This window comes from Melanerpes formicivorus, unplaced genomic scaffold (genome assembly GCF_026170545.1).
Source record: "Melanerpes formicivorus ecotype bairdi unplaced genomic scaffold, bMelFor1.0.p_v2 SCAF_591, whole genome shotgun sequence".
NCBI lineage: Eukaryota > Metazoa > Chordata > Aves > Piciformes > Picidae > Melanerpes > Melanerpes formicivorus.
In genome coordinates this window covers 1-57589 of record NW_027142943.1, presented here as the reverse complement: position 1 = coordinate 57589, position 57589 = coordinate 1, and the positions used below count along the sequence as shown (strand labels likewise).

The 57589-nt window shown below is 56.1% G+C and overlaps 5 long non-coding RNA genes across 5 annotated transcripts; all 5 read right to left on the bottom strand.

The window, feature by feature from the left end:
• Positions 1–10429: 10429 nt before the first annotated feature.
• Positions 10430–11640, bottom strand: LOC137460400 (uncharacterized). The gene is made up of 3 exons (XR_010992830.1): positions 11522–11640; positions 10997–11087; positions 10430–10893 (listed from the first exon to the last, which is right to left on the bottom strand). It is a non-coding gene; the product is annotated as an uncharacterized lncRNA (long non-coding RNA).
• Positions 11641–19200: 7560 nt separating this feature from the next.
• Positions 19201–22897, bottom strand: LOC137460399 (uncharacterized). Its single transcript, XR_010992829.1, has 4 exons — positions 22466–22897; positions 21681–21854; positions 21277–21436; positions 19201–19816 (listed from the first exon to the last, which is right to left on the bottom strand). It is a non-coding gene; the product is annotated as an uncharacterized lncRNA (long non-coding RNA).
• Positions 22898–31155: 8258 nt separating this feature from the next.
• On the bottom strand, positions 31156–32444 carry LOC137460401 (uncharacterized). The gene is made up of 3 exons (XR_010992831.1): positions 32248–32444; positions 31723–31813; positions 31156–31619 (listed from the first exon to the last, which is right to left on the bottom strand). It is a non-coding gene; the product is annotated as an uncharacterized lncRNA (long non-coding RNA).
• A 7407-nt stretch (positions 32445–39851) lies between these two features.
• Positions 39852–42471, bottom strand: LOC137460407 (uncharacterized). Its single transcript, XR_010992837.1, has 3 exons — positions 42332–42471; positions 41928–42087; positions 39852–40467 (listed from the first exon to the last, which is right to left on the bottom strand). It is a non-coding gene; the product is annotated as an uncharacterized lncRNA (long non-coding RNA).
• A 9493-nt stretch (positions 42472–51964) lies between these two features.
• Positions 51965–53382, bottom strand: LOC137460405 (uncharacterized). Its single transcript, XR_010992835.1, has 3 exons — positions 53265–53382; positions 52480–52653; positions 51965–52235 (listed from the first exon to the last, which is right to left on the bottom strand). It is a non-coding gene; the product is annotated as an uncharacterized lncRNA (long non-coding RNA).
• Between the last annotated feature and the right edge of the window lie 4207 nt (positions 53383–57589).

Genomic DNA, 57589 nt, shown 5'->3' with positions numbered 1-57589 from the left:
GATTAAGTTCCATTACTTAGAGCTTGTCAGGACAGCTGTTGAAGTGTCCTGTGCAATGCAGGAGGAGTTTGAATCCCATAGGAAACCACATTACTGTGCTTTGTCAGCCTGGTATGGTCAGAAACCTCCTTCATTTTTTTCTCTTGAACAGATATATCACATGAGTCCCCAGAATTAATTTGCCTCTTCTCATAATTATTTCTTTAAAACTGTCTTAGAAGTGTCTCTGTCCTTCCCTCTCTCTAGATACTGGCCTCCTGAGCCCATGGCAGACTTGCACAGAGCTACTGCGAGCACCACTCTGCACGGCTCTCTGGGGGGCTTTCAAGCACAGGCACCCCAGGAGAATCCAAACCTAACCTTGCAGCTGGCCTTAGAGCTCCTCTTGGAAAACTGTCGCTGCCAGGGCCCACAAACCAACGTCCTCTGTCGGCAAACCGGATGTAAGGGCTGAAAAGTGTCAACGGAAACCGTAATCGGATGGCCCAGGAAGATCCTGCCGGTCTGAACACACCCGGACCTGGAATGCACAAAGAAACTCTGTTAACAACTGCCTGTGTGTCTGCTCATAGCTTGAGGAGGTAACAGAGCAGAACCAATTCCCAAAAGGTTTTCACTGCGTTCCCAGGGCAAGTAGAGGCTTGCTCTGGCTGTAGTTAATACCTAGAAATTCCTATCAAAATCTTTGCAGCACAACAAGAAAAAAACCAAACCAACCAAACCACAAACTGCTTTATATTATTAAGTAGGAACTCGAAAGCTTACAGGAAAACTGTGGGGATTTTTTTATGACAAATTATTCCTTTTCTTTTTTTCAGTGAGCATTTGGTTTCCCAACAGCTCCACATTCTGACACCAAAGCACCCCGCTCCGTGTCAGGGCTTGTGGCTGAGGCCGAATACAAATCTGCAACTGGTCCTCAGGCAAAGCAGTTAAGCTCCCTGAAAAAAAAGGAAAGAAAGCAAGAGTGAGTCAACCATAAAAACAAGACCTAACCAAACCCCCAAAGCCATTTTGTCAGGATAGTCGCCTCCACTATCACCCGCCACATGCTGAAATTCCCTTCCCCTGGGGCCTCCTGCTTGGCCCACAGCTGGGGAACATAAAGCAAGGCAACAGCCCTGTGGGTACTGCTGCCCTGGAGCCACCAAAACCGGAGCACCCAGTCACTACCAATCCCACAGCAGACCCAAGATACAACAGGGACTCCATAGAGACTCCAAAACCTCACTGAGAACCCCCCAACTCCTTCAGGACCCCCACAGATTCTCCAACTTAGATGCCCACAAAACCCCTTTGGTTGCACCCAAACCCCCCATCTGAAACACCCAGCTCCACTTTAGGTACCCCCAGATGCTTCCAAATGTCCCCAGACCCGCTGGTGGACCAGCCCCAGAACCCCCTGACACTATCCCAGACCCTTTCAGGGGGCTCCACACCCCTTCTAGATGCCCACAAAACCCCTTCACACGCCAAAAGAAACCTTTACCTGCCTCCAAACCCCACGTGGGGGGCCACTTAGCAGCGGGTGGCAGCAACCAAGTCTGTTGCTCTCACCAATTAAACCCTTTGGTGCTCTCAGCTCTCTGACCCTGTGTCAGTGCAAGTCCTTGTCGGCCGGCACCTTCGTCCTGATCCAGGCGGAGAGAGAACTGCCAGGAACACAGCTTCGCCGCTCCGCTTGCGGCACGCCTGCTGCCGAGGGCAGCCTCGTCCGCAGCCTGCCCGAGAGGAACACGGCCCCCGGGGCCGGGGGACACACAAAAGCCTACCACAAAGGAAACAAGGGAAGTCTCTTGGCCACTCTTCACGTGCCGAGTGCGATTGTCATGTGGAACACACCGCGCATCTGGAACGAGTTTAAGTCCAGGTCTGTGGCAGCACAGAAGGTTCCTGGAATATCCCGGTACATCGATCCACAGGAGGTTGTCTTTCGGTCCCCAGTCTGATGCTTGGCAGCACAGCCATCACACCATTTCTCTCGAGTGCTTTGAACTGACAATTCATGCAGGAGAATAAAACCAAACAGGAGTAAGCAGCTTGGAAAAGAACTTTGATCATCACCAGGCCCAGCAAGAGGACACAGTCTCAGGCTGCACCAGGGGAGGTTTAGGCTAGAGGTTAGGAAGAGGTTCTGCACGGAGAGAGTGATGGCCCATTGGGAATGGGCTGCCCAGGGTGGTGGTGGAGTCCACCATCTTGGAGGTGTTCAGGAGGAGACTGGATAGGGTGCCTGGTTGCTTGGTTTAGTTGATTAGGTGGTGTTGGATGATAGGTTGGACACGATGATCTTGAAGGTCTCTTCCAACTCGGTCTGGTCTATTCTATTCTATTCCGTTCCATTCCATTCCAACACCATCTTAATCAACTAAACCACGGCACTGAGTGCCTCATCCAGTCTCTTCTAAACACTTCCAGTGATGGTGACTCCCTGGGCACCACCTCCCTGAGCAGCACATTCCAAAGGCCAATCTCTCTTTCAACCTGCTCTATTCTATTCTATGAAGACCTTCTTCCTAACATCCAGCCTAAACCTCCCCTGGCACAGCTTGAGACTGTGTCCCTCTTGTTCTGGTGCTGGCTTGCCTGGGGAGAAGAGACCAACCCCCACCTGGCTACAACCAGAACTGAGGGGACTGCAATCCTTGCAGCTTCAGCTTTCCTTCTCTGCTACTTCTTTTTTCAGATGGATTGTTTTTCAAAGGGACTGCTGGACAGCAGAACAGGATGGATGGCTGGGCCCCCAAGAGCGGTGGGGAACAGAGTTAAACCCAGCCGGTGGACGGCCGGGCACAAGTGGTGTTCCCCAGGACACCCCTTGTGAGAGAGTGAGTCCAGAGAAGGGCACAAAGCTGGTGAGGGGTCTGGATAACAAGCCTTAGGAGGAGTGGCTGAAGGAACTGGGACTGTTTAATCTGCAGAAGAGGAAGCTGAGGGAATTAAGGTATGGTCTGGCTTCAGCTCTCAACTAGTTCCACGTTGAGCAAGGACAGCTTGTACTCACAGAAGGCACTGGCTGCTTGGGTTCAAGGTTCCTGCAGAGCTCAGGCTATCTCTCTTGATTAGTGAGGTCGTCCTGTCACCTAGGCAGAGAGAAGAAAATGCAGCTATGAAATGAGACCACTGGAATCGTGAGACTCGTTCTGTGAGAGACTCCAGGAGAATCCAAACCTAACCTTGGAGCTGCCCTGAAGAGCTCCTCTTTGGAAAAGTCTCGCTGCCGGGCCCCACAAACCCCACACCCTCTGTCAGCAAACCGGATGTACGAGCTGAAGAGTGTCGACAGAAACTGTACGTGGACAGCTCAGGAAGATCCTGCAGTCCCAGCACACCAGTCCTGGAATGATCAAAGAAAGTCCGTTAACAACTGTCTGTGTGTCTGCTCATAGCTTGAGGAGAACCCCCCAACTCCTTCAGGACCCCCCCCAGACTCCCCAACTTAGATGCCCACAAAACCCCTTTGGATGCACCCAAACCCCCCATCTGATACGCCCAGATCTGTTTTAGGGTACCCCCAGACGCTTCTAATGTCCCCAGACCCGCTGGTAGACCAGCCCAGAACCCCCTGACACTATCCCAGACCCTTTCCAGGGGGCTCCACACCCCTTCTAGATGCCCACAAAACCCCTTCACATGCCAAAAGAACCTTTTACCTGCCTCCAAACCCCCATTTGGGGGCCACTCAGACCCCTTAGCAGCGGGTGGCAGCAACCAAGTCTGTTGCTCTCACCAATTAAACCTGGATGTTAGGAAGAAGGTCTTCATAGAATAGAATAGAGCAGGTTGAAAGAGAGATTGGCCTTTGGAATGTGCTGCCCAGGGAGGTGGTGGAGTCACCATCACTGGAAGTGTTTAGAAAGAGACTGGATGAGGCACTCAGTGCCATGGTTTAGTTGATTAGATGGTGATGGAATGGAATGGACCGGACCAGGTTGGAAGAGACCTTCAAGATCATCGTGTCCAACCTATCATCCAACACCACCTAATCAACTAAACCATGCAACCAAGCACCCTATCCAGTCTCCCTCCTGAACACCTCCAAAGATGGTGACTCCACCACCTCCCTGGGCAGCCCATTCCAATGGGCCATCACTCTCTCTGTGCAGAACCTCTTCCTAACCTCTAGCCTAAACCTCCCCTGCCACAGCTTGAGACTGTGTCCTCTTGTTCTGGTGCTGCTGCCTGGAAGAAGAGACCAACCCCCACCTGGCTACAACCTCCCTTCAGGGAGTTGCAGAGAGCAAGAAGGTCTCCCCTGAGCCTCCTCTTCTCCAGGCCTAAGCAACCCCCAGCTCCCTCAGCCTCTCCTCACAGGCCTGTGCTCCAAACCCCTCCCCAGCTTTGTTGCCCTTCCCTCCGGACTCCTTCCAGGCAACTCAACGTCTTGCTTAAACGGAGGGGCCCAGAACTGGACACGGGACTCAAGGTGTGCCCTAACCAGTGCCAAGTGCAGGGGCAGAATGACCTCCCTGCTCCTGCTGGCCACACTGTTCCTGATATTGGCCAGGTTGCCAGTGGCCTTCTTGGCCACCCGTGCACGCTGCTGGTCACGACCCAGAAGACAGGGATCAGAAGAGTCTTTGGCCAAGCTGTAAACCACTTCCTAACATTCAGCCTAAACCTCCCCTGGCACAGCTTGAGACTGTGTCCTCTTGTTCTGGTGCTGCTTGCCTGGGAGAAGAGACCAACCCCCACCTGGCTACAACCAGACTGAGGGGACTGCAATCCTTGCAGCTTCAACTTTCCTTCTCTGCTACTTCTTTTTTCAGATGGATTGTTTTTCAAAGGGACTGCTGACAGCAGAACAGGATGGATGGCTGGGCCCCAAGAGCGGTGGGGAACAGAGTTAAACCCAGCCGGTGGACGGCCGGGCACAAAGTGGTGTTCCCCAGGACACCCCTTGTGAGAGAGTGAGTCCAGAGAAGGGCCACAAAGCTGGTGAGGGTCTGGATAACAAGCCTTAGGAGGAGTGGCTGAAGGAACTGGGACTGTTTAATCTGCAGAAGAGGAAGCTAAGGGAATTAAGGCGTGGTCTGGCTTCAGCTCTCAACTACTTCCACGTTGAGCAAGATCTCTCGTTCCTGCAGAGCTCAGGCTATCTCTCTTGATTAGTGAGGTCGTCCTGTCACCTAGGCAGAGAGAAGAAAATGCAGCTATGAAATGAGACCACTGGAATCGTGAGACTCGTTCTGTGTGCGACTCCAGGAGAATCCAAACCTAACCTTGGAGCTGCCCTGAAGAGCTCCTCATAGCTTGAGGAGTACCAGAGCAGGAACAATTCCCAAAAGGTTTTCACTGCATTCCTAGGGCACTTGAAGGATTGCCCTGGCTGTAGTTAATACCTAGAAATTCCTATCAAAATCTTTGCAGCACAGCAAGGAAATTGAGGGATGGGAAGGCAATATGTACTTACACGTTAGGCAAGAATTGGCTTTGCAAACTAATCTCTCTAACTGTTGGATATGCACTGAACTTCCTCGAGGCCAAATGAGGACCCCTTTATTTGGGGAAGCCTCAATGAATTGGACTTGGGGGGCATCAGACTGGGTGACTACATCTGAGAGTAACTTCCACAAGTGTCAGCATGGGAAAGATAGCTCAGAAAGCCTGGGTCCAAAGTTTGCCTTAAGAAAATATAGTATAGGAATATACTGTTGGCTGTGAGAAAGGGGGGAACTGATGAACAGAAAAGTCTCATTAACAGAACCACAGAGTTGATAAGAATTTTCCGCTTGTTAGCTGAAATGCTGGGACGCAGGGAGGGGGAGAGGGGTTGGCAGACAGCCTTTGGATAGAGAAGGAATAACAGGATTTGTCAGTGATTCACTTCTGTTAGTCTTGGACAAGATGCTCTTTTGTATACGATAAAGGACACCTGCATGATATGTGTACTTCTGCTCTTTTAGATAGATAAGCTTTGTATAGATAGGCAGCATCTGGACCTCTGTCATTATAGACAGATAACTTTTTGTGTAAAAGTTTGCCCAAACCTCTCTGAAGACACACAGCTCTTTTGAAATGATCCTACCTGTGTCAGGCGCCAGAATAGAAGCACGATACAAGAGACTTACTGAGTCTCTTGTGTGTCTTTCTCTAAGTCATTATCAACGCTGTTTGCAGCACAAACCCAAACCCAAACCCACCCCGAGACACCCCCAGCTCCCACGGGAGCCTGCAGAGACCTCCCAAAGGGTCCGTCGGAGGTGCCCAGCTGCCTCCCCACGACCCTTGACCCTTTCCGATGGCCCCACGAGAACTTTACGTATCCCCAGACCCTTTTAGGTGTCCCCAAGACCTCCTCCGTCACCCCCAAAAGCCCTGCCGATGGCCCCAGACCACCTTCAGACGCCGGAAGGAACACACCTGGGAGTCCCGGGCCGGCAGCGACACCGGGACCGGACCCGCTGCGGCGCAGGCGCCGTGTCCATAGCGACCACCGGGACGCTGCCCCCCTGGCGCGAGCAGAGCCGGGCTAGGGCGCAGGCGCCGGATCCATAGCGACGCTCGAGTCAAGCTCTCCGCCCTCCGCTCTTCCCCTAAGAATTGTCGAGCATTCAGCGCAGTTAGGCTGCAGAAATTAGCTCCCCCAGGGCGGCACACGCCGCGGCACGGCTGCACTGCCGGCCATTACACACCGGGTTGAGCACTGACCTCCCACGGGGCGGTATACGCCGCGGCACGGCTGCACTGCCGGCCATTACACACAGGGTTGAGCACTGAGCTCCCCCGGGGCGGTATACGCCGCGGCACGGCTGCACTGCCGGCCATTACACACCGGGTGGCAGCATTGAGCTCCCCCGGGGCGGCACACGCCGCGGCACGGCTGCACTGCCGGCCATTACACACAGGGTGGCAGCATTGAGCTCCCACGGGGCCTCTGGGTACGGTTGAGGCAGCAGCCGCCACCCCCGCAGAGCCCCGCCGGCCAAGCCCGGACACGCCCCCCTCCCCCCCCAAAAGCCCCGCGCTGCCCCGCCGGTGGCCACCCCCCCAAGCCCCGCGCAGCTCCAGCGGCTGCTATAGAGAAACCCCCCAAAGCAGCAGAGACTGGCACTGACCTGGGACACAGCAGAAGAGCTCCAACCTCTACCAGCCACAACCCTGCACTAAGCCACTTTAAAGCATCTGGCGCCATGTTGTTGAGGGCGGTGCCAAGCTGGGGGGTGGGGTTCAGGCTGGAGGGGCGGTGCCACGCTGAGGGGGGCGGTGCCACGCTGGGGGGGGCGGTGCCACGCTGGGGGGGGCGGTGCCACGCTGGGGGGGGCGGTGCCACGCTGGGGGGGGCGGTGCCACGCTGGGGGGGGCGGTGCCACGCTGGGGGGGGCGGTGCCACGCTGGGGGGGGCGGTGCCACGCGGGGGGGGGCGGTGCCACGCGGGGGGGGGCGGTGCCACGCGGGGGGGGGCGGTGCCACGCGGGGGGGGGCGGTGCCACGCGGGGGGGGCGGTGCCACGCTGGGGGGGGGCGGTGCCACGCTGGGGGGGGCGGTGCCACGCTGGGGGGGGCGGTGCCACGCTGGGGGGGGCGGTGCCACGCTGGGGGGGGCGGTGCCACGCTGGGGGGGGCGGTGCCACGCTGGGGGGGGGCGGTGCCACGCTGGGGGGGGCGGTGCCACGCTGGGGGGGGCGGTGCCACGCTGGGGGGGGCGGTGCCACGCTGGGGGGGGCGGTGCCACGCTGGGGGGGGGCGGTGCCACGCTGGGGGGGGCGGTGCCACGCTGGGGGGGGCGGTGCCACGCTGGGGGGGGGCGGTGCCACGCTGGGGGGGGCGGTGCCACGCTGGGGGGGGCGGTGCCACGCTGGGGGGGGCGGTGCCACGCTGGGGGGGGCGGTGCCACGCTGGGGGGGCGGTGCCACGCTGGGGGGGGGCGGCGCCACGCTGGGGGGGGGCGGCGCCACGCTGGGGGGTCGGCGCCACTCTGGGGGGGGCGGTGCCTGCGTTGTGACCTTACGCTCAGCGTTCCATGGGTTTTATTCCCCTCCAAGACAACACGTTGAGTTCTGAGCAGCTGAGGAGCCCTGGGGAACACCTGTACAGAAACGTTCCTCCAAGAGCTGTCAGAAAAACGTTCGTTCCGCCAGCACTGCCGGCCGTTACACACCGGATGGCAACATTGAGCTCCCCCGGGGCGGCACACGCCGCGGCACGGCTGCACTGCCGGCCCTTACACACAGGGTGGCAGCATTGAGCTCCCACGGGGCGGCACACGCCGCGGCACGGCTGCACTGCCGGCCGTTACACACCGGGTGGCAGCACTGAGCACCTCCCTGGGCGTGGGCAGCAGCCGGGCCCCCACCTGGCTTTTATTTTCCAATGCTAAAAGCCTTTTAGAAGCAGAGAGGGCAGACAGGGGTCGTTTCCAAAGCTTTCTTACGCACCAGTCACTCCAAGCCCTCCCTCTCCAGCTGCAAACCAGAGGTTTGCCTCCGCCTCGCCTCACCCCAGTACTTACACTTTTAAAGATAGTGTGGTCCCCTCGGAGAATTTTCAGCACTTTAGGGGGGGGCCCCCAGCCCTCGCTCACCTGCTCCTCTGCTGCAGCAGCCCCCTGCCCCACGTGGCAGAACCAGCCCACCCACAATCCCCCCACTCCCTTTGATTCACCCCCAAAAAGGCACAAAATAAAGCAAACTTCCCCAGCCTTCCTGTAGGCCCCTTTCAGATACTGGAAGGCCACAATTAGGTCACCTCGGAGCCCTCTCTTCTGCAGACTGAACAGCCCCAACTCCTTCAGTCTGCCCTCATAGGAGAGGTGCTCCAGCCCTCTGATCATCCTCGTGGCCCTTCTCTGGACACGTTCCAGCACCTCCACATCCCTCTTGTCATAGGGGCTCCAGAACTGGACACAGTACTCCAGGTGGGGTCTCACCAGGGCTGAGCAGAGGGGGAGGATCACCTCCCTCGACCTGCTAGCCACACTTCTCCTGATGCAGCCCAGGATCTGATTGGCCTTGCGGGCTGCAAGTGCACATTGAGAGCTCATGTTGAGCTTTTTGTCCACCAGCACCCCCAAGTCTCTCTCCTCAGGGCTACTTTCCAGCCAGTCACTGCCCAGCCTGTATTTGTGCCTGGGATTGCCTCGACCCAGATGCAGGACCCTGCACTTGCTCTTATTGAACTTCATGAGGTTGGCTTGTGCCCACCTCTCCAGCCTGTCAAGGTCCCTCTGGATGGCCTCCCTTCCCTCCAGCGTGTCTGCTGCACCACACAGCTTGGTGTCATCAGCAAACTTGCTGAGGGTGCACTCAATGCCACTGTCCATGGCACCCACAGAGATGTTGAACAAGCCTGGTTCCAGGAGTGATCCCTGAGGGACTCTGCTTGTCCCTGGCCTCCCCTGGGACATGGAGCCATTGACAGCCACTCTTTGGCTGCGGCCATCAAGCCAGTTCCTTATCCATCCAGTGGTCACCCATCACACCCATGTGTCACCAGCCTGGAGACCAGGATGTGGTGCGGGACAGTGTCGAAGGCTTTGCTCAGGTCCAGGTAAACGACATCAGTTGCTCGCCCCTCAGCTATTAATTTTGTCACCTGCTCATAGAAGGCCACCAGGTTGGTCAGGCAGGATTTGCCCTTGGCAAAGCCATGCTGACTGTTCCCAATCACCTCTTCACTATTCTTTTGAGCGAGTAGTGACTCCAGGAGGATCTGCTCCATGATCTTTCCGGGCACAGAGGTGAGACTGACTGGCCTGGAGTTCCCTGGTTACTCCTTCTTGCCCTTTTTGAAGATGGGGGCAATGTTTCCCCTTTTCCAGTCTGTGGGGACTGCCCCAGACTGCCATGACTTTTGAAATATAATAGAGAGGGGTTTAGCAACCTCCTCTGCCAGTTCTCTCAGCACCCGTGGGTGTATCCCGTCGGGTCCCATGGACTTGAACACTTTCAGGTTCTTCAGGTGATCACGAACCTGATCTGCACTTACAATGGGCAGTTCTTCCTCCCCGTCCCTGGCTTTGACTTCCATAACATCAGGAGTGTGGCTAGAGGCCCTTGCAGTGAAGACTGAGGTAAAGAAGTTATTAAGCACCTCAGCCTTTTCCTCATCACTTGTGACCATGTCACCAGTTTCCTTTCTGAGGGGAACCTCCTCAGAAAGGAAACCTCCTGATGAACCTCCTGCCTTTCACAGCAAGGACTGAACATTGCAGCTTTGGCCAAGACTATCAGCCCAAAGGAAGGCCTGGCCCCTGAGGAGCTAAATGCAAGTGAACCGTCTGACACCACCACAGTCCTGTGAATGTTGCAAAGCAGTAGTGCATGCAGTATAATAATTCGAAAGTTAAGGGCTGCTCAAGCTTTACACAAAGTATCCTATTCAGTTTTGGGTTCCACTTAACACAAAGTAAAAGTATAAAAGGTCAGAGGGAAAGCCAACTCCAACTCTACCTCTGAACTACAGCAAGAAATACTGGAATCAAGGGGCCCTTTCTTCTGCTACTAATAGATGAAGAGAACATGAAAACTGATGGGCTAAACCAACAGGGCAAGATTAGAATAACTAGTAGAGAGAACGGAAGATACAAAGCTTCAACTGCATCTGTTTAGCAACGACTCCTACCAGATAACTTCCATGCCATAACTTTGCTGATTTCAAACAAGCCAGCTGGTGAAGCGTCTCGCTCACAGGCGGCCGACGAGGAGACGTGCAGAAGGCAGAGGCGAGGGAACAAGTCCTGAGCTTTGCTGCAGGCTGTCCTGCGGCTTCCCCTACCGACTCTTTCCCGTACACCACCGCAGAAGGTGTTGGGTGAATTTTGTCTCAAACCCATTAAACCCTTTGGTGGTTTCAGCTTCCCGAGGATGTGTCGGCACAAGTCCTTGTCGGGGCACCGCAAACAGGGAGAGACAAAGCTCCGAGATCCAGGAAGAGGACGGCTGAGCAGACACTCCTAAAGAGAGAAACTTCATCAGCTGAACCTCACACTTCTCCCAGCTTTGCAACAGCAAAGAACTTTGTGAACAACAGGCACCCCAGGAGAATCCAAACCTAACCTTGCAGCTGGCCTTAGAGCTCCTCTTTGGAAAACTGTCGCTGCCAGGGCCCACAAACCAACATCCTCTGTCAGCAACCTGGATGTAAGAGCTGAAAAGTGTCAACAGAAATTGTACTTGGACACCTCAGGAAGATCCTTCAATGAAAGAGCTGGCTCCTCCTGAAGGGCAAGTATGAATGGAGCTCTCAAAGTACCACACTTCAGAGCCTCCTGCTTGCTAGCACTAAGACAATTGTTCATGTAGAACGACTGGCCACTCCCTTCAACAAACCCCACAGAACTGGCTCCTATCAACTCTCCAGAAGACACTGCTGCACTAGCTTGGCTGCCTGACCGGCTCAGTTCAGGTGGCTTAGGATCTCACAGAGGGTACCACCAGAACTGAGGGGACTGCAGTCTTTGCAGCTTCAGCTTTCCTTCTCTGCTACTTCTTTTTTCAGAAGAGGAAGCTGAGGGAATTATGGCGTGGTCTGGCTTCAGCTCTCAACTACCTCCATGCTGGACAAGGACAGCTTGTACTCACAGAAAGCACTTGGGGGTTTGTGTGCGAAGTTCCTGTAGAGCTCAGGTCTCTGAGACTTCTGAACAGCTGTGCTTAGCCCAAAATCAGACAGTTTCACATCACCCTGGGAAAAAAAAAAAATCCAAGAATTCAGAAAGATTGTGCTTGAGCAAAAGAAAAGGTTTAACCACTCCACAGCCTCCTGAGCCCATGGCAGACTTGCAGAGCTACTGTGAGCACCACTCTGCACGGCCTTTGGGGGGGGTTTCAAGCACAGGCACTCCAGGAGACTCCAGGCACTCCATAGAGACTCCAAAACCTCACTGAGAACCCCCCAACTCCTTCAGGACCCCCACAGATTCCCCAACTTAGATGCCCACAAAACCCCTTTGGAGTCACCCAAACCCCCCATCTGATACGCCCAGCTCCGTTTTAGGTACCCCCAGACGCTTCTAATGTCCCCAGACCCGCTGGTGGACCAGCCCAGAACCCCCTGACACTATCCCAGACCCTTTCAGGGGGCTCCACACCCCTTCTAGATGCCCACAAAACCCCTTCACACGCCAAAAGAAACCTTTACCTGCCTCCAAACCCCATTTGGGGGCCACTCAGACCCCTTAGCAGCGGGTGGCAGCAACCAAGTCTGTTGCTCTCACCAATTAAACCTGGATGTTAGGAAGAAGATCTTCACAGACTAGAATAGAGCAGGATGAAAGAGAGATTGGCCTTTGGAATGTGCTGCCCAGGGAGGTGGTGGAGTCACCATCACTGGAAGTGTTTAGAAAGAGACTGGATGAGGCACTCAGTGCCATGGTTTAGTTGATTAGATGGTGATGGAATGGAATGGACCGGACCAGGTTGGAAGAGACCTTCAAGATCATCGTGTCCAACCTATCATCCAACACCACCTAATCAACTAAACCATGCAACCAAGCACCCTATCCAGTCTCCTCCTGAACACCTCCAAAGATGGTGACTCCACCACCTCCCTGGGCAGCCCACTCCAATGGGCAATCACTTTCTCTGTGCAGAACCTCTTCCTAACCTCTAGCCTAAACCTCCCCTGCCACAGCTTGAGACTGTGTCCTCTTGTTCTGGTGCTGCTTGCCTGGAAGAAGAGACCAACCCCCACCTGGCTACAACCTCCCTTCAGGGAGTTGCAGAGAGCAAGAAGGTCTCCCCTGAGCCTCCTCTTCTCCAGGCTAAGCAACCCCAGCTCCCTCAGCCTCTCCTCACAGGCCTGTGCTCCAAACCCCTCCCCAGCTTTGTTGCCCTTCTCCGGACTCCTTCCAGCAACTCAACGTCTTGCTTAAACGGAGGGGCCCAGAACTGGACACGGGACTCAAGGTGTGCCCTAACCAGTGCCAAGTGCAGGGGCAGAATGACCTCCCTGCTCCTGCTGGCCACACTGTTCCTGATATTGGCCAGGTTGCCAGTGGCCTTCTTGGCACCCGACACGACCAGAAGACAGGGATCAGAAGAGTCTTTGGCCAAGCTGTAAACCACTTCCTAACATCCAGCCTAAACCTCCCCTGGCACAGCTTGAGACTGTGTCCTCTTGTTCTGGTGCTGCTTGCCTGGGAGAAGAGACCAACCCCCACCTGGCTACAACCAGAACTGAGGGGACTGCAATCCTTGCAGCTTCAACTTTCCTTCTCTGCTACTTCTTTTTTCAGATGGATTTTTTTTCAAAGGGACTGCTGGACAGCAGAACAGGATGGATGGCTGGGCCCCAAGAGCGGTGGGGAACAGAGTTAAACCCAGCCGGTGGCCGGCCGGGCACAAGTGGTGTTCCCCAGGACACCCCTTGTGAGAGAGTGAGTCCAGAGAAGGGCCACAAAGCTGGTGAGGGGTCTGGATAACAAGCCTTAGGAGGAGTGGCTGAAGGAACTGGGACTGTTTAATCTGCAGAAGAGGAAGCTAAGGGAATTAAGGCGTGGTCTGGCTTCAGCTCTCAACTACTTCCACGTTGAGCAAGGACAGCTTGTACTCACAGAAGGCACTGGCTGCTTGGGTTCAAGGTTCCTGCAGAGCTCAGGCTATCTCTCTTGATTAGTGAGGTCGTCCTGTCACCTAGGCAGAGAGAAGAAAATGCAGCTATGAAATGAGACCACTGGAATCGTGAGACTCGTTCTGTGTGAGACTCCAGGAGAATCCAAACCTAACCTTGGAGCTGCCCTGAAGAGCTCCTCATAGCTTGAGGAGTACCAGAGCAGGAACAATTCCCAAAAGGTTTTCACTGCGTTCCTAGGGCACTTGAAGGATTGCCCTGGCTGTAGTTAATACCTAGAAATTCCTATCAAAATCTTTGCAGCACAGCAAGGAAATTGAGGGATGGGAAGGCAATATGTACTTACACGTTAGGCAAGAATTGGCTTTGCAAACTAATCTCTCTAACTGTTGGATATGCACTGAACTTCCTCGAGGCCAAATGAGGACCCCTTTATTTGGGGAAGCCTCAATGAATTGGACTTGGGGGGCATCAGACTGGGTGACTACATCTGAGAGTAACTTCCACAAGTGTCAGCATGGGAAAGATAGCTCAGAAAGCCTGGGTCCAAAGTTTGCCTTAAGAAAATATAGTATAGGAATATACTGTTGGCTGTGAGAAAGGGGGGAACTGATGAACAGAAAAGTCTCATTAACAGAACCACAGAGTTGATAAGAATTTTCCGCTTGTTAGCTGAAATGCTGGGACGCAGGGAGGGGGAGAGGGGTTGGCAGACAGCCTTTGGATAGAGAAGGAATAACAGGATTTGTCAGTGATTCACTTCTGTTAGTCTTGGACAAGATGCTCTTTTGGATAAGACAAAGGACACCTGCATGATATGTGTACTTCTGCTCTTTTAGATAGATAAGCTTTGTATAGATAGGCAGCATCTGGACCTCTGTCATTATAGACAGATAACTTTTTGTATAAAAGTTTGCCCAAACCTCTCTGAAGACACACAGCTCTTTTGAAATGATCCTACCTGTGTCAGGCGCCAGAATAGAAGCACGATACAAGAGACTTACTGAGTCTCTTGTGTGTCTTTCTCTAAGTCATTATCAACGCTGTTTGCAGCACAAACCCAAACCCAAACCCACCCCGAGACACCCCCAGCTCCCACGGGAGCCTGCAGAGACCTCCCAAAGGGTCCGTCGGAGGTGCCCAGCTGCCTCCCCACGACCCTTGACCCTTTCCGATGGCCCCACGAGAACTTTACGTATCCCCAGACCCTTTTAGGTGTCCCCAAGACCTCCTCCGTCACCCCCAAAAGCCCTGCCGATGGCCCCAGACCACCTTCAGACGCCGGAAGGAACACACCTGGGAGTCCCGGGCCGGCAGCGACACCGGGACCGGACCCGCTGCGGCGCAGGCGCCGTATCCATAGCGACCACCGGAACGCTGCCCCCCTGGCGCGAGCAGAGCCGGGCTAGGGCGCAGGCGCCGGATCCATAGCGACGCTCGAGTCAAGCTCTCCGCCCTCCGCTCTTCCCCTAAGAATTTTCGAGCATTCAGCGCAGTTAGGCTGCAGAAATTAGCTCCCCCAGGGCGGCACACGCCGCGGCACGGCTGCACTGCCGGCCATTACACACAGGGTGGCAGCATTGAGCTCCCACGGGGCCTCTGGGTACGGTTGAGGCAGCAGCCGCCACCCCCGCAGAGCCCCGCCGGCCAAGCCCGGACACGCCCCCCTCTCCCCCCCAAAAGCCCCGCGCTGCCCCGCCGGTGGCCACCCCCCCAAGCCCCGCGCAGCTCCAGCGGCTGCTATAGAGAAACCCCCCAAAGCAGCAGAGACTGGCACTGACCTGGGACACAGCAGAAGAGCTCCAACCTCTACCAGCCACAACCCTGCACTGAGCCACTTTAAAGCATCTGGCGCCATGTTATTGAGGGCGGTGCCACGCTGGGGGGGGCGGTGCCACGCTGGGGGGGGCGGTGCCACGCTGGGGGGGGCGGTGCCACGCTGGGGGGGGCGGTGCCACGCTGGGGGGGGGCGGTGCCACGCTGGGGGGGGCGGTGCCACGCTGGGGGGGGGCGGTGCCACGCTGGGGGGGGCGGTGCCACGCTGGGGGGGGGCGGTGCCACGCTGGGGGGGGCGGTGCCACGCTGGGGGGGGCGGTGCCACGCTGGGGGGGGGCGGTGCCACGCTGGGGGGGGCGGTGCCACGCTGGGGGGGGCGGTGCCACGCTGGGGGGGGCGGTGCCACGCTGGGGGGGGGCGGTGCCACGCTGGGGGGGGGCGGTGCCACGCTGGGGGGGGCGGTGCCACGCTGGGGGGGCGGTGCCACGCTGGGGGGGCGGTGCCACGCTGGGGGGGCGGTGCCACGCTGGGGGGGCGGTGCCACGCTGGGGGGGGCGGTGCCACGCTGGGGGGGCGGTGCCACGCTGGGGGGGGCGGTGCCACGCTGGGGGGGCGGTGCCACGCTGGGGGGGCGGTGCCACGCTGGGGGGGGCGGTGCCACGCTGGGGGGGGGCGGTGCCACGCGGGGGGGGGGCGGTGCCACGCTGGGGGGGCGGTGCCACGCTGGGGGGGGCGGTGCCACGCTGGGGGGGGCGGTGCCACGCTGGGGGGGCGGTGCCACGCTGGGGGGGGGCGGTGCCTGCGTTGTGACCTCACGCTCAGCGTTCCATGGGTTTTATTCCCCTCCAAGACAACACGTTGAGTTCTGAGCAGCTGAGGAGCCCTGGGGAACACCTGTACAGAAACGTTCCTCCAAGAGCTGTCAGAAAAACGTTCGTTCCGCCAGCACTGCCGGCCGTTACACACCGGATGGCAACATTGAGCTCCCCCGGGGCGGCACACGCCGCGGCACGGCTGCACTGCCGGCCCTTACACACAGGGTGGCAGCATTGAGCTCCCCCGGGGCGGCACACGCCGCGGCACGGCTGCACTGCCGGCCGTTACACACCGGGTGGCAGCACTGAGCACCTCCCTGGGCGTGGGCAGCAGCCGGGCCCCCACCTGGCTTTTATTTTCCAATGCTAAAAGCCTTTTAGAAGCAGAGAGGGCAGACAGGGGTCGTTTCCAAAGCTTTCTTACGCACCAGTCACTCCAAGCCCTCCCTCTCCAGCTGCAAACCAGAGGTTTGCCTCCGCCTCGCCTCACCCCAGTACTTACACTTTTAAAGATAGTGTGGTCCCCTCGGAGAATTTTCAGCACTTTAGGGGGGGGCCCCCAGCCCTCGCTCACCTGCTCCTCTGCTGCAGCAGCCCCCTGCCCCACGTGGCAGAACCAGCCCACCCACAATCCCCCCACTCCCTTTGAGTCGCCCCCAAAAAGGCACAAAATAAAGCAAACTGCCCAGCCAGCACCTCCTGCCTTTCACAGCAAGGACTGAACATTGCAGCTTTGGCCAAGACCATCAGCCCAAAGGAAGGCCTGGGCCCTGAGGAACTAAATGCAAGTGAACTATCTGACACCACCACAGTCCTGTGAATGTTGCAAAGCAGTAGTGCATGCGGTATAATAATTGGAAAGTTAAGGGCTGCTCAAGCTTTACACAAAGTATCCTATTCAGTTTTGGGTTCCACTTAACACAAAGTAAAAGTATAAAAGGTCAGAGGGAAAGCCAACTCTACCTCTGAACTACAGCAAGAAATACTGGAATCAAGGGGCCCTTTCTTCTGCTACTAATAGATGAAGAGAACATGAAAACTGATGGGCTAAACCAACAGGGCAAGATTAGAATAACTAGTAGAGAGAACGGAAGATACAAAGCTTCAACTGCATCTGTTTAGCAACGACTCCTACCAGATAACTTCCATGCCATAACTTTGCTGATTTCAAACAAGCCAGCTGGTGAAGCGTCTCGCTCACAGGCGGCCGACGAGGAGACGTGCAGAAGGCAGAGGCGAGGGAACAAGTCCTGAGCTTTGCTGCAGGCTGTCCTGCGGCTTCCCCTACCGACTCTTTCCCGTACACCACCGCAGAAGGAGTTGGGTGAATTTTGTCTCAAACCGGCTCCTAAGACAACCTCCGCTTTTTCCCTGGGTGCCTACGTGGGTGTTGCTTCATCTTTCCCTCACGCTCGGTACGGCATTCGGGTGCAGAGCAAGGCTCTGGACAGCCAAACCGAACTCCTGTGCTGAAGAAAAGGAAGCGGAAGCACAGGCTGAGCCCCTGAGCTCTAAACATTCACTGAGCCCCAGGAAATGCCTGCATGTGCTGGCTGCTGCCACCTCCTCGTTGCCCCGGGCCTGCTCATTGGAGGCTGCCTGGCAAAAGCACCTGCCCCCACTTTCCTCGGCGTTCTTTGAATACCCAGGTTGGAAACCTAAGAGGTAGCGTACTAATTGGAAAGCATGTTCCAGCGGGCGTGGCTGGAGGCTGGGCGCCGCCGCCGCTTTCTCTGCTCCCCGCCCCTCCTTTGCGCGGCCCCTAATCACGTGACGATCGCTGGGCGAGTCTGGGTGCTGCCGGGTTCACCCTGGGATCGCTGGGCGAGTCTGAGGGCATTGGGGTCAGCCTGCAAGAGCTGGGAGAGACAGGAGAACAGCTCGTGAACTGGGAGTAGACTGCTCCCGACCGCGGCAAATCGACACCCACCCCCCCCCCCCCCCGCCGCTGGTGTTTCTCGGCCCCCCCCCTCGCTGCCGCCCACCCTCAAACCCATAGCAGAGTCCTGCAGCAGGCACAGAGCAACTCCAGAGAGCAGCAGAGTCCACACTGAGCTGATGCGGAGCGGAGAAAGCAGAGGGGACGAGGATTACGCTGGCTAGGTCGGAGCCGACGGGGCGAGGGCGGCGCCATCTTGGGAAGGGCAGGCGCTGTCACGGGGAGGGCGACGCCATCTTGGAAAGGGCAGGCGCTGTCACGGGGAGATCGACGCCATCTTGGGAAGGGCAGGCGCTGTCACGGGTAGGGCGGCGCCATCTTGGGAAGGGCAGGCGCTGTCACGGGGAGGACGGTGCCGTCTTGGTGCCCTCACTTCCGTCTACATGCCCCCAGCCCTCCTTTCTCACCCTCTAAGGCCCTTGAGGTGCTCGCAGCTCGCCTTGAGATGCCGGGGGAGATGTGGCTGGGGGACCCTGGGACTGCAGGACACCCAATACCGGGGTGAGACCACCCCAATCCTGCGGGACCCCAAACCCTGGAACCCCCCCGAGACCTCTAACACAGCACCACCACTCCCCGCCCCCTCAGCTGCTTCAGGACCCTCCAGAGACCCCCCCGGAGACCCTCCAGAGGCCGCCAGACACCTCTCGATGCCCACAAAGCCCCTCTAGACGCCCCAGAATACCTCTCTGCGCCTCCCTGCAGAGGCCACTCACACCCTTGGCAGCAGGCGACAGCAAGCAGTACCTGGCCGTGCCCACAAGGTGGGAGCAGTGAGCAGAAGAGTCAGCGGCGCTAGGGACACCGAGACTCCAGCAGTGCCACACAGCAACCCACACGCTGTGGGGACCTGACACAGAGACCCCGAAACCACACTGAGGCACAGACCCCCCCACTCCTCCCTGACCCTCCAGACATGACCCAGGAGCCCCTCCAGAGGTCCCCAGACACCTCTAGATGCTCCCAGAACCCTTCACATGCCCCCAAATTCCCCTTTCATACCCCCAAGCCCACTTCAGATGACAGCAGACCCTCCTTAACAGGCCCCCAGCGCTCAGCAGGTCCGGTGCTGCTGTGCCTCGGGAGCAGATCAGCTGGTCTCCCTGCAGAGCTTTTTCCAGTCAATGAAAAAACAGCACACCACACACACACACGAAAGACAATCCACTGTTTTAATTGAGAGACAGTTGCTATTTCTGCTTCAAACCACACCCCACACCCCCCCGTGGCTCTGCTCAGGATGTGCTTTTCTCCTCTAGAAGCCTTTCTACAGAACAGAGGGGGGTCACGTCAAGGCCTTTCTGCACACAAATCACTGCCCTTCTGCAATCTCTCAATAAGCAGCACCGCTGTTCCTCTGCTGGAACACCTCACACTCACTCTTACACTTGCCCGGGGCTTTCCCTCCCCTCCAAGAACGTCCTGGCATTTCAAACATTTGGCATTTCAGGTCTGCAAGCAGCCTTTGTGGGAGGCTGCCCTCACCCCTCCCTCACTGCTCCTCTGCTGTATCCTCGCCCACCCCGCTGTGGCATCACAGAAGGAAAGACAGCCGAGCGGCTACGCTCCTGTTCTTTTTATCACCCCGAGCCGGGGACAGCCTTCTGGGCAAGGTTTGCAGCTTCAGCACACAGCTGAGCTTTGCTCTCACCCATTAAACCCTTTGGTGGTTTCAGCTTCCCGAGGATGTGTCGGCACAAGTCCTTGTCGGGGCACCGCAAACAGGGAGAGACAAAGCTCCGAGATCCAGGAAGAGGACGGCTGAGCAGACACCCCTAAAGAGAGAAACTTCATCAGCTGAACCTCACACTTCTCCCAGCTTTGCAACAGCAAAGAACTTTGTGAACAACACAGTGGTGCTCCTAAGGAGGTCACCAGCTTGCAAGTTACAGGAGAAATAAAAACCTTTTTATTACAGAAGCACTGGCAAAAATTTACGGACAGGAACAGCAGACGAGCAAATTCTGCGATTGAGCTAACGATAGACATCAGGCCTAGGATCTGGCTACCCTGACAAAGGATGCCAACAGGACAGAGTGAGGCCTCAGCAGCACTCCCAAAAAGCCCCACAGAGAGCCACAGGCTCTGGCCCGTGCCCCACCTACGGGCCGGCCCTCCTGGCAGCAGCGCAACACCACCTCTTCGGGAGCCCAGGGACTGACCTCAGCCCCCTAAGGGCCAGGCAAGGTTGGTTCCTGTTAGCTGCCTAAAGCAGCCTCCCCAGCCCTGCTTACAGGGACCTTGGGCTGCTGCTGGGGACAGAAGGGGGATGGAGGGCTCCACAACTCGTCACACAGGCCCCGAGCACAGGGCTGTTAAGCTGACAGGGTGCCAAGGGAACAGGCTGCCATGAAGGCACAGACCCAGGCCCTGAACTACAGGGTGGGTCACCTTGCCGCAGCAACACGACCCAGCGGCTTCGCTGCGTCCGACGAATAAAAGGAGGAAGTTCCACAGGAACAGAAGGGAAAACCTTTTCACTGTGTGTGCCAGAGCCCTGGAGCAGGCTGCCCAGAGAGTTAGTGGAGTCTCTGGAGACATTCAAAACCCGCCCCAGGTGATCCTGCACTGGCACAGGGGTTGGACCGGATGCTATTTTGGGGTCCCTTCCAACCCCTAACACTCAGTGATTCTGTGATTAGCTATGCTGGTGACAGAGTCTCACTGAGTGCTCTTTAAAATGTTTTTCTTTTCTTTCAGCCTAGGAGTTTCATATTTAAATAGACCTTCTGCTCTGTCTTCCCCCTTCCTTCTTCCATCTTGCGTCTAAACACTAGGAGAGCTTGATGAGCTGTATCCTGGGCGTCCCAACGTAACACATCTCAACTGCATACATGGATTTTGTAATCTTTTGCCCCATTGCTCGCACAGGGTGGATTAAGTTCATTACTTAGAGCTTGTCAGGACAGCTGTTGAAGTGTCCTGTGCAATGCAGGAGGAGTTGAATCCCATAGGAAACCACATTACTGTGCTTTGTCAGCCTGGTTATGGTCAGAAACCTCCTTCATTTTTTTTTCTCTTGAACAGATATATCACATGAGTCCCCAGAATTAATTTGCCTCTTCTCATAATTATTTCTTTAAAACTGTCTTAGAAGTGTCTCTGTCCTTCCCTCTCTCTAGATACTGGCCTCCTGAGCCCATGGCAGACTTGCACAGAGCTACTGCGAGCACCACTCTGCACGGCCTCTGGGGGGCTTTCAAGCACAGGCACCCCAGGAGAATCCAAACCTAACCTTGCAGCTGGCCTTAGAGCTCCTCTTTGGAAAACTGTCGCTGCCAGGGCCCACAAACCAACGTCCTCTGTCGGCAAACCGGATGTAAGGGCTGAAAAGTGTCAACGGAAACCGTAATCGGATGGCCCAGGAAGATCCTGCCGGTCTGAACACACCGGACCTGGAATGCACAAAGAAACTCTGTTAACAACTGCCTGTGTGTCTGCTCATAGCTTGAGGAGTAACAGAGCAGAACCAATTCCCAAAAGGTTTTCACTGCGTTCCCAGGGCAAGTAGAGGCTTGCTCTGGCTGTAGTTAATACCTAGAAATTCCTATCAAAATCTTTGCAGCACAACAAGAAAAAAACCAAACCAACCAAACCACAAACTGCTTTATATTATTAAGTAGGAACTCGAAAGCTTACAGGAACTGTGGGGATTTTTTTATGACAAATTATTCCTTTTCTTTTTTTCAGTGAGCAATTTGGTTTCCAACAGCTCCACATTCTGACACCAAAGCACCCCGCTCCGTGTCAGGGCTTGTGGCTGAGGCCGAATACAAATCTGCAACTGGTCCTCAGGCAAAGCAGTTAAGCTCCCTGAAAAAAAAGGAAAGAAAGCAAGAGTGAGTCAACCATAAAAACAAGACCTAACCAAACCCCCAAAGCCATTTTGTCAGGAAGTCGCCTCCACTATCACCCGCCACATGCTGAAATTCCCTTCCCCTGGGGCTCCTGCTTGGCCCACAGCTGGGGAACATAAAGCAAGGCACAGCCCTGTGGGTACCTGCTGCCCTGGAGCCACCAAAACCGGAGCACCCAGTCACTACCAATCCCACAGCAGACCCAAGATACAACAGGGACTCCATAGAGACTCCAAAACCTCACTGAGAACCCCCCAACTCCTTCAGGACCCCCACAGATTCTCCAACTTAGATGCCCACAAAACCCCTTTGGTTGCACCCAAACCCCCCATCTGAAACACCCAGCTCCACTTTAGGTACCCCCAGATGCTTCCAATGTCCCCAGACCCGCTGGTGGACCAGCCCAGAACCCCCTGACACTATCCCAGACCCTTTCAGGGGGCTCCACACCCCTTCTAGATGCCCACAAAACCCCTTCACACGCCAAAAGAAACCTTTACCTGCCTCCAAACCCCACGTGGGGGCCACTTAGCAGCGGGTGGCAGCAACCAAGTCTGTTGCTCTCACCAATTAAACCCTTTGGTGCTCTCAGCTCTCTGACCCTGTGTCAGTGCAAGTCCTTGTCGGCCGGCACCTTCGTCCTGATCCAGGCGGAGAGAGAACTGCCAGGAACACAGCTTCGCCGCTCCGCTTGCGGCACGCCTGCTGCCGAGGGCAGCCTCGTCCGCAGCCTGCCCGAGAGGAACACGGCCCCCGGGGCCGGGGGACACACAAAAGCCTTCCACAAAGGAAACAAGGGAAGTCTCTTGGCCACTCTTCACGTGCCGAGTGCGATTGTCATGTGGAACACACCGCGGCATCTGGAACGAGTTTAAGTCCAGGTCTGTGGCAGCACAGAGGTTCCTGGAATATCCCGGTACATCGATCCACAGGAGGTTGTCTTTCGGTCCCCAGTCTGATGCTTGGCAGCACAGCCATCACACCATTTCTCTCGAGTGCTTTGAACTGACAATTCATGCAGGAGAATAAAACCAAACAGGAGTAAGCAGCTTGGAAAAGAACTTTGATCATCACCAGGCCCAGCAAGAGGACACAGTCTCAGGCTGCACCAGGGGAGGTTTAGGCTAGAGGTTAGGAAGAGGTTCTGCACGGAGAGAGTGATGGCCCATTGGAATGGGCTGCCCAGGGTGGTGGTGGAGCCACCATCTTTGGAGGTGTTCAGGAGGAGACTGGATAGGGTGCCTGGTTGCTTGGTTTAGTTGATTAGGTGGTGTTGGATGATAGGTTGGACACGATGATCTTGAAGGTCTCTTCCAACTCGGTCTGGTCTATTCTATTCTATTCCGTTCCATTCCATTCCAACACCATCTAATCAACTAAACCACGGCACTGAGTGCCTCATCCAGTCTCTTTCTAAACACTTCCAGTGATGGTGACTCCCTGGGCACCACCTCCCTGAGCAGCACATTCCAAAGGCCAATCTCTCTTTCAACCTGCTCTATTCTATTCTATGAAGACCTTCTTCCTAACATCCAGCCTAAACCTCCCCTGGCACAGCTTGAGACTGTGTCCTCTTGTTCTGGTGCTGCTTGCCTGGGAGAAGAGACCAACCCCCACCTGGCTACAACCAGAACTGAGGGGACTGCAATCCTTGCAGCTTCAGCTTTCCTTCTCTGCTACTTCTTTTTTCAGATGGATTGTTTTTCAAAGGGACTGCTGGACAGCAGAACAGGATGGATGGCTGGGCCCCAAGAGCGGTGGGGAACAGAGTTAAACCCAGCCGGTGGCCGGCCGGGCACAAGTGGTGTTCCCCAGGACACCCCTTGTGAGAGAGTGAGTCCAGAGAAGGGCCACAAAGCTGGTGAGGGGTCTGGATAACAAGCCTTAGGAGGAGTGGCTGAAGGAACTGGGACTGTTTAATCTGCAGAAGAGGAAGCTGAGGGAATTAAGGTATGGTCTGGCTTCAGCTCTCAACTACTTCCACGTTGAGCAAGGACAGCTTGTACTCACAGAAGGCACTGGCTGCTTGGGTTCAAGGTTCCTGCAGAGCTCAGGCTATCTCTCTTGATTAGTGAGGTCGTCCTGTCACCTAGGCAGAGAGAAGAAAATGCAGCTATGAAATGAGACCACTGGAATCGTGAGACTCGTTCTGTGTGAGACTCCAGGAGAATCCAAACCTAACCTTGGAGCTGCCCTGAAGAGCTCCTCTTTGGAAAAGTCTCGCTGCCGGGCCCCACAAACCCCACACCCTCTGTCAGCAAACCGGATGTACGAGCTGAAGAGTGTCGACAGAAACTGTACGTGGACAGCTCAGGAAGATCCTGCCAGTCCCAGCACACCAGTCCTGGAATGATCAAAGAAAGTCCGTTAACAACTGTCTGTGTGTCTGCTCATAGCTTGAGGAGAACCCCCCAACTCCTTCAGGACCCCCCCAGACTCCCCAACTTAGATGCCCACAAAACCCCTTTGGATGCACCCAAACCCCCCATCTGATACGCCCAGATCTGTTTTAGGTACCCCCAGACGCTTCTAATGTCCCCAGACCCGCTGGTAGACCAGCCCAGAACCCCCTGACACTATCCCAGACCCTTTCAGGGGGCTCCACACCCCTTCTAGATGCCCACAAAACCCCTTCACATGCCAAAAGAAACCTTTACCTGCCTCCAAACCCCATTTGGGGGCCACTCAGACCCCTTAGCAGCGGGTGGCAGCAACCAAGTCTGTTGCTCTCACCAATTAAACCTGGATGTTAGGAAGAAGGTCTTCATAGAATAGAATAGAGCAGGTTGAAAGAGAGATTGGCCTTTGGAATGTGCTGCCCAGGGAGGTGGTGGAGTCACCATCACTGGAAGTGTTTAGAAAGAGACTGGATGAGGCACTCAGTGCCATGGTTTAGTTGATTAGATGGTGATGGAATGGAATGGACCGGACCAGGTTGGAAGAGACCTTCAAGATCATCGTGTCCAACCTATCATCCAACACCACCTAATCAACTAAACCATGCAACCAAGCACCCTATCCAGTCTCCTCCTGAACACCTCCAAAGATGGTGACTCCACCACCTCCCTGGGCAGCCCATTCCAATGGGCCATCACTCTCTCTGTGCAGAACCTCTTCCTAACCTCTAGCCTAAACCTCCCCTGCCACAGCTTGAGACTGTGTCCTCTTGTTCTGGTGCTGCTTGCCTGGAAGAAGAGACCAACCCCCACCTGGCTACAACCTCCCTTCAGGGAGTTGCAGAGAGCAAGAAGGTCTCCCCTGAGCCTCCTCTTCTCCAGGCTAAGCAACCCCAGCTCCCTCAGCCTCTCCTCACAGGCCTGTGCTCCAAACCCCTCCCCAGCTTTGTTGCCCTTCTCCGGACTCCTTCCAGCAACTCAACGTCTTGCTTAAACGGAGGGGCCCAGAACTGGACACGGGACTCAAGGTGTGCCCTAACCAGTGCCAAGTGCAGGGGCAGAATGACCTCCCTGCTCCTGCTGGCCACACTGTTCCTGATATTGGCCAGGTTGCCAGTGGCCTTCTTGGCCACCCGTGCACGCTGCTGGTCACGACCAGAAGACAGGGATCAGAAGAGTCTTTGGCCAAGCTGTAAACCACTTCCTAACATTCAGCCTAAACCTCCCCTGGCACAGCTTGAGACTGTGTCCTCTTGTTCTGGTGCTGCTTGCCTGGGAGAAGAGACCAACCCCCACCTGGCTACAACCAGAACTGAGGGGACTGCAATCCTTGCAGCTTCAACTTTCCTTCTCTGCTACTTCTTTTTTCAGATGGATTGTTTTTCAAAGGGACTGCTGGACAGCAGAACAGGATGGATGGCTGGGCCCCAAGAGCGGTGGGGAACAGAGTTAAACCCAGCCGGTGGCCGGCCGGGCACAAGTGGTGTTCCCCAGGACACCCCTTGTGAGAGAGTGAGTCCAGAGAAGGGCCACAAAGCTGGTGAGGGGTCTGGATAACAAGCCTTAGGAGGAGTGGCTGAAGGAACTGGGACTGTTTAATCTGCAGAAGAGGAAGCTAAGGGAATTAAGGCGTGGTCTGGCTTCAGCTCTCAACTACTTCCACGTTGAGCAAGGACAGCTTGTACTCACAGAAGGCACTGGCTGCTTGGGTTCAAGGTTCCTGCAGAGCTCAGGCTATCTCTCTTGATTAGTGAGGTCGTCCTGTCACCTAGGCAGAGAGAAGAAAATGCAGCTATGAAATGAGACCACTGGAATCGTGAGACTCGTTCTGTGTGCGACTCCAGGAGAATCCAAACCTAACCTTGGAGCTGCCCTGAAGAGCTCCTCATAGCTTGAGGAGTACCAGAGCAGGAACAATTCCCAAAAGGTTTTCACTGCATTCCTAGGGCACTTGAAGGATTGCCCTGGCTGTAGTTAATACCTAGAAATTCCTATCAAAATCTTTGCAGCACAGCAAGGAAATTGAGGGATGGGAAGTCAATATGTACTTACACGTTAGGCAAGAATTGGCTTTGCAAACTAATCTCTCTAACTGTTGGATATGCACTGAACTTCCTCGAGGCCAAATGAGGACCCCTTTATTTGGGGAAGCCTCAATGAATTGGACTTGGGGGGCATCAGACTGGGTGACTACATCTGAGAGTAACTTCCACAAGTGTCAGCATGGGAAAGATAGCTCAGAAAGCCTGGGTCCAAAGTTTGCCTTAAGAAAATATAGTATAGGAATATACTGTTGGCTGTGAGAAAGGGGGGAACTGATGAACAGAAAAGTCTCATTAACAGAACCACAGAGTTGATAAGAATTTTCCGCTTGTTAGCTGAAATGCTGGGACGCAGGGAGGGGGAGAGGGGTTGGCAGACAGCCTTTGGATAGAGAAGGAATAACAGGATTTGTCAGTGATTCACTTCTGTTAGTCTTGGACAAGATGCTCTTTTGGATAAGACAAAGGACACCTGCATGATATGTGTACTTCTGCTCTTTTAGAGAGATAAGCTTTGTATAGATAGGCAGCATCTGGACCTCTGTCATTATAGACAGATAACTTTTTGTATAAAAGTTTGCCCAAACCTCTCTGAAGACACACAGCTCTTTTGAAATGATCCTACCTGTGTCAGGCGCCAGAATAGAAGCACGATACAAGAGACTTACTGAGTCTCTTGTGTGTCTTTCTCTAAGTCATTATCAACGCTGTTTGCAGCACAAACCCAAACCCAAACCCACCCCGAGACACCCCCAGCTCCCACGGGAGCCTGCAGAGACCTCCCAAAGGGTCCGTCGGAGGTGCCCAGCTGCCTCCCCACGACCCTTGACCCTTTCCGATGGCCCCACGAGAACTTTACGTATCCCCAGACCCTTTTAGGTGTCCCCAAGACCTCCTCCGTCACCCCCAAAAGCCCTGCCGATGGCCCCAGACCACCTTCAGACGCCGGAAGGAACACACCTGGGAGTCCCGGGCCGGCAGCGACACCGGGACCGGACCCGCTGCGGCGCAGGCGCCGTATCCATAGCGACCACCGGAACGCTGCCCCCCTGGCGCGAGCAGAGCCGGGCTAGGGCGCAGGCGCCGGATCCATAGCGACGCTCGAGTCAAGCTCTCCGCCCTCCGCTCTTCCCCTAAGAATTGTCGAGCATTCAGCGCAGTTAGGCTGCAGAAATTAGCTCCCCCAGGGCGGCACACGCCGCGGCACGGCTGCACTGCCGGCCATTACACACCGGGTTGAGCACTGACCTCCCACGGGGCGGTATACGCCGCGGCACGGCTGCACTGCCGGCCATTACACACAGGGTTGAGCATTGAGCTCCCCCGGGGCGGCACACGCCGCGGCACGGCTGCACTGCCGGCCATTACACACAGGGTGGCAGCATTGAGCTCCCACGGGGCCTCTGGGTACGGTTGAGGCAGCAGCCGCCACCCCCGCAGAGCCCCGCCGGCCAAGCCCGGACACGCCCCCCTCCCCCCCCCAAAAGCCCCGCGCTGCCCCGCCGGTGGCCACCCCCCCAAGCCCCGCGCAGCTCCAGCGGCTGCTATAGAGAAACCCCCCAAAGCAGCAGAGACTGGCACTGACCTGGGACACAGCAGAAGAGCTCCAACCTCTACCAGCCACAACCCTGCACTGAGCCACTTTAAAGCATCTGGCGCCATGTTGTTGAGGGCGGTGCCAAGCGGGGGGGGTGGGGTTCAGGCTGGAGGGGCGGTGCCACGCTGAGGGGGGCGGTGCCACGCTGGGGGGGGCGGTGCCACGCTGGGGGGGCGGTGCCACGCTGGGGGAGGCGGCGCCACGCTGGGGGGGGGCGGCGCCACGCTGGGGGGGGCGGCGCCACGCTGGGGGGGGCGGTGCCACGCTGGGGGGGGCGGCGCCACGCTGGGGGGGGGCGGCGCCACGCTGGGGGGGCGGCGCCACGCTGGGGGGGGGCGGCGCCACGCTGGGGGGGGCGGCGCCACGCTGGGGGGGGGCGGCGCCACGCTGGGGGGGGGCGGCGCCACGCTGGGGGGGGCGGCGCCACGCTGGGGGGGGGCGGTGCCACGCTGGGGGGGGCGGCGCCACGCTGGGGGGGGCGGCGCCACGCTGGGGGGGGCGGCGCCACGCTGGGGGGGGGCGGCGCCACGCTGGGGGGGGCGGCGCCACGCTGGGGGGGCGGCGCCACGCTGGGGGGGGCGGCGCCACGCTGGGGGGGGCGGCGCCACGCTGGGGGGGCGGCGCCACGCTGGGGGGGGCGGCGCCACGCTGGGGGGGGGCGGTGCCACGCTGGGGGGGGCGGCGCCACGCTGGGGGGGGCGGCGCCACGCTGGGGGGGGGCGGTGCCTGCGTTGTGACCTCACGCTCAGCGTTCCATGGGTTTTATTCCCCTCCAAGACAACACGTTGAGTTCTGAGCAGCTGAGGAGCCCTGGGGAACACCTGTACAGAAACGTTCCTCCAAGAGCTGTCAGAAAAACGTTCGTTCCGCCAGCACTGCCGGCCGTTACACACCGGATGGCAACATTGAGCTCCCCCGGGGCGGCACACGCCGCGGCACGGCTGCACTGCCGGCCGTTACACACAGGGTGGCAGCATTGAGCTCCCACGGGGCGGCACACGCCGCGGCACGGCTGCACTGCCGGCCGTTACACACCGGGTGGCAGCACTGAGCACCTCCCTGGGCGTGGGCAGCAGCCGGGCCCCCACCTGGCTTTTATTTTCCAATGCTAAAAGCCTTTTAGAAGCAGAGAGGGCAGACAGGGGTCGTTTCCAAAGCTTTCTTACGCACCAGTCACTCCAAGCCCTCCCTCTCCAGCTGCAAACCAGAGGTTTGCCTCCGCCTCGCCTCACCCCAGTACTTACACTTTTAAAGATAGTGTGGTCCCCTCGGAGAATTTTCAGCACTTTAGGGGGGGGCCCCCAGCCCTCGCTCACCTGCTCCTCTGCTGCAGCAGCCCCCTGCCCCACGTGGCAGAACCAGCCCACCCACAATCCCCCCACTCCCTTTGATTCACCCCCAAAAAGGCACAAAATAAAGCAAACTTCCCCAGCCTTCCTGTAGGCCCCTTTCAGATACTGGAAGGCCACAATTAGGTCACCTCGGAGCCCTCTCTTCTGCAGACTGAACAGCCCCAACTCCTTCAGTCTGCCCTCATAGGAGAGGTGCTCCAGCCCTCTGATCATCCTCGTGGCCCTTCTCTGGACACGTTCCAGCACCTCCACATCCCTCTTGTCATAGGGGCTCCAGAACTGGACACAGTACTCCAGGTGGGGTCTCACCAGGGCTGAGCAGAGGGGGAGGATCACCTCCCTCGACCTGCTAGCCACACTTCTCCTGATGCAGCCCAGGATCTGATTGGCCTTGCGGGCTGCAAGTGCACATTGAGAGCTCATGTTGAGCTTTTTGTCCACCAGCACCCCCAAGTCTCTCTCCTCAGGGCTACTTTCCAGCCAGTCACTGCCCAGCCTGGATTTGTGCCTGGGATTGCCTCGACCCAGATGCAGGACCCTGCACTTGCTCTTATTGAACTTCATGAGGTTGGCTTGTGCCCACCTCTCCAGCCTGTCAAGGTCCCTCTGGATGGCCTCCCTTCCCTCCAGCGTGTCTGCTGCACCACACAGCTTGGTGTCATCAGCAAACTTGCTGAGGGTGCACTCAATGCCACTGTCCATGGCACCCACAGAGATGTTGAACAAGCCTGGTTCCAGGAGTGATCCCTGAGGGACTCTGCTTGTCCCTGGCCTCCCCTGGGACATGGAGCCATTGACAGCCACTCTTTGGCTGCGGCCATCAAGCCAGTTCCTTATCCATCCAGTGGTCACCCATCACACCCATGTGTCACCAGCCTGGAGACCAGGATGTGGTGCGGGACAGTGTCGAAGGCTTTGCTCAGGTCCAGGTAAACGACATCAGTTGCTCGCCCCTCAGCTATTAATTTTGTCACCTGCTCATAGAAGGCCACCAGGTTGGTCAGGCAGGATTTGCCCTTGGCAAAGCCATGCTGACTGTTCCCAATCACCTCTTCACTATTCTTTTGAGCGAGTAGTGACTCCAGGAGGATCTGCTCCATGATCTTTCCGGGCACAGAGGTGAGACTGACTGGCCTGGAGTTCCCTGGTTACTCCTTCTTGCCCTTTTTGAAGATGGGGGCAATGTTTCCCCTTTTCCAGTCTGTGGGGACTGCCCCAGACTGCCATGACTTTTGAAATATAATAGAGAGGGGTTTAGCAACCTCCTCTGCCAGTTCTCTCAGCACCCGTGGGTGTATCCCGTCGGGTCCCATGGACTTGAACACTTTCAGGTTCTTCAGGTGATCACGAACCTGATCTGCACTTACAATGGGCAGTTCTTCCTCCCCGTCCCTGGCTTTGACTTCCATAACATCAGGAGTGTGGCTAGAGGCCCTTGCAGTGAAGACTGAGGTAAAGAAGTTATTAAGCACCTCAGCCTTTTCCTCATCACTTGTGACCATGTCACCAGTTTCCTTTCTGAGGGGAACCTCCTCAGAAAGGAAACCTCCTGATGAACCTCCTGCCTTTCACAGCAAGGACTGAACATTGCAGCTTTGGCCAAGACTATCAGCCCAAAGGAAGGCCTGGCCCCTGAGGAGCTAAATGCAAGTGAACCGTCTGACACCACCACAGTCCTGTGAATGTTGCAAAGCAGTAGTGCATGCAGTATAATAATTCGAAAGTTAAGGGCTGCTCAAGCTTTACACAAAGTATCCTATTCAGTTTTGGGTTCCACTTAACACAAAGTAAAAGTATAAAAGGTCAGAGGGAAAGCCAACTCCAACTCTACCTCTGAACTACAGCAAGAAATACTGGAATCAAGGGGCCCTTTCTTCTGCTACTAATAGATGAAGAGAACATGAAAACTGATGGGCTAAACCAACAGGGCAAGATTAGAATAACTAGTAGAGAGAACGGAAGATACAAAGCTTCAACTGCATCTGTTTAGCAACGACTCCTACCAGATAACTTCCATGCCATAACTTTGCTGATTTCAAACAAGCCAGCTGGTGAAGCGTCTCGCTCACAGGCGGCCGACGAGGAGACGTGCAGAAGGCAGAGGCGAGGGAACAAGTCCTGAGCTTTGCTGCAGGCTGTCCTGCGGCTTCCCCTACCGACTCTTTCCCGTACACCACCGCAGAAGGTGTTGGGTGAATTTTGTCTCAAACCCATTAAACCCTTTGGTGGTTTCAGCTTCCCGAGGATGTGTCGGCACAAGTCCTTGTCGGGGCACCGCAAACAGGGAGAGACAAAGCTCCGAGATCCAGGAAGAGGACGGCTGAGCAGACACTCCTAAAGAGAGAAACTTCATCAGCTGAACCTCACACTTCTCCCAGCTTTGCAACAGCAAAGAACTTTGTGAACAACAGGCACCCCAGGAGAATCCAAACCTAACCTTGCAGCTGGCCTTAGAGCTCCTCTTTGGAAAACTGTCGCTGCCAGGGCCCACAAACCAACATCCTCTGTCAGCAACCTGGATGTAAGAGCTGAAAAGTGTCAACAGAAATTGTACTTGGACACCTCAGGAAGATCCTTCAATGAAAGAGCTGGCTCCTCCTGAAGGGCAAGTATGAATGGAGCTCTCAAAGTACCACACTTCAGAGCCTCCTGCTTGCTAGCACTAAGACAATTGTTCATGTAGAACGACTGGCCACTCCCTTCAACAAACCCCACAGAACTGGCTCCTATCAACTCTCCAGAAGACACTGCTGCACTAGCTTGGCTGCCTGACCGGCTCAGTTCAGGTGGCTTAGGATCTCACAGAGGGTACCACCAGAACTGAGGGGACTGCAGTCTTTGCAGCTTCAGCTTTCCTTCTCTGCTACTTCTTTTTTCAGAAGAGGAAGCTGAGGGAATTATGGCGTGGTCTGGCTTCAGCTCTCAACTACCTCCATGCTGGACAAGGACAGCTTGTACTCACAGAAAGCACTTGGGGGTTTGTGTGCGAAGTTCCTGTAGAGCTCAGGTCTCTGAGACTTCTGAACAGCTGTGCTTAGCCCAAAATCAGACAGTTTCACATCACCCTGGGAAAAAAAAAAAATCCAAGAATTCAGAAAGATTGTGCTTGAGCAAAAGAAAAGGTTTAACCGCTCCACAGCCTCCTGAGCCCATGGCAGACTTGCAGAGCTACTGTGAGCACCACTCTGCACGGCCTTTGGGGGGGGTTTCAAGCACAGGCACTCCAGGAGACTCCAGGCACTCCATAGAGACTCCAAAACCTCACTGAGAACCCCCCAACTCCTTCAGGACCCCCCCAGACTCCCCAACTTAGATGCCCACAAAACCCCTTTGGAGTCACCCAAACCCCCCATCTGATACGCCCAGCTCCATTTTAGGTACCCCCAGACGCTTCTAATGTCCCCAGACCCGCTGGTGGACCAGCCCAGAACCCCCTGACACTATCCCAGACCCTTTCAGGGGGCTCCACACCCCTTCTAGATGCCCACAAAACCCCTTCACATGCCAAAAGAAACCTTTACCTGCCTCCAAACCCCATTTGGGGGCCACTCAGACCCCTTAGCAGCGGGTGGCAGCAACCAAGTCTGTTGCTCTCACCAATTAAACCTGGATGTTAGGAAGAAGATCTTCACAGACTAGAATAGAGCAGGATGAAAGAGAGATTGGCCTTTGGAATGTGCTGCCCAGGGAGGTGGTGGAGTCACCATCACTGGAAGTGTTTAGAAAGAGACTGGATGAGGCACTCAGTGCCATGGTTTAGTTGATTAGATGGTGATGGAATGGAATGGACCGGACCAGGTTGGAAGAGACCTTCAAGATCATCGTGTCCAACCTATCATCCAACACCACCTAATCAACTAAACCATGCAACCAAGCACCCTATCCAGTCTCCTCCTGAACACCTCCAAAGATGGTGACTCCACCACCTCCCTGGGCAGCCCACTCCAATGGGCAATCACTTTCTCTGTGCAGAACCTCTTCCTAACCTCTAGCCTAAACCTCCCCTGCCACAGCTTGAGACTGTGTCCTCTTGTTCTGGTGCTGCTTGCCTGGAAGAAGAGACCAACCCCCACCTGGCTACAACCTCCCTTCAGGGAGTTGCAGAGAGCAAGAAGGTCTCCCCTGAGCCTCCTCTTCTCCAGGCTAAGCAACCCCAGCTCCCTCAGCCTCTCCTCACAGGCCTGTGCTCCAAACCCCTCCCCAGCTTTGTTGCCCTTCTCCGGACTCCTTCCAGCAACTCAACGTCTTGCTTAAACGGAGGGGCCCAGAACTGGACACGGGACTCAAGGTGTGCCCTAACCAGTGCCAAGTGCAGGGGCAGAATGACCTCCCTGCTCCTGCTGGCCACACTGTTCCTGATATTGGCCAGGTTGCCAGTGGCCTTCTTGGCACCCGACACGACCAGAAGACAGGGATCAGAAGAGTCTTTGGCCAAGCTGTAAACCACTTCCTAACATCCAGCCTAAACCTCCCCTGGCACAGCTTGAGACTGTGTCCTCTTGTTCTGGTGCTGCTTGCCTGGGAGAAGAGACCAACCCCCACCTGGCTACAACCAGAACTGAGGGGACTGCAATCCTTGCAGCTTCAACTTTCCTTCTCTGCTACTTCTTTTTTCAGATGGATTTTTTTTCAAAGGGACTGCTGGACAGCAGAACAGGATGGATGGCTGGGCCCCAAGAGCGGTGGGGAACAGAGTTAAACCCAGCCGGTGGCCGGCCGGGCACAAGTGGTGTTCCCCAGGACACCCCTTGTGAGAGAGTGAGTCCAGAGAAGGGCCACAAAGCTGGTGAGGGGTCTGGATAACAAGCCTTAGGAGGAGTGGCTGAAGGAACTGGGACTGTTTAATCTGCAGAAGAGGAAGCTAAGGGAATTAAGGCGTGGTCTGGCTTCAGCTCTCAACTACTTCCACGTTGAGCAAGGACAGCTTGTACTCACAGAAGGCACTGGCTGCTTGGGTTCAAGGTTCCTGCAGAGCTCAGGCTATCTCTCTTGATTAGTGAGGTCGTCCTGTCACCTAGGCAGAGAGAAGAAAATGCAGCTATGAAATTAGACCACTGGAATCGTGAGACTCGTTCTGTGTGAGACTCCAGGAGAATCCAAACCTAACCTTGGAGCTGCCCTGAAGAGCTCCTCATAGCTTGAGGAGTACCAGAGCAGGAACAATTCCCAAAAGGTTTTCACTGCGTTCCTAGGGCACTTGAAGGATTGCCCTGGCTGTAGTTAATACCTAGAAATTCCTATCAAAATCTTTGCAGCACAGCAAGGAAATTGAGGGATGGGAAGGCAATATGTACTTACACGTTAGGCAAGAATTGGCTTTGCAAACTAATCTCTCTAACTGTTGGATATGCACTGAACTTCCTCGAGGCCAAATGAGGACCCCTTTATTTGGGGAAGCCTCAATGAATTGGACTTGGGGGGCATCAGACTGGGTGACTACATCTGAGAGTAACTTCCACAAGTGTCAGCATGGGAAAGATAGCTCAGAAAGCCTGGGTCCAAAGTTTGCCTTAAGAAAATATAGTATAGGAATATACTGTTGGCTGTGAGAAAGGGGGGAACTGATGAACAGAAAAGTCTCATTAACAGAACCACAGAGTTGATAAGAATTTTCCGCTTGTTAGCTGAAATGCTGGGACGCAGGGAGGGGGAGAGGGGTTGGCAGACAGCCTTTGGATAGAGAAGGAATAACAGGATTTGTCAGTGATTCACTTCTGTTAGTCTTGGACAAGATGCTCTTTTGGATAAGACAAAGGACACCTGCATGATATGTGTACTTCTGCTCTTTTAGAGAGATAAGCTTTGTATAGATAGGCAGCATCTGGACCTCTGTCATTATAGACAGATAACTTTTTGTATAAAAGTTTGCCCAAACCTCTCTGAAGACACACAGCTCTTTTGAAATGATCCTACCTGTGTCAGGCGCCAGAATAGAAGCACGATACAAGAGACTTACTGAGTCTCTTGTGTGTCTTTCTCTAAGTCATTATCAACGCTGTTTGCAGCACAAACCCAAACCCAAACCCACCCCGAGACACCCCCAGCTCCCACGGGAGCCTGCAGAGACCTCCCAAAGGGTCCGTCGGAGGTGCCCAGCTGCCTCCCCACGACCCTTGACCCTTTCCGATGGCCCCACGAGAACTTTACGTATCCCCAGACCCTTTTAGGTGTCCCCAAGACCTCCTCCGTCACCCCCAAAAGCCCTGCCGATGGCCCCAGACCACCTTCAGACGCCGGAAGGAACACACCTGGGAGTCCCGGGCCGGCAGCGACACCGGGACCGGACCCGCTGCGGCGCAGGCGCCGTATCCATAGCGACCACCGGGACGCTGCCCCCCTGGCGCGAGCATAGCCGGGCTAGGGCGCAGGCGCCGGATCCATAGCGACGCTCGAGTCAAGCTCTCCGCCCTCCGCTCTTCCCCTAAGAATTTTCGAGCATTCAGCGCAGTTAGGCTGCAGAAATTAGCTCCCCCAGGGCGGCACACGCCGCGGCACGGCTGCACTGCCGGCCATTACACACAGGGTGGCAGCATTGAGCTCCCACGGGGCCTCTGGGTACGGTTGAGGCAGCAGCCGCCACCCCCGCAGAGCCCCGCCGGCCAAGCCCGGACACGCCCCCCTCTCCCCCCCAAAAGCCCCGCGCTGCCCCGCCGGTGGCCACCCCCCCAAGCCCCGCGCAGCTCCAGCGGCTGCTATAGAGAAACCCCCCAAAGCAGCAGAGACTGGCACTGACCTGGGACACAGCAGAAGAGCTCCAACCTCTACCAGCCACAACCCTGCACTGAGCCACTTTAAAGCATCTGGCGCCATGTTATTGAGGGCGGTGCCACGCTGGGGGGGGGCGGTGCCACGCTGGGGGGGGCGGTGCCACGCTGGGGGGGGCGGTGCCACGCTGGGGGGGCGGTGCCACGCTGGGGGGGCGGTGCAACGCTGGGGGGGGCGGTGCCACGCTGGGGGGGGCGGTGCCACGCTGGGGGGGGCGGTGCCACGCTGGGGGGGGCGGTGCCACGCTGGGGGGGGCGGTGCCACGCTGGGGGGGGCGGTGCCACGCTGGGGGGGGCGGTGCCACGCTGGGGGGGGCGGTGCCACGCTGGGGGGGGCGGTGCCACGCTGGGGGGGGCGGTGCCACGCTGGGGGGGGCGGTGCCACGCTGGGGGGGGCGGTGCCACGCTGGGGGGGGCGGTGCCACGCTGGGGGGGGCGGTGCCACGCTGGGGGGGGCGGTGCCACGCTGGGGGGGGCGGTGCCACGCTGGGGGGGGCGGTGCCACGCTGGGGGGGTGCGGTGCCACGCTGGGGGGGGCGGTGCCACGCTGGGGGGGCGGTGCCACGCTGGGGGGGCGGTGCCACGCGGGGGGGCGGTGCCACGCTGGGGGGGCGGTGCCACGCTGGGGGGGCGGTGCCACGCTGGGGGGGGCGGTGCCACGCTGGGGGGGCGGTGCCACGCTGGGGGGGGCGGTGCCACGCTGGGGGGGGCGGTGCCTGCGTTGTGACCTCACGCTCAGCGTTCCATGGGTTTTATTCCCCTCCAAGACAACACGTTGAGTTCTGAGCAGCTGAGGAGCCCTGGGGAACACCTGTACAGAAACGTTCCTCCAAGAGCTGTCAGAAAAACGTTCGTTCCGCCAGCACTGCCGGCCGTTACACACCGGATGGCAACATTGAGCTCCCCCGGGGCGGCACACGCCGCGGCACGGCTGCACTGCCGGCCCTTACACACAGGGTGGCAGCATTGAGCTCCCACGGGGCGGCACACGCCGCGGCACGGCTGCACTGCCGGCCGTTACACACCGGGTGGCAGCACTGAGCACCTCCCTGGGCGTGGGCAGCAGCCGGGCCCCCACCTGGCTTTTATTTTCCAATGCTAAAAGCCTTTTAGAAGCAGAGAGGGCAGACAGGGGTCGTTTCCAAAGCTTTCTTACGCACCAGTCACTCCAAGCCCTCCCTCTCCAGCTGCAAACCAGAGGTTTGCCTCCGCCTCGCCTCACCCCAGTACTTACACTTTTAAAGATAGTGTGGTCCCCTCGGAGAATTTTCAGCACTTTAGGGGGGGGCCCCCAGCCCTCGCTCACCTGCTCCTCTGCTGCAGCAGCCCCCTGCCCCACGTGGCAGAACCAGCCCACCCACAATCCCCCCACTCCCTTTGAGTCGCCCCCAAAAAGGCACAAAATAAAGCAAACTGCCCAGCCAGCACCTCCTGCCTTTCACAGCAAGGACTGAACATTGCAGCTTTGGCCAAGACCATCAGCCCAAAGGAAGGCCTGGGCCCTGAGGAACTAAATGCAAGTGAACTATCTGACACCACCACAGTCCTGTGAATGTTGCAAAGCAGTAGTGCATGCGGTATAATAATTGGAAAGTTAAGGGCTGCTCAAGCTTTACACAAAGTATCCTATTCAGTTTTGGGTTCCACTTAACACAAAGTAAAAGTATAAAAGGTCAGAGGGAAAGCCAACTCTACCTCTGAACTACAGCAAGAAATACTGGAATCAAGGGGCCCTTTCTTCTGCTACTAATAGATGAAGAGAACATGAAAACTGATGGGCTAAACCAACAGGGCAAGATTAGAATAACTAGTAGAGAGAACGGAAGATACAAAGCTTCAACTGCATCTGTTTAGCAACGACTCCTACCAGATAACTTCCATGCCATAACTTTGCTGATTTCAAACAAGCCAGCTGGTGAAGCGTCTCGCTCACAGGCGGCCGACGAGGAGACGTGCAGAAGGCAGAGGCGAGGGAACAAGTCCTGAGCTTTGCTGCAGGCTGTCCTGCGGCTTCCCCTACCGACTCTTTCCCGTACACCACCGCAGAAGGAGTTGGGTGAATTTTGTCTCAAACCGGCTCCTAAGACAACCTCCGCTTTTTCCCTGGGTGCCTACGTGGGTGTTGCTTCATCTTTCCCTCACGCTCGGTACGGCATTCGGGTGCAGAGCAAGGCTCTGGACAGCCAAACCGAACTCCTGTGCTGAAGAAAAGGAAGCGGAAGCACAGGCTGAGCCCCTGGAAATGCCTGCATGTGCTGGCTGCTGCCACCTCCTCGTTGCCCCGGGCCTGCTCATTGGAGGCTGCCTGGCAAAAGCACCTGCCCCCACTTTCCTCGGCGTTCTTTGAATACCCAGGTTGGAAACCTAAGAGGTAGCGTACTAATTGGAAAGCATGTTCCAGCGGGCGTGGCTGGAGGCTGGGCGCCGCCGCCGCTTTCTCTGCTCCCCGCCCCTCCTTTGCGCGGCCCCTAATCACGTGACGATCGCTGGGCGAGTCTGGGTGCTGCCGGGTTCACCCTGGGATCGCTGGGCGAGTCTGAGGGCATTGGGGTCAGCCTGCAAGAGCTGGGAGAGACAGGAGAACAGCTCGTGAACTGGGAGTAGACTGCTCCCGACCGCGGCAAATCGACACCCACCCCCCCCCCCCCCGCCGCTGGTGTTTCTCGGCCCCCCCCTCGCTGCCGCCCACCCTCAAACCCATAGCAGAGTCCTGCAGCAGGCACAGAGCAACTCCAGAGAGCAGCAGAGTCCACACTGAGCTGATGCGGAGCGGAGAAAGCAGAGGGGACGAGGATTACGCTGGCTAGGTCGGAGCCGACGGGGCGAGGGCGGCGCCATCTTGGGAAGGGCAGGCGCTGTCACGGGGAGGGCGACGCCATCTTGGAAAGGGCAGGCGCTGTCACGGGGAGATCGACGCCATCTTGGGAAGGGCAGGCGCTGTCACGGGTAGGGCGGCGCCATCTTGGGAAGGGCAGGCGCTGTCACGGGGAGGACGGTGCCGTCTTGGTGCCCTCACTTCCGTCTACATGCCCCCAGCCCTCCTTTCTCACCCTCTAAGGCCCTTGAGGTGCTCGCAGCTCGCCTTGAGATGCCGGGGGAGATGTGGCTGGGGGACCCTGGGACTGCAGGACACCCAATACCGGGGTGAGACCACCCCAATCCTGCGGGACCCCAAACCCTGGAACCCCCCCGAGACCTCTAACACAGCACCACCACTCCCCGCCCCCTCAGCTGCTTCAGGACCCTCCAGAGACCCCCCCGGAGACCCTCCAGAGGCCGCCAGACACCTCTCGATGCCCACAAAGCCCCTCTAGACGCCCCAGAATACCTCTCTGCGCCTCCCTGCAGAGGCCACTCACACCCTTGGCAGCAGGCGACAGCAAGCAGTACCTGGCCGTGCCCACAAGGTGGGAGCAGTGAGCAGAAGAGTCAGCGGCGCTAGGGACACCGAGACTCCAGCAGTGCCACACAGCAACCCACACGCTGTGGGGACCTGACACAGAGACCCCGAAACCACACTGAGGCACAGACCCCCCCACTCCTCCCTGACCCTCCAGACATGACCCAGGAGCCCCTCCAGAGGTCCCCAGACACCTCTAGATGCTCCCAGAACCCTTCACATGCCCCCAAATTCCCCTTTCATACCCCCAAGCCCACTTCAGATGACAGCAGACCCTCCTTAACAGGCCCCCAGCGCTCAGCAGGTCCGGTGCTGCTGTGCCTCGGGAGCAGATCAGCTGGTCTCCCTGCAGAGCTTTTTCCAGTCAATGAAAAAACAGCACACCACACACACACACGAAAGACAATCCACTGTTTTAATTGAGAGACAGTTGCTATTTCTGCTTCAAACCACACCCCACACCCCCCCGTGGCTCTGCTCAGGATGTGCTTTTCTCCTCTAGAAGCCTTTCTACAGAACAGAGGGGGGTCACGTCAAGGCCTTTCTGCACACAAATCACTGCCCTTCTGCAATCTCTCAATAAGCAGCACCGCTGTTCCTCTGCTGGAACACCTCACACTCACTCTTACACTTGCCCGGGGCTTTCCCTCCCCTCCAAGAACGTCCTGGCATTTCAAACATTTGGCATTTCAGGTCTGCAAGCAGCCTTTGTGGGAGGCTGCCCTCACCCCTCCCTCACTGCTCCTCTGCTGTATCCTCGCCCACCCCCCTGTGGCATCACAGAAGGAAAGACAGCCGAGCGGCTACGCTCCTGTTCTTTTTATCACCCCGAGCCGGGGACAGCCTTCTGGGCAAGGTTTGCAGCTTCAGCACACAGCTGAGCTTTGCTCTCACCCATTAAACCCTTTGGTGGTTTCAGCTTCCCGAGGATGTGTCGGCACAAGTCCTTGTCGGGGCACCGCAAACAGGGAGAGACAAAGCTCCGAGATCCAGGAAGAGGACGGCTGAGCAGACACTCCTAAAGAGAGAAACTTCATCAGCTGAACCTCACACTTCTCCCAGCTTTGCAACAGCAAAGAACTTTGTGAACAACACAGTGGTGCTCCTAAGGAGGTCACCAGCTTGCAAGTTACAGGAGAAATAAAAACCTTTTTATTACAGAAGCACTGGCAAAAATTTACGGACAGGAACAGCAGACGAGCAAATTCTGCGATTGAGCTAACGATAGACATCAGGCCTAGGATCTGGCTACCCTGACAAAGGATGCCAACAGGACAGAGTGAGGCCTCAGCAGCACTCCCAAAAAGCCCCACAGAGAGCCACAGGCTCTGGCCCGTGCCCCACCTACGGGCCGGCCCTCCTGGCAGCAGCGCAACACCACCTCTTCGGGAGCCCAGGGACTGACCTCAGCCCCCTAAGGGCCAGGCAAGGTTGGTTCCTGTTAGCTGCCTAAAGCAGCCTCCCCAGCCCTGCTTCCAGGGACCTTGGGCTGCTGCTGGGGACAGAAGGGGGATGGAGGGCTCCACAACTCGTCACACAGGCCCCGAGCACAGGGCTGTTAAGCTGACAGGGTGCCAAGGGAACAGGCTGCCATGAAGGCACAGACCCAGGCCCTGAACTACAGGGTGGGTCACCTTGCCGCAGCAACACGACCCAGCGGCTTCGCTGCGTCCGACGAATAAAAGGAGGAAGTTCCACAGGAACAGAAGGGAAAACCTTTTCACTGTGTGTGCCAGAGCCCTGGAGCAGGCTGCCCAGAGAGTTAGTGGAGTCTCTGGAGACATTCAAAACCCGCCCCAGGTGATCCTGCACTGGCACAGGGGTTGGACCGGATGCTATTTTGGGGTCCCTTCCAACCCCTAACACTCAGTGATTCTGTGATTAGCTATGCTGGTGACAGAGTCTCACTGAGTGCTCTTTAAAATGTTTTTCTTTTCTTTCAGCCTAGGAGTTTCATATTTAAATAGACCTTCTGCTCTGTCTTCCCCCTTCCTTCTTCCATCTTGCGTCTAAACACTAGGAGAGCTTGATGAGCTGTATCCTGGGCGTCCCAACGTAACACATCTCAACTGCATACATGGATTTTGTAATCTTTTGCCCCATTGCTCGCACAGGGTGGATTAAGTTCATTACTTAGAGCTTGTCAGGACAGCTGTTGAAGTGTCCTGTGCAATGCAGGAGGAGTTGAATCCCATAGGAAACCACATTACTGTGCTTTGTCAGCCTGGTTATGGTCAGAAACCTCCTTCATTTTTTTTTCTCTTGAACAGATATATCACATGAGTCCCCAGAATTAATTTGCCTCTTCTCATAATTATTTCTTTAAAACTGTCTTAGAAGTGTCTCTGTCCTTCCCTCTCTCTAGATACTGGCCTCCTGAGCCCATGGCAGACTTGCACAGAGCTACTGCGAGCACCACTCTGCACGGCCTCTGGGGGGCTTTCAAGCACAGGCACCCCAGGAGAATCCAAACCTAACCTTGCAGCTGGCCTTAGAGCTCCTCTTTGGAAAACTGTCGCTGCCAGGGCCCACAAACCAACGTCCTCTGTCGGCAAACCGGATGTAAGGGCTGAAAAGTGTCAACGGAAACCGTAATCGGATGGCCCAGGAAGATCCTGCCGGTCTGAACACACCAGACCTGGAATGCACAAAGAAACTCTGTTAACAACTGCCTGTGTGTCTGCTCATAGCTTGAGGAGTAACAGAGCAGAACCAATTCCCAAAAGGTTTTCACTGCGTTCCCAGGGCAAGTAGAGGCTTGCTCTGGCTGTAGTTAATACCTAGAAATTCCTATCAAAATCTTTGCAGCACAACAAGAAAAAAACCAAACCAACCAAACCACAAACTGCTTTATATTATTAAGTAGGAACTCGAAAGCTTACAGGAACTGTGGGGATTTTTTTATGACAAATTATTCCTTTTCTTTTTTTCAGTGAGCAATTTGGTTTCCAACAGCTCCACATTCTGACACCAAAGCACCCCGCTCCGTGTCAGGGCTTGTGGCTGAGGCCGAATACAAATCTGCAACTGGTCCTCAGGCAAAGCAGTTAAGCTCCCTGAAAAAAAAGGAAAGAAAGCAAGAGTGAGTCAACCATAAAAACAAGACCTAACCAAACCCCCAAAGCCATTTTGTCAGGAAGTCGCCTCCACTATCACCCGCCACATGCTGAAATTCCCTTCCCCTGGGGCTCCTGCTTGGCCCACAGCTGGGGAACATAAAGCAAGGCACAGCCCTGTGGGTACCTGCTGCCCTGGAGCCACCAAAACCGGAGCACCCAGTCACTACCAATCCCACAGCAGACCCAAGATACAACAGGGACTCCATAGAGACTCCAAAACCTCACTGAGAACCCCCCAACTCCTTCAGGACCCCCACAGATTCTCCAACTTAGATGCCCACAAAACCCCTTTGGATGCACCCAAACCCCCCATCTGATACGCCCAGCTCCGTTTTAGGTACCCCCAGACGCTTCCAATGTCCCCAGACCCGCTGGTGGACCAGCCCAGAACCCCCTGACACTATCCCAGACCCTTTCAGGGGGCTCCACACCCCTTCTAGATGCCCACAAAACCCCTTCACACGCCAAAAGAAACCTTTACCTGCCTCCAAACCCCATTTGGGGGCCACTCAGACCCCTTAGCAGCGGGTGGCAGCAACCAAGTCTGTTGCTCTCACCAATTAAACCTGGATGTTAGGAAGAAGATCTTCACAGACTAGAATAGAGCAGGATGAAAGAGAGATTGGCCTTTGGAATGTGCTGCCCAGGGAGGTGGTGGAGTCACCATCACTGGAAGTGTTTAGAAAGAGACTGGATGAGGCACTCAGTGCCATGGTTTAGTTGATTAGATGGTGATGGAATGGAATGGACCGGACCAGGTTGGAAGAGACCTTCAAGATCATCGTGTCCAACCTATCATCCAACACCACCTAATCAACTAAACCATGCAACCAAGCACCCTATCCAGTCTCCTCCTGAACACCTCCAAAGATGGTGACTCCACCACCTCCCTGGGCAGCCCATTCCAATGGGCCATCACTCTCTCTGTGCAGAACCTCTTCCTAACCTCTAGCCTAAACCTCCCCTGCCACAGCTTGAGACTGTGTCCTCTTGTTCTGGTGCTGCTTGCCTGGAAGAAGAGACCAACCCCCACCTGGCTACAACCTCCCTTCAGGGAGTTGCAGAGAGCAAGAAGGTCTCCCCTGAGCCTCCTCTTCTCCAGGCTAAGCAACCCCAGCTCCCTCAGCCTCTCCTCACAGGCCTGTGCTCCAAACCCCTCCCCAGCTTTGTTGCCCTTCTCCGGACTCCTTCCAGCAACTCAACGTCTTGCTTAAACGGAGGGGCCCAGAACTGGACACGGGACTCAAGGTGTGCCCTAACCAGTGCCAAGTGCAGGGGCAGAATGACCTCCCTGCTCCTGCTGGCCACACTGTTCCTGATATTGGCCAGGTTGCCAGTGGCCTTCTTGGCACCCGACACGACCAGAAGACAGGGATCAGAAGAGTCTTTGGCCAAGCTGTAAACCACTTCCTAACATCCAGCCTAAACCTCCCCTGGCACAGCTTGAGACTGTGTCCTCTTGTTCTGGTGCTGCTTGCCTGGGAGAAGAGACCAACCCCCACCTGGCTACAACCAGAACTGAGGGGACTGCAATCCTTGCAGCTTCAACTTTCCTTCTCTGCTACTTCTTTTTTCAGATGGATTGTTTTTCAAAGGGACTGCTGGACAGCAGAACAGGATGGATGGCTGGGCCCCAAGAGCGGTGGGGAACAGAGTTAAACCCAGCCGGTGGACGGCCGGGCACAAGTGGTGTTCCCCAGGACACCCCTTGTGAGAGAGTGAGTCCAGAGAAGGGCCACAAAGCTGGTGAGGGGTCTGGATAACAAGCCTTAGGAGGAGTGGCTGAAGGAACTGGGACTGTTTAATCTGCAGAAGAGGAAGCTAAGGGAATTAAGGCGTGGTCTGGCTTCAGCTCTCAACTACTTCCACGTTGAGCAAGGACAGCTTGTACTCACAGAAGGCACTGGCTGCTTGGGTTCAAGGTTCCTGCAGAGCTCAGGCTGTCTCTCTTGATTAGTGAGGTCGTCCTGTCACCTAGGCAGAGAGAAGAAAATGCAGCTATGAAATTAGACCACTGGAATCGTGAGACTCGTTCTGTGTGAGACTCCAGGAGAATCCAAACCTAACCTTGGAGCTGCCCTGAAGAGCTCCTCATAGCTTGAGGAGTACCAGAGCAGGAACAATTCCCAAAAGGTTTTCACTGCGTTCCTAGGGCACTTGAAGGATTGCCCTGGCTGTAGTTAATACCTAGAAATTCCTATCAAAATCTTTGCAGCACAGCAAGGAAATTGAGGGATGGGAAGGCAATATGTACTTACACGTTAGGCAAGAATTGGCTTTGCAAACTAATCTCTCTAACTGTTGGATATGCACTGAACTTCCTCGAGGCCAAATGAGGACCCCTTTATTTGGGGAAGCCTCAATGAATTGGACTTGGGGGGCATCAGACTGGGTGACTACATCTGAGAGTAACTTCCACAATTGTCAGCATGGGAAAGATAGCTCAGAAAGCCTGGGTCCAAAGTTTGCCTTAAGAAAATATAGTATAGGAATATACTGTTGGCTGTGAGAAAGGGGGGAACTGATGAACAGAAAAGTCTCATTAACAGAACCACAGAGTTGATAAGAATTTTCCGCTTGTTAGCTGAAATGCTGGGACGCAGGGAGGGGGAGAGGGGTTGGCAGACAGCCTTTGGATAGAGAAGGAATAACAGGATTTGTCAGTGATTCACTTCTGTTAGTCTTGGACAAGATGCTCTTTTGGATAAGACAAAGGACACCTGCATGATATGTGTACTTCTGCTCTTTTAGAGAGATAAGCTTTGTATAGATAGGCAGCATCTGGACCTCTGTCATTATAGACAGATAACTTTTTGTATAAAAGTTTGCCCAAACCTCTCTGAAGACACACAGCTCTTTTGAAATGATCCTACCTGTGTCAGGCGCCAGAATAGAAGCACGATACAAGAGACTTACTGAGTCTCTTGTGTGTCTTTCTCTAAGTCATTATCAACGCTGTTTGCAGCACAAACCCAAACCCAAACCCACCCCGAGACACCCCCAGCTCCCACGGGAGCCTGCAGAGACCTCCCAAAGGGTCCGTCGGAGGTGCCCAACTGCCTCCCCACGACCCTTGACCCTTTCCGATGGCCCCACGAGAACTTTACGTATCCCCAGACCCTTTTAGGTGTCCCCAAGACCTCCTCCGTCACCCCCAAAAGCCCTGCCGATGGCCCCAGACCACCTTCAGACGCCGGAAAGAACACACCTGGGAGTCCCGGGCCGGCAGCGACACCGGGACCGGACCCGCTGCGGCGCAGGCGCCGTATCCATAGCGACCACCGGAACGCTGCCCCCCTGGCGCGAGCAGAGCCGGGCTAGGGCGCAGGCGCCGGATCCATAGCGACGCTCGAGTCAAGCTCTCCGCCCTCCGCTCTTCCCCTAAGAATTTTCGAGCATTCAGCGCAGTTAGGCTGCAGAAATTAGCTCCCCCAGGGCGGCACACGCCGCGGCACGGCTGCACTGCCGGCCATTACACACAGGGTGGCAGCATTGAGCTCCCACGGGGCCTCTGGGTACGGTTGAGGCAGCAGCCGCCACCCCCGCAGAGCCCCGCCGGCCAAGCCCGGACACGCCCCCCTCTCCCCCCCAAAAGCCCCGCGCTGCCCCGCCGGTGGCCACCCCCCCAAGCCCCGCGCAGCTCCAGCGGCTGCTATAGAGAAACCCCCCAAAGCAGCAGAGACTGGCACTGACCTGGGACACAGCAGAAGAGCTCCAACCTCTACCAGCCACAACCCTGCACTGAGCCACTTTAAAGCATCTGGCGCCATGTTATTGAGGGCGGTGCCACGCTGGGGGGGGCGGTGCCACGCTGGGGGGGGCGGTGCCACGCTGGGGGGGGCGGTGCCACGCTGGGGGGGGCGGTGCCACGCTGGGGGGGGCGGTGCCACGCTGGGGGGGGCGGTGCCACGCTGGGGGGGGCGGTGCCACGCTGGGGGGGGCGGTGCCACGCTGGGGGGGGGCGGTGCCACGCTGGGGGGGGCGGTGCCACGCTGGGGGGGGCGGTGCCACGCTGGGGGGGGCGGTGCCACGCTGGGGGGGGCGGTGCCACGCTGGGGGGGGCGGTGCCACGCTGGGGGGGGCGGTGCCACGCTGGGGGGGTGCGGTGCCACGCTGGGGGGGTGCGGTGCCACGCTGGGGGGGGCGGTGCCACGCTGGGGGGGCGGTGCCACGCTGGGGGGGCGGTGCCACGCTGGGGGGGCGGTGCCACGCTGGGGGGGCGGTGCCACGCTGGGGGGGCGGTGCCACGCTGGGGGGGGCGGTGCCACGCTGGGGGGGGCGGTGCCACGCTGGGGGGGGCGGTGCCACGCTGGGGGGGCGGTGCCACGCTGGGGGGGGCGGTGCCTGCGTTGTGACCTCACGCTCAGCGTTCCATGGGTTTTATTCCCCTCCAAGACAACACGTTGAGTTCTGAGCAGCTGAGGAGCCCTGGGGAACACCTGTACAGAAACGTTCCTCCAAGAGCTGTCAGAAAAACGTTCGTTCCGCCAGCACTGCCGGCCGTTACACACCGGATGGCAACATTGAGCTCCCCCGGGGCGGCACACGCCGCGGCACGGCTGCACTGCCGGCCCTTACACACAGGGTGGCAGCATTGAGCTCCCCCGGGGCGGCACACGCCGCGGCACGGCTGCACTGCCGGCCGTTACACACCGGGTGGCAGCACTGAGCACCTCCCTGGGCGTGGGCAGCAGCCGGGCCCCCACCTGGCTTTTATTTTCCAATGCTAAAAGCCTTTTAGAAGCAGAGAGGGCAGACAGGGGTCGTTTCCAAAGCTTTCTTACGCACCAGTCACTCCAAGCCCTCCCTCTCCAGCTGCAAACCAGAGGTTTGCCTCCGCCTCGCCTCACCCCAGTACTTACACTTTTAAAGATAGTGTGGTCCCCTCGGAGAATTTTCAGCACTTTAGGGGGGGGCCCCCAGCCCTCGCTCACCTGCTCCTCTGCTGCAGCAGCCCCCTGCCCCACGTGGCAGAACCAGCCCACCCACAATCCCCCCACTCCCTTTGAGTCGCCCCCAAAAAGGCACAAAATAAAGCAAACTGCCCAGCCAGCACCTCCTGCCTTTCACAGCAAGGACTGAACATTGCAGCTTTGGCCAAGACCATCAGCCCAAAGGAAGGCCTGGGCCCTGAGGAACTAAATGCAAGTGAACTATCTGACACCACCACAGTCCTGTGAATGTTGCAAAGCAGTAGTGCATGCGGTATAATAATTGGAAAGTTAAGGGCTGCTCAAGCTTTACACAAAGTATCCTATTCAGTTTTGGGTTCCACTTAACACAAAGTAAAAGTATAAAAGGTCAGAGGGAAAGCCAACTCTACCTCTGAACTACAGCAAGAAATACTGGAATCAAGGGGCCCTTTCTTCTGCTACTAATAGATGAAGAGAACATGAAAACTGATGGGCTAAACCAACAGGGCAAGATTAGAATAACTAGTAGAGAGAACGGAAGATACAAAGCTTCAACTGCATCTGTTTAGCAACGACTCCTACCAGATAACTTCCATGCCATAACTTTGCTGATTTCAAACAAGCCAGCTGGTGAAGCGTCTCGCTCACAGGCGGCCGACGAGGAGACGTGCAGAAGGCAGAGGCGAGGGAACAAGTCCTGAGCTTTGCTGCAGGCTGTCCTGCGGCTTCCCCTACCGACTCTTTCCCGTACACCACCGCAGAAGGAGTTGGGTGAATTTTGTCTCAAACCGGCTCCTAAGACAACCTCCGCTTTTTCCCTGGGTGCCTACGTGGGTGTTGCTTCATCTTTCCCTCACGCTCGGTACGGCATTCGGGTGCAGAGCAAGGCTCTGGACAGCCAAACCGAACTCCTGTGCTGAAGAAAAGGAAGCGGAAGCACAGGCTGAGCCCCTGGAAATGCCTGCATGTGCTGGCTGCTGCCACCTCCTCGTTGCCCCGGGCCTGCTCATTGGAGGCTGCCTGGCAAAAGCACCTGCCCCCACTTTCCTCGGCGTTCTTTGAATACCCAGGTTGGAAACCTAAGAGGTAGCGTACTAATTGGAAAGCATGTTCCAGCGGGCGTGGCTGGAGGCTGGGCGCCGCCGCCGCTTTCTCTGCTCCCCGCCCCTCCTTTGCGCGGCCCCTAATCACGTGACGATCGCTGGGCGAGTCTGGGTGCTGCCGGGTTCACCCTGGGATCGCTGGGCGAGTCTGAGGGCATTGGGGTCAGCCTGCAAGAGCTGGGAGAGACAGGAGAACAGCTCGTGAACTGGGAGTAGACTGCTCCCGACCGCGGCAAATCGACACCCACCCCCCCCCCCCCCGCCGCTGGTGTTTCTCGGCCCCCCCCCTCGCTGCCGCCCACCCTCAAACCCATAGCAGAGTCCTGCAGCAGGCACAGAGCAACTCCAGAGAGCAGCAGAGTCCACACTGAGCTGATGCGGAGCGGAGAAAGCAGAGGGGACGAGGATTACGCTGGCTAGGTCGGAGCCGACGGGGCGAGGGCGGCGCCATCTTGGGAAGGGCAGGCGCTGTCACGGGGAGGGCGACGCCATCTTGGAAAGGGCAGGCGCTGTCACGGGGAGATCGACGCCATCTTGGGAAGGGCAGGCGCTGTCACGGGTAGGGCGGCGCCATCTTGGGAAGGGCAGGCGCTGTCACGGGGAGGACGGTGCCGTCTTGGTGCCCTCACTTCCGTCTACATGCCCCCAGCCCTCCTTTCTCACCCTCTAAGGCCCTTGAGGTGCTCGCAGCTCGCCTTGAGATGCCGGGGGAGATGTGGCTGGGGGACCCTGGGACTGCAGGACACCCAATACCGGGGTGAGACCACCCCAATCCTGCGGGACCCCAAACCCTGGAACCCCCCCGAGACCTCTAACACAGCACCACCACTCCCCGCCCCCTCAGCTGCTTCAGGACCCTCCAGAGACCCCCCCGGAGACCCTCCAGAGGCCGCCAGACACCTCTCGATGCCCACAAAGCCCCTCTAGACGCCCCAGAATACCTCTCTGCGCCTCCCTGCAGAGGCCACTCACACCCTTGGCAGCAGGCGACAGCAAGCAGTACCTGGCCGTGCCCACAAGGTGGGAGCAGTGAGCAGAAGAGTCAGCGGCGCTAGGGACACCGAGACTCCAGCAGTGCCACACAGCAACCCACACGCTGTGGGGACCTGACACAGAGACCCCGAAACCACACTGAGGCACAGACCCCCCCACTCCTCCCTGACCCTCCAGACATGACCCAGGAGCCCCTCCAGAGGTCCCCAGACACCTCTAGATGCTCCCAGAACCCTTCACATGCCCCCAAATTCCCCTTTCATACCCCCAAGCCCACTTCAGATGACAGCAGACCCTCCTTAACAGGCCCCCAGCGCTCAGCAGGTCCGGTGCTGCTGTGCCTCGGGAGCAGATCAGCTGGTCTCCCTGCAGAGCTTTTTCCAGTCAATGAAAAAACAGCACACCACACACACACACGAAAGACAATCCACTGTTTTAATTGAGAGACAGTTGCTATTTCTGCTTCAAACCACACCCCACACCCCCCCGTGGCTCTGCTCAGGATGTGCTTTTCTCCTCTAGAAGCCTTTCTACAGAACAGAGGGGGGTCACGTCAAGGCCTTTCTGCACACAAATCACTGCCCTTCTGCAATCTCTCAATAAGCAGCACCGCTGTTCCTCTGCTGGAACACCTCACACTCACTCTTACACTTGCCCGGGGCTTTCCCTCCCCTCCAAGAACGTCCTGGCATTTCAAACATTTGGCATTTCAGGTCTGCAAGCAGCCTTTGTGGGAGGCTGCCCTCACCCCTCCCTCACTGCTCCTCTGCTGTATCCTCGCCCACCCCGCTGTGGCATCACAGAAGGAAAGACAGCCGAGCGGCTACGCTCCTGTTCTTTTTATCACCCCGAGCCGGGGACAGCCTTCTGGGCAAGGTTTGCAGCTTCAGCACACAGCTGAGCTTTGCTCTCACCCATTAAACCCTTTGGTGGTTTCAGCTTCCCGAGGATGTGTCGGCACAAGTCCTTGTCGGGGCACCGCAAACAGGGAGAGACAAAGCTCCGAGATCCAGGAAGAGGACGGCTGAGCAGACACTCCTAAAGAGAGAAACTTCATCAGCTGAACCTCACACTTCTCCCAGCTTTGCAACAGCAAAGAACTTTGTGAACAACACAGTGGTGCTCCTAAGGAGGTCACCAGCTTGCAAGTTACAGGAGAAATAAAAACCTTTTTATTACAGAAGCACTGGCAAAAATTTACGGACAGGAACAGCAGACGAGCAAATTCTGCGATTGAGCTAACGATAGACATCAGGCCTAGGATCTGGCTACCCTGACAAAGGATGCCAACAGGACAGAGTGAGGCCTCAGCAGCACTCCCAAAAAGCCCCACAGAGAGCCACAGGCTCTGGCCCGTGCCCCACCTACGGGCCGGCCCTCCTGGCAGCAGCGCAACACCACCTCTTCGGGAGCCCAGGGACTGACCTCAGCCCCCTAAGGGCCAGGCAAGGTTGGTTCCTGTTAGCTGCCTAAAGCAGCCTCCCCAGCCCTGCTTACAGGGACCTTGGGCTGCTGCTGGGGACAGAAGGGGGATGGAGGGCTCCACAACTCGTCACACAGGCCCCGAGCACAGGGCTGTTAAGCTGACAGGGTGCCAAGGGAACAGGCTGCCATGAAGGCACAGACCCAGGCCCTGAACTACAGGGTGGGTCACCTTGCCGCAGCAACACGACCCAGCGGCTTCGCTGCGTCCGACGAATAAAAGGAGGAAGTTCCACAGGAACAGAAGGGAAAACCTTTTCACTGTGTGTGCCAGAGCCCTGGAGCAGGCTGCCCAGAGAGTTAGTGGAGTCTCTGGAGACATTCAAAACCCGCCCCAGGTGATCCTGCACTGGCACAGGGGTTGGACCGGATGCTATTTTGGGGTCCCTTCCAACCCCTAACACTCAGTGATTCTGTGATTAGCTATGCTGGTGACAGAGTCTCACTGAGTGCTCTTTAAAATGTTTTTCTTTTCTTTCAGCCTAGGAGTTTCATATTTAAATAGACCTTCTGCTCTGTCTTCCCCCTTCCTTCTTCCATCTTGCGTCTAAACACTAGGAGAGCTTGATGAGCTGTATCCTGGGCGTCCCAACGTAACACATCTCAACTGCATACATGGATTTTGTAATCTTTTGCCCCATTGCTCGCACAGGGTGGATTAAGTTCATTACTTAGAGCTTGTCAGGACAGCTGTTGAAGTGTCCTGTGCAATGCAGGAGGAGTTGAATCCCATAGGAAACCACATTACTGTGCTTTGTCAGCCTGGTTATGGTCAGAAACCTCCTTCATTTTTTTTTCTCTTGAACAGATATATCACATGAGTCCCCAGAATTAATTTGCCTCTTCTCATAATTATTTCTTTAAAACTGTCTTAGAAGTGTCTCTGTCCTTCCCTCTCTCTAGATACTGGCCTCCTGAGCCCATGGCAGACTTGCACAGAGCTACTGCGAGCACCACTCTGCACGGCCTCTGGGGGGCTTTCAAGCACAGGCACCCCAGGAGAATCCAAACCTAACCTTGCAGCTGGCCTTAGAGCTCCTCTTTGGAAAACTGTCGCTGCCAGGGCCCACAAACCAACGTCCTCTGTCGGCAAACCGGATGTAAGGGCTGAAAAGTGTCAACGGAAACCGTAATCGGATGGCCCAGGAAGATCCTGCCGGTCTGAACACACCGGACCTGGAATGCACAAAGAAACTCTGTTAACAACTGCCTGTGTGTCTGCTCATAGCTTGAGGAGTAACAGAGCAGAACCAATTCCCAAAAGGTTTTCACTGCGTTCCCAGGGCAAGTAGAGGCTTGCTCTGGCTGTAGTTAATACCTAGAAATTCCTATCAAAATCTTTGCAGCACAACAAGAAAAAAACCAAACCAACCAAACCACAAACTGCTTTATATTATTAAGTAGGAACTCGAAAGCTTACAGGAACTGTGGGGATTTTTTTATGACAAATTATTCCTTTTCTTTTTTTCAGTGAGCAATTTGGTTTCCAACAGCTCCACATTCTGACACCAAAGCACCCCGCTCCGTGTCAGGGCTTGTGGCTGAGGCCGAATACAAATCTGCAACTGGTCCTCAGGCAAAGCAGTTAAGCTCCCTGAAAAAAAAGGAAAGAAAGCAAGAGTGAGTCAACCATAAAAACAAGACCTAACCAAACCCCCAAAGCCATTTTGTCAGGAAGTCGCCTCCACTATCACCCGCCACATGCTGAAATTCCCTTCCCCTGGGGCTCCTGCTTGGCCCACAGCTGGGGAACATAAAGCAAGGCACAGCCCTGTGGGTACCTGCTGCCCTGGAGCCACCAAAACCGGAGCACCCAGTCACTACCAATCCCACAGCAGACCCAAGATACAACAGGGACTCCATAGAGACTCCAAAACCTCACTGAGAACCCCCCAACTCCTTCAGGACCCCCACAGATTCTCCAACTTAGATGCCCACAAAACCCCTTTGGTTGCACCCAAACCCCCCATCTGAAACACCCAGCTCCACTTTAGGTACCCCCAGATGCTTCCAATGTCCCCAGACCCGCTGGTGGACCAGCCCAGAACCCCCTGACACTATCCCAGACCCTTTCAGGGGGCTCCACACCCCTTCTAGATGCCCACAAAACCCCTTCACACGCCAAAAGAAACCTTTACCTGCCTCCAAACCCCACGTGGGGGCCACTTAGCAGCGGGTGGCAGCAACCAAGTCTGTTGCTCTCACCAATTAAACCCTTTGGTGCTCTCAGCTCTCTGACCCTGTGTCAGTGCAAGTCCTTGTCGGCCGGCACCTTCGTCCTGATCCAGGCGGAGAGAGAACTGCCAGGAACACAGCTTCGCCGCTCCGCTTGCGGCACGCCTGCTGCCGAGGGCAGCCTCGTCCTCAGCCTGCCCGAGAGGAACACGGCCCCCGGGGCCGGGGGACACACAAAAGCCTTCCACAAAGGAAACAAGGGAAGTCTCTTGGCCACTCTTCACGTGCCGAGTGCGATTGTCATGTGGAACACACCGCGGCATCTGGAACGAGTTTAAGTCCAGGTCTGTGGCAGCACAGAGGTTCCTGGAATATCCCGGTACATCGATCCACAGGAGGTTGTCTTTCGGTCCCCAGTCTGATGCTTGGCAGCACAGCCATCACACCATTTCTCTCGAGTGCTTTGAACTGACAATTCATGCAGGAGAATAAAACCAAACAGGAGTAAGCAGCTTGGAAAAGAACTTTGATCATCACCAGGCCCAGCAAGAGGACACAGTCTCAGGCTGCACCAGGGGAGGTTTAGGCTAGAGGTTAGGAAGAGGTTCTGCACGGAGAGAGTGATGGCCCATTGGAATGGGCTGCCCAGGGTGGTGGTGGAGTCACCATCTTTGGAGGTGTTCAGGAGGAGACTGGATAGGGTGCCTGGTTGCTTGGTTTAGTTGATTAGGTGGTGTTGGATGATAGGTTGGACACGATGATCTTGAAGGTCTCTTCCAACTCGGTCTGGTCTATTCTATTCTATTCCGTTCCATTCCATTCCAACACCATCTAATCAACTAAACCACGGCACTGAGTGCCTCATCCAGTCTCTTTCTAAACACTTCCAGTGATGGTGACTCCCTGGGCACCACCTCCCTGAGCAGCACATTCCAAAGGCCAATCTCTCTTTCAACCTGCTCTATTCTATTCTATGAAGACCTTCTTCCTAACATCCAGCCTAAACCTCCCCTGGCACAGCTTGAGACTGTGTCCTCTTGTTCTGGTGCTGCTTGCCTGGGAGAAGAGACCAACCCCCACCTGGCTACAACCAGAACTGAGGGGACTGCAATCCTTGCAGCTTCAGCTTTCCTTCTCTGCTACTTCTTTTTTCAGATGGATTGTTTTTCAAAGGGACTGCTGGACAGCAGAACAGGATGGATGGCTGGGCCCCAAGAGCGGTGGGGAACAGAGTTAAACCCAGCCGGTGGCCGGCCGGGCACAAGTGGTGTTCCCCAGGACACCCCTTGTGAGAGAGTGAGTCCAGAGAAGGGCCACAAAGCTGGTGAGGGGTCTGGATAACAAGCCTTAGGAGGAGTGGCTGAAGGAACTGGGACTGTTTAATCTGCAGAAGAGGAAGCTGAGGGAATTAAGGTATGGTCTGGCTTCAGCTCTCAACTAGTTCCACGTTGAGCAAGGACAGCTTGTACTCACAGAAGGCACTGGCTGCTTGGGTTCAAGGTTCCTGCAGAGCTCAGGCTATCTCTCTTGATTAGTGAGGTCGTCCTGTCACCTAGGCAGAGAGAAGAAAATGCAGCTATGAAATGAGACCACTGGAATCGTGAGACTCGTTCTGTGTGAGACTCCAGGAGAATCCAAACCTAACCTTGGAGCTGCCCTGAAGAGCTCCTCTTTGGAAAAGTCTCGCTGCCGGGCCCCACAAACCCCACACCCTCTGTCAGCAAACCGGATGTACGAGCTGAAGAGTGTCGACAGAAACTGTACGTGGACAGCTCAGGAAGATCCTGCCAGTCCCAGCACACCAGTCCTGGAATGATCAAAGAAAGTCCGTTAACAACTGTCTGTGTGTCTGCTCATAGCTTGAGGAGAACCCCCCAACTCCTTCAGGACCCCCCCAGACTCCCCAACTTAGATGCCCACAAAACCCCTTTGGATGCACCCAAACCCCCCATCTGATACGCCCAGATCTGTTTTAGGTACCCCCAGACGCTTCTAATGTCCCCAGACCCGCTGGTAGACCAGCCCAGAACCCCCTGACACTATCCCAGACCCTTTCAGGGGGCTCCACACCCCTTCTAGATGCCCACAAAACCCCTTCACATGCCAAAAGAAACCTTTACCTGCCTCCAAACCCCATTTGGGGGCCACTCAGACCCCTTAGCAGCGGGTGGCAGCAACCAAGTCTGTTGCTCTCACCAATTAAACCTGGATGTTAGGAAGAAGGTCTTCATAGAATAGAATAGAGCAGGTTGAAAGAGAGATTGGCCTTTGGAATGTGCTGCCCAGGGAGGTGGTGGAGTCACCATCACTGGAAGTGTTTAGAAAGAGACTGGATGAGGCACTCAGTGCCATGGTTTAGTTGATTAGATGGTGATGGAATGGAATGGACCGGACCAGGTTGGAAGAGACCTTCAAGATCATCGTGTCCAACCTATCATCCAACACCACCTAATCAACTGAACCATGCAACCAAGCACCCTATCCAGTCTCCTCCTGAACACCTCCAAAGATGGTGACTCCACCACCTCCCTGGGCAGCCCATTCCAATGGGCCATCACTCTCTCTGTGCAGAACCTCTTCCTAACCTCTAGCCTAAACCTCCCCTGCCACAGCTTGAGACTGTGTCCTCTTGTTCTGGTGCTGCTTGCCTGGAAGAAGAGACCAACCCCCACCTGGCTACAACCTCCCTTCAGGGAGTTGCAGAGAGCAAGAAGGTCTCCCCTGAGCCTCCTCTTCTCCAGGCTAAGCAACCCCAGCTCCCTCAGCCTCTCCTCACAGGCCTGTGCTCCAAACCCCTCCCCAGCTTTGTTGCCCTTCTCCGGACTCCTTCCAGCAACTCAACGTCTTGCTTAAACGGAGGGGCCCAGAACTGGACACGGGACTCAAGGTGTGCCCTAACCAGTGCCAAGTGCAGGGGCAGAATGACCTCCCTGCTCCTGCTGGCCACACTGTTCCTGATATTGGCCAGGTTGCCAGTGGCCTTCTTGGCCACCCGTGCACGCTGCTGGTCACGACCAGAAGACAGGGATCAGAAGAGTCTTTGGCCAAGCTGTAAACCACTTCCTAACATTCAGCCTAAACCTCCCCTGGCACAGCTTGAGACTGTGTCCTCTTGTTCTGGTGCTGCTTGCCTGGGAGAAGAGACCAACCCCCACCTGGCTACAACCAGAACTGAGGGGACTGCAATCCTTGCAGCTTCAACTTTCCTTCTCTGCTACTTCTTTTTTCAGATGGATTGTTTTTCAAAGGGACTGCTGGACAGCAGAACAGGATGGATGGCTGGGCCCCAAGAGCGGTGGGGAACAGAGTTAAACCCAGCCGGTGGACGGCCGGGCACAAGTGGTGTTCCCCAGGACACCCCTTGTGAGAGAGTGAGTCCAGAGAAGGGCCACAAAGCTGGTGAGGGGTCTGGATAACAAGCCTTAGGAGGAGTGGCTGAAGGAACTGGGACTGTTTAATCTGCAGAAGAGGAAGCTAAGGGAATTAAGGCGTGGTCTGGCTTCAGCTCTCAACTACTTCCACGTTGAGCAAGGACAGCTTGTACTCACAGAAGGCACTGGCTGCTTGGGTTCAAGGTTCCTGCAGAGCTCAGGCTATCTCTCTTGATTAGTGAGGTCGTCCTGTCACCTAGGCAGAGAGAAGAAAATGCAGCTATGAAATGAGACCACTGGAATCGTGAGACTCGTTCTGTGTGAGACTCCAGGAGAATCCAAACCTAACCTTGGAGCTGCCCTGAAGAGCTCCTCATAGCTTGAGGAGTACCAGAGCAGGAACAATTCCCAAAAGGTTTTCACTGCATTCCTAGGGCACTTGAAGGATTGCCCTGGCTGTAGTTAATACCTAGAAATTCCTATCAAAATCTTTGCAGCACAGCAAGGAAATTGAGGGATGGGAAGGCAATATGTACTTACACGTTAGGCAAGAATTGGCTTTGCAAACTAATCTCTCTAACTGTTGGATATGCACTGAACTTCCTCGAGGCCAAATGAGGACCCCTTTATTTGGGGAAGCCTCAATGAATTGGACTTGGGGGGCATCAGACTGGGTGACTACATCTGAGAGTAACTTCCACAAGTGTCAGCATGGGAAAGATAGCTCAGAAAGCCTGGGTCCAAAGTTTGCCTTAAGAAAATATAGTATAGGAATATACTGTTGGCTGTGAGAAAGGGGGGAACTGATGAACAGAAAAGTCTCATTAACAGAACCACAGAGTTGATAAGAATTTTCCGCTTGTTAGCTGAAATGCTGGGACGCAGGGAGGGGGAGAGGGGTTGGCAGACAGCCTTTGGATAGAGAAGGAATAACAGGATTTGTCAGTGATTCACTTCTGTTAGTCTTGGACAAGATGCTCTTTT